This window comes from Vombatus ursinus, unplaced genomic scaffold (genome assembly GCF_900497805.2).
Source record: "Vombatus ursinus unplaced genomic scaffold, bare-nosed wombat genome assembly UNPS02005659.1, whole genome shotgun sequence".
In the NCBI taxonomy this organism is placed as follows: Eukaryota; Metazoa; Chordata; class Mammalia; order Diprotodontia; family Vombatidae; genus Vombatus; species Vombatus ursinus.
The window spans coordinates 24201610-24272927 of record NW_020945437.1 but is presented as its reverse complement, the minus strand read 5'-3'; the positions used below and the strand labels follow the sequence as shown (position 1 = coordinate 24272927).

Below are 71318 nucleotides of genomic sequence, written 5' to 3'. Positions count from 1 at the left end.
ATTTAAAAATTATTGGACTACCTGAAAGCCATGTTCAAAAAAAGAACCTAGACATCATCTTTCAAGAAATTATCAAAGAAAACTGCCCTGAGATTCTTGAGCCAGAGGGTAAAATAGAAATTGAAAGAATCCACCAATCACCTCCTGAAAGAGATCCCAAAAGGAAAACTCTCAGGAATATTATAGCTAAGTAACAGAACTCCCAGGTCAAGGAGAAAGAAAGAAACAATTCAAGTATTGTGGGAACACGATCAGGACAACACAAGATTTAGTAGTTTCTACATTAAGGGACTAGTAAAACCAAAAATCACCTACCCAGCAAAACTGAGTGTAATGCATTGCTTGTGGGCGGGGGGGGGGGGGGGGGGGTTTGGGGGGGGGGGGGAATTGATACTCAATGATGTAGAGGAATTTAATGCATTCTTGAGAAGCCAGAGCTAAATAGAACAAATTGACTTTCAAATACAAGACTAGAGAAGCATGAAAAGGCAAACAGGAAAGAGAATCATAAGGGACTTAAGTTGAACTGTTAACGTTCCTATGTGGAAAGATGCTATTTGTGACTCATGAGACCTTTCTCATTATTAGGGTAGTTGGAGGGAATATATATATAGACAGAGAGCACAGGGTGAGTTGAATATGAAGGGATAATGCTAAAAAAAATAAAATTAAGGGGTGAGAGAGAGGAATGTACTGGGAGAAGGAGAAAGGGAGAGGTAGAATGGGGTAAATTATCTCACATAAAAGAGGCAAGAAAATGTTTTTACAGTAGAGGGGAAGAGGGGGGAGGTGAGAGGGAATGAGTGAACCTTACTCTCATCAGATTTGGCTTAAGGAGGGAATAACATACACACTTAATTGGGTATGGAAATCTATCTTACCCTACAGGAAAATAGGAGGGAAGGGGATGGGGGAGGAGATGATAGAAGAGAGGGCAGATTGGGGGAAAGGGTAATCAGAAGCAAACACTTTAGAGGAGGGACAGGGTCAAAACGGGAGATGGGATAGGATGGAGGGAAATAAAGTTAGTCTTATACAACGTGACTATTATGCAAGTGTTTTGCATGACTGCACATGTATAACCTATATCAAATTGATTGCCTTCTCAGTGAGGGTGGGTGGGGAGGGAGGGTGGGAGAGAATCTGGAACTCAAAAGTTTTAAAAACAAATGGTAAAAATTGTTTTTACATGCAAATGGGAAATAAGATACACAGATAATGGGGTATAAAAATCTATCTTACCCTATAGGAAAATAGAAGGGGAAGGGGATAAGAGAAAGGGGGCGGGTGGTGATAGAAGGGATGGCAGCTGTCATGGGGTGGGGGTAGGGGAGAGATAGGGAGAAAATTTGGAGCTCAAAATCCTGTGGAAGTTAATGTCAAAAACTAAAAATAAATTAAAATTTAAAAAAAATTAAAAGGGTTTGAGAAACAAAATGGCTCAGTGGAAGAAGCACTAGACTTGAAATCATAAGATACGGGTTCAGGTCCTGAGTCTTCCATTTACTAGCTGTGTTACTGTCAGTTGCCCTCTGCAAACACTGTTTGCTCTTCAGGAAAATGAGGACAGTGGTATTTTTATTGTTCTCCTCATAGGGCCATTGTGAGGAATGCCCTCTGTAAACAAAAAACACAATAGAAATAGGAACAACTGTTGGGCTAGTGGAGTGATGTGTTTGGGAAAAAACAGTAGAATGCCAGCTTCCTCATGAGTTATAAATGCTTGTTTTTTAGGTATCCACATGGGAGAAGCAGATTTACACCTGCTGTCGAGATGGTGTTGTGCGCCGGTATCAGCTCTCTGACCTTTGATAACTCAGAGAGCTGAGTGATTGGCTAGAAACCAGAATCCTTCATCACCGGGGAGCTGAGACCCCACTGGCCTTGTGGGACCATAGACCCTCTACACTGGGCACACACAGCATGCTAGGGCTCTGTTCACAGGGCCAGAAAGACCCAAATACTGTCCTCCGTGTGACCTTTGGCTTGTTTCAGTCCACACAGAGAGCCACTTGGATCTGAGCAAACATGTAATTTCTATCTGCGTTAGCATCCACTCCTCCTTTCCCCTGCACCACAGTCAGCACATCCCCATTCCCTCTGTTCAACGATTAATGTGGCCCCGGGGATGCAGAAAGGGAGCCCCTCTCTCTGCAGGACTTTGTTCACTATGTATATGCTGTTCAGTTTTCTGAGACATCAAGTCCATTGAATGTACCTATGGAACCAGAGAATCAAAGCTAGCCCCTCATGAAGGAAATAAAGGAGAAGCATTTGGAGACATCAGGAGAAATCTTGTTTCATGTTTTCCCACAAGATCTGTTATAGCTCTAAAGCTGAAAAGCACAGTAGCTTTAGATTTGGAGACAGAAGTACCTGGGTTCCAACCCCAGATATTCTTATTAGTTGTGTGGCTTTGGGCAAGTCCTTTCCTCTGTCTAGGCTGCACTTGCTTTATCTGTAAAATAAGGGCTGAGATTCCATGATTAGTCAAACAAACACCAAGTATTTAAATTCCTTCTGTATGCAGGCATGGCTAGGGACTAGGGAAACCTTAAAAAAAATAATAAACCGTTTTTAGCCTCAAGGAGTTTCCATTCTATTGAGAGAGATAGCTTGTATGTAAATAAATATATACAAAATGAGACCATTTTTGGTGGGGGGAGAAGCACTAGTAGGTAGGGTCAGGGCAGGCTTCCTGTAGAAAGTGGTATTTGAGTTGAGCTTTTGGGGTTTTAACAGGTGGAAATGAAGAGGAAATGTATTCTAGGTATGGGGGACAGCCTGTACAGAGATAGGAGATGGAGTGTCATGTAAGGAATAGGAAGATCTGTTTGTACCAAAGAGAGCATTAAGGAAAGTAATGTCTGCTAAACCTGGGAAGGCAGGCTGGAATTAGGTGTGAAGAGCTTTAAATGCTTAACCCAAGGAGTTTGTATTTGATCTTAGAAGTAAAGGGAACCATTGTAGTTTGTTTATTCAGCATGGAAATGACACGATCAGATTTTAATTTCAGCAATGTCACCTTGGAAGTTTTGTAGAGGATGAATTAGAAGAGTGGTGGAGGCAAGAACAGTTAGGAGGCTGTTGTAATGGCTTAAGGAGGTGATAAGAGCCTGAGCTAACATGGTATTATAGAGGTAGAATCAAAAAGACTTGGCAATCAATTGCTAAATAGTAAAACCCTGACCTTAATGTCTACTCTCAAATGCTTATCTAGGTCTAACAAATGAGGAATTAAGGATCTAATGCAGAAGTGCATGTTTGACTTAATGTGTGTTAAAGGGCCAGAGGCTTGGGGTGAGGAGGGTAGAGTAATCAACAAATCAGTCAATAAGCATTTATTAAGCACCTACTATGTGCCAGAAATTGTGCTAAGCAAGCCCTGGGGATACAAAGAAAGGTAAAAGACCATGCCTCTTTTCAAGGAGCTCACAGACAACGTGCAAACCACTGTGTACAGATGAGGTATAGAAAGGCTACATCAGAAATTAAGGGAAGGCACACCATTAAGGGACATACGGAAAGGTCTCTGGCAGAAGGTGGGATTTTAGCTGAGACTTGAAGCCAGAGAAGTTGAGGTGGAGATGAGGAGGGAGAGTGTTACAGGGTTGGAGGACAGCAAGTAAAAATGGAGTCGGGAGATGCCATGTGTAGTAAGAGAAACAGCAAGGCAGTGAGGGTCACTGGATCACAGAGTATGTGGAGGGGACTAAAAAGCAGGAAGGGACAAGGTTACGGAGGGCTTTCTTTAAAAACCCAACAGAGGCTTTTATATCTGATACTTGAGGCAACACGGAAGCCACTGGAGTCTATTGAATAGGTGGTGACATGGTCAAACTTGTATTTTAGGAGGATCAGTTTGAGTGGAGAATGATGTACATTGGGAAGAGTTGAAGCAGGGAGATTCACTAGCAGGTTATTATAATAGTCTAAATGTGAGGACATGAAGGCCTTCACTAGGATGATGGCAGTGTCAGAGGAGAGAAGGAAGCATTTACTAGCAATGTTGTGAAGGTAGGGAGGAGGTGTTAGCAATAAATTAGCTATGGGCAGTGAGGGAGAGTGGCTTATCTGAGCCAGAATATTCACAAAAATAAACATATGTTTGATGAAAATGATGGGGAAATTGGGAAGCTGCTAAACAAGAAATGTGAACTCCACAGGGTTTACCCACAGGACAGCTCATCTGTCTCTAAGAAGGTAGCATTTAACTCCAAAAGTAAAGAGCAAGGAAAGCTTAGAGAGATGCAGGATTCTTGACTCAGTCTTACTGCCTTCTTAAGGCAAACAAGATGCAATTTTACAGTGACAACAACAGTCCATAGAGCTTCTGTGAAGATTATGGGACAAAGATGTCTGGTGCATCTCAACTACTCAGTGCTGAATGAACCACGCTATTCTGTAATAAAGACATGATCCTGGAGATATGGGCCAAACACTTCCATAGCGTTCTCAACAAATTGTCATCAATTAGGGCTGAAGCCATTGACTGTATGCCTCGGGTTGTAGACGATCCCTCTCTAGCCAAACTTCCAACTAAAGAAGAGGCATCAAATGCCTTCAGGCTCCTCTTGAGTGGCAAAGCACCTGGCACTGATTCTATCCCAGTAGAGAACTACGAGGCAAAGGGTTTCTTTAGCATACAGAAATGGACTGAAATCTTCCGGATTATATGGCAAGAGGAAGTTATCCCCTGGGAGGTCAAGGATGCCTCTATTGTCCATTTTTTTTTTTTTTTTTTTTGCAGTTGGGGTTAAGTGACTTGCCCAGGGTCACACAGCTAGTGCCTGTTATGTATCTGAGGTCAAATTTGAACTTGGGTCCTCCTGACTCCAGGGCCGGTGCTCTATGCACTGTGCCACCTAGCTGCCACATTGTCCATCTTTAAAAAGGAAAAGATAACGAGATAACCTGTGACAATCACAGGGGGATCTGTCATTGCTGGCAAGATTCTTGCCAGAGTCCTCTTTAATTGACTGATTCTTCACCTGGAAGATGGTCATCTGTCTGAGAGCCAGTATGGCTTCAGAAAGGACCAAGGAATGAGGACATGGTGTTTGCTATCTGATAACTCCAGGAGACATGCCAGGAGTACAACAAATATCTGTACACAATGTTTGTTGACCTGACCAAGGCCTTTGATACTGTCAGTCATGAAGACCTATAGATGATCATGGTGAAATTTAGCTGCCTGGAGAAGTTCATTAGTATTATACACCATTTTCATGGTGGCATGCTCACATGGGTTCTGGCTGAAGAACGGTGCTCTCACACTTTCCCAGTCACCAGTGGAGTGAAACAGGGCTGTATGCTTGCTCCCATGCTTTTTAGCATAATGTTTTGTGTGATGTCAATGCCTTCAACAAGGACAAAAACAGCATCAAGGTCAGCTACTGAAATGATAGTAAATTACTTAACTTGAAAAGGCTACCAGCCAAGACCAAAGTGAAGGTAGAGTTGGTATGCAACTTTTTGTTTGTAAATGATTGTGCACCCAGTGCAGCCTCTGAGGTTGAGATGCGACAAAGTATAGATTGATTCTCAGCCTCTTGTGCTAATTTTGGCCTGACAATACAAAGAAAACAGAAGTCCTTTATCAGCTAACACTGCACCAACCATACATGGAACCATGGGTAACAGTAAATGGGGAAATTTTGAATTCTGTGGATAAGTTCACTTACCTTGGCAGTATACTTTCCAGGGATGTCCATATAGATGATGAGGTTGATGCACACATTACCAGAGCTAGCTCAGCATTTAGAAGACTCCAAAACAAAGTGTGGGAGAGAAGTTTTAGTCTGCCCACCAAACTGAAGGTCTACAGAGGCATTGTGCTGACTTCACTGTTATATGCCTGTGAAACATGGACAGTCTGTCAGTGCTATGCCAGGAAACTGACCTGCTTCCACTTGAATTGTCTTAGGAAGATTCTGAAGATTACCAGGCAAGATAAAGTATCAGACAGAGGTCTTTTCTCAAGCTGAACTGCAAAGCATTTAAATGTTTCTACAGAGAGCTCAACTCTGATGGTTTGACCGTGTAGCCTGAATGCCAAACATATGCTCCTTTAAAAGACTTTTAGGGAGAACTTGCATAAGGCAAGCAATCACATGGTGGTCAGAAGTGGTGGTGCAATGATACTCCCAAGGTATCTGAAGAACTTTAGTATCAATTGTGAGAAAAAGGAGACAGTGGCACAGGCCCACTCAGTGTGGCATACCCACATTAAAGAAGGCGCTGTACTCCATGAGCAAAGCAGAATTGCAGTAGTACAAAGGTAATGTGAGCTGTGCAAACCCGGAGACATTTCTATTTCAAATGTGCTAATGGACTACTTGTGCCTGACCTATACGGTTGAGCCTTCTGAACTCCATTAGTCATAGCAGAAGACACCGTACCTCAACCCCAACATCATGATGTCATTGGTTCTCTTTGAAAACAAAGGATGAACAACAAGCTATGGGGAGTGAGAGAGAAGTTCAGGTTGACACCTAGGTTGCAAGCTTTGATGACTGGGAAGATGGTGGTATTCTCTAAAGGAATAGGGAAGGTAGAAAAGGGAAATGTTTTGGAGAAAAGACAATAAATTCAGTTTGGGATATGTTCAGTTGAGCCTCCTGTACTGTTCCCTTCAAGTCACAGAAAGAAGACAAAGAGGGTAGATAATGGTTCTTTAACAGGCTTCCTCTGGAATTGGCATATCCAGTTTTGCCAAGCTGTCATCACTCCTTGTCAGTGGGTAGGGAGGCTTGTGTCTGTCATTTCTACACCAGGGCAGCAGTGCTAACGAAGACCATGAGTTTTATGGGGAGAGGCAAATTGTCATAGGCATGCCTAACAGCCGTCTCTGGTGTCCCAGGCAAGGAGATGGCAGGGATTGGTTAATACATGAGGTCTGTGTGGGGCATGGAAGTTTCCATGTATAGAAGAATCCAGAATTCCAGGTAGTTGCCATCAGATGTCATTGTAGAGGGCAATTTGGATATAGAACACTTTTCCCTCCCCTTTGGAGTGGATGGAATTGATTTCCCTACTCTTATAATCTCTGCTTCAAATCCTCTTGTGAGCTTGCCTCAGAGGCTGGAGAAAACCTACAGGCTCTTGAGGTAGATCAACCTCTGGGTTTGGAGATTATAAAATTAGCTCAGGAAAGTTTTAATCTAGGGCAATGATCTCTGCACCATGTACCTTTTCTTCTCTGGAAAGTTAGAAAGCTTAAAAATACATTACTAACCAAATACAATTACCAAATTGTATTAAAAATAAAATTAACAAAATTTATAGCATTCTGAGCCTGAGAACAGACTGGAAAGCAGATAAGCCAGTTAAAACTATCAACAAAAATTCCAACTCAGGACACAATTAAAATTATCTTTCGTCTCAGAAACTATTATTAAAAATTGCAAATAACCAAAATGCAAAATTTAAAAGAGAAATGTAACGATTAGCCATGCTACCTATTGCATATATCAATAAAACAGAAGGGAGAAACAAAGATGGGGGTAAATTCATCATTGTTTCAGTGGTTTTTCCAAATAGTTATAACTTAGTCATACACTGTTGAATTCTTTGAATAAGCAGCAAACCAGGGAAAGTTAAAGGTTCTAACCACTACAGGGCCTAGATCCAAGTCTCCTAAAAAGCATCCTCCATGTGTTCCTGCCGCTGCTGCTGTAGGACTCTCCAACTCTCCACATACCTGTCTTTCCAGAGATATTTAAAAACTGCTACCCTAATGGAAAATGCTGCCCTCCAGTTTCAGTCTTGTGATAGCTTTGTCACTTCTCAAGCTAGGAAGAAACACATCTTCAAGGGTCTTTAACAATTTAGTTACCCTTGAAAAGTAGTCAGTCCAAGCCTTGCTATAATGACCATTACACAGAAAGAGCAGATGTATCTAGAGTAGTGATTTCCAAACTTTTCTGTGATTACATAGCCTTCTAAGTTAAAAAAAAAAAATTGAGCATGCACTCCCCAATATGCAGATTTACTTATTTTTAAAGTTAAACATGTGCTAAAGTACCATTATGCACATTATAAAACTTGTACAGAAAAAGTTATTTTAAAAGAGTGAGATAAAGATGAAAAAATAATTGATCCTAGAATTAATAGGGGAGGTGTGACTTACTTAGGGGTGGAGGCTGGCCCAGAGCCCTTGTAGATGAAACATCAGTGGGTGGGAATAGGTGGTGGTGACAGAAGCAGCAATAGCTTTGGGAGCTCTCAAACCAAAGATGGTAAGGGGACCTAGCAACTGGTCAGAAAGAGATTACAGGGTACCCCTGTGCTAGCACTGGACACAGGATCAGACACTGGCAACTCCATTGCCTACACCCACTTCTGGGTCATAGTTCAAGGGCAGAGAAGAACACTTTTGGTCAAGAGAGAGTGGAAACCCTGAAGTATCACTTCCAGTCCCAAGGGAGGAGGGCCCTGAGGAGCAATACTGATTGCAATCCCAAAGGATCAGGGCCCCTTCCTGGGTAAGGACCAGAATGTAGACCAAAAGAGCAGTAATCACACCTCTGGTCAGATCACACTGCCTTGGAAGCACAGAAAACTTCCTATCCTTAAGAACTAGCTCTGAAAACAGTAATGCAAAAAAGCCTCAAGTTTGATACAGTGCCCCTCCTTTGCCCTCCCCCAGGTCAGAAACAGAGCCTAACATTAACATAAAGTTCCAAATCAAGAAAAATGAGCAAACAACAAAAAAAGAACCTGACCATAAAAAGCTATTATGGTGACAAGGGAGATCAAGACACAAACTCAGAAAACTATAAAATCAAAAGAGCTACAAATAAAGCCTCAAAGAAAAATGGGAATTGGACACAAGCCCAACAAGAATTCTTGGAAGAGCTAAAAAATTATTTTCAAAATCAAATAAGAATGGTAGAGGAAAAATTATGTAAAGAAGTGAAATCAAAGAAAATTATGAAAAGACAATGAACAACCTAGCAAAAGAGGCACAAAAAAAAAATACTGAAAAAAATAACACCTTAAAAAAAAAAAAGGAAAAAAAAAAACAGACTTGGCCAAATGGAAAAAGAGGTATAAAAGCTCACAGAAGAAAATAATTCCTTAAAAATTAGGATTGTGCAAGTGGAAACTAATGACTCCATGAGACATCAAGAAACAGTAAGACAAAGTCAAAAGAATGAAAACATAGGGAAAAAATATGACACATATGAAAAATAACTGACCTGGAAAATAGATTGAGGAGATACTTAAGAATTATTGAATTCCATGAAAGCTATGATTAAGAAAGAGCTTAGACTCCTATTTCAAGAAATTGTCAAGGAAAATTGCCCCAGTATCCTACAAGCACAGGGTAAAGTAGAACTTAAACAAATCCACTGATCACTTCCTGAAAGACATCCCAAAATGATAATGATTTAGAGCATTTTTTCATATGAATATAGCTAGCTTTGATTTCTTCTTTTGAAAAGTGCCTGTTCCTATCCTTTGACCTGTTATCAACTGGGAAATGGCTATTTTTATCAAATTGGCTTATTTCCATATATATTTGAGAAATGAGGTCTTTATCAGAGAAATCTGCTGAAAGCATTTTCCTAGTTTCCTGTTTTCCTTCTTATTTTAGCTGTATTAATTTTGTTTATGCAAAAGCTTTCTAATTGCATGCAATCAAAATGATCTACTTTACTTCCTGTAATCCTTTCTATCTTTTGTTTGGCCATAAACCTTTCCCTTATCCATAGATCTGACAGGTGCATTCTTCCAAGCTCCCCTAATTTACTAATGATATCACCCTCAATGTCTAAATCATTTATCCATTTTGACCTTATTTTGGTATACAGTGTGAAATATTGGTCTGTGCCTAGTTTAGTTTAGTCATTTTTCAGTCATGTCCAACTCTTTGTGACCCCATTTGGGGTTTTCTTGGCAAAGATACCAGAGTGATTTGCCATTTCCTTTTTCAACTCATTTTACAGACAAGGAAATTGAGGTAAACAGGGTTAAGACTTGCCCAGGCCACACAGCTAATAAGTGTCTGAGGTCAGATTTGAACTTAGGAATATGAGTCTTCTGGACTCCAGGCCCAGCACTCTATCCATTGCCTAGTTTCTGCCAAATTGCCTTCCAGTCTTCCCAACAATTTTTGTCACATGTTGAGTTCTTACTCAAAAGCTTGGACCTTTGGGTTTATCAAACACTAGATTACTGTGGTCATTTACTACAGTGTATTGTGTACCTAATCTATTCCACTTATCCACCATTCTTTCTTAGCTAGTACCAGATTGTTTTGATGATTATTATATATGCCTTGCAAATTCTGTGCCTAAGACTTAAGACAACTTACAACCCAGCCCAATGCACTAGACTTTTCCCAGGGCAATAAGCAAGATAAATGAGAATACAAAGCTATATAGGGGAATAGAGATGCACAGAGAAAGCCACCTGGGAACCCCAGAGACTATCCCACCCCCTTCTCCCACAGAAGCCTTTCCTAACTCTCCTGCTTGGATCTGGGTTTGAAGCCCAGCACTGCCACTTTTTACCTATATGACCTTAGGCACTGAACCTTCCTGGAATTCAGTTTCCTCATATGTAAAATTTGGGGCTGAACCAGATTATCTTGCACCTCTCTTCCAGGACTAGATCTATCATCTCTCCTGCCAGCAGAGGTAATTCTGTAGCCACAGCTCAAGGACCTTGGGACCTAATAAGGGCCTGGTGTTAGGTCTGTTAAGGCTATTGACAGCACCTCACTTCCTGATGTCACAACTCAACTGTCCTTCCTCTGTGATTGTGAAAAGATCCTGAAATGTTCAAAACCTGAGGAAAAATCTTATACTTAGATGGATCTAAGGACTCGAAGGAGAGAAAGACCCTGGGACGTGGTCCCATGGAGGAGGAGACAGAGACCCCAAGATGGCTCTGTGAGCAGAGACCCTAGGCCACAGTGGCTGTGGAGGCTGCCAGGGAAGGAGCAGGTCAGGGAAAGGTCACCTGGGGCGTTAGAAGACCTTGGGATCCCACCTCAACCAGAAGTTTCCAACATTGCCGAGGATCCTGGGTACCCCTGTGAATTGTGCCTGTGTGAGGTGTGATGCGAAGGACGGTCTACCCTAGTTGGATGTAGTTATCCCAGGAGCTGAGATGGTTCGTCCTCAAGAGAGTCCAGCCTTTAATTCCACAGTTCAGCCTAGACCCCTACTATAGGCTCTGTGTGTGTGTGTGTGTGTGTGTGTGTGTGTGTGTGTGCTGTAGATGGCAGGTGGGCACAAGGGTAAGCAGCAAACATATCTTAAGTGCCTACTACAACTAGCAGACACTGTGCTAAATAATGAGGATATAAATGCAAACAACCAAGGACTTTATCCTAAGGGAACTTGCATTCCAATTTTTTTTTTTAAACTACACAATGAGGTTAAATGACTTGCCCAGGGTCACACAACTAATAAGTATCAAATGTCTGAGGCTGGATTTGAACTCAGGTCCTCCTGACTCCAGGACCAGTGCTCTATCCACTTCACCACCTAGCGACCCCACCCTGGGAACTTGCATTCTAATCGGGCAAGGCAACACACAAAATGTAGCTGGAAAGGAGATGGTATCGAAGTCCAGAAAGCCAAAAGCACAGCTGGTAGGAAAATGAAATTTGGCCCATCTGAGCCCCTACCCAAAATGGAGGCCCCAGGAGGAACTCAGAAGTAGAAGAAGGGAATGACATGGTGAAGAGATCTTTTGGGGTGAGAAGGCTACAGAGACATATGGATGTCCTAGGCTGAGGAGGCCCCAGGCACTAAGGGAGTTTCCCAGGCAAGATGACAGCCGGGGCATGGTGGCAAAGTCCAATAAGTCAGAAGCAGAACTGGAAGGGGAATGAAGGTTGGCTGCCATTCACAAGCACTGAGAGGCAGCATTTAGTAAGTGCCTACTGTATACCGCTGTATGCTGTTATGTAATGTGCTAAGTGATGGAGAGGAGCTCGAGGCAAATGGAGCCCTGGGGGCTACAGCTTGGAGCCAGGCCACAAGAAAGAAGAGCACATCAGCACCTTAGGCCATTGCTCCGGGTGTCACACCTCGGTCTGGAGCATCCCACCTTCCCTTCGAGCCAGTCAGAATTCTGCCTCACAAAAGCTAACTGGATCTTGGTTTAACCAAAATTATAGTGAAGTGAATAATTCAGGAAACATGTATTAAGCACCTACTAGGTGCTTGCTGACAACGTGTGGTACGGCAACTGTAACACAATTCAATTCAGAGACTTCTCAAGGTGGAAGCAAACAGTTACTCTTTATTACAATCTCGAGAGAAGGGGTGTCTACTCCTCCAGTACACTACCAGCAGGAGAGAGGCGAGGCACAAAGGACAAAGCAAGGCTATATATCTTAAGGCAAGCAAGAAACTGCCACCCCGCCACTATCCCTTACTCCCATTGGCGGGGAGGCGGGCTTACGTTCTAGGTGCGAAAATCTTTCCCATTCCCAAAGAACAAGGAAACAGGGTATAGCCAATCCAAACATACATGTCCTTATTTAGTGTACCTAATGCTGACCTGGCAGTGGCAATCAGGAGAGGGTTTAGGGCCAAATTAAACTTATGGCCTGTTCATTCTCTCAGAGCCTATCTCTAGTTTCGAGAGAGTCTTTTCATCACCACCCTGAGAAGTCTTCACAGAAGTTATATCTCACTCAACAATAACCAAATACAACTGGTGCTGGGCACACTGCTCAAGACAGTGGATCAAAGTAGGCTCAGAATTGGGGCAGATAAAAAGATTAGGAGGTTTCTCTGAGAAGTTACCACAATTAAGTCCAAAGACATGAATAAGCAGTTCTAGACAGAAGAAGCACTTTATCAGTACCCACATGAAATTTTTTTTTTAAATAAATCTTTAGTAACCATAAAAATGTAAATTAAAGCAGCTCTTGAGTTTCCTCTTTATGCCTGTCATACTGACAAAGTAAATACAAGATGATCAAATTCAAAGCTGACTCAGCCGTGGTAAAAACAGGCACACCTTTACATTGCTAATGGAACTGTGAATTGGTTCAACCTTTTTGGAAAGCAACATGGAATTATAAGATTAGAGTCTCAAATATATTCACACCCTTTTATCCAGTGGTTCCACTTGTGGGAGTATACTTAATGGAGCTTACTGACAGGAGAGAAAGACCTATTTCTAGCAGTAGCATTTTTAATAGCACTTTAGTTCTACAGATATGGAGTATTTACTGTATGCCAGGTATGTAGTTTGCATTGGCAATTCAAAGATAAACATGAGAGGACTGCCCTTAAGGAGCTTAGTAGCTACTTAAAGCCAAGTCCTGAAGTCAGGAGGACCTGAGTTCAAATGCGACCTCAGACCAAACACTTGACACTAGCTGTGTGACCCTGGGCAAGTCACTTAACCCTAATTGCCTAAAAAAACAAAAACAAAACCTTAGCTTAAAAAGGCCAAGGTCTCCCACTATATCTAGGGCCGTCTCCAATTGTCCTGATAGCTCTGGAGGAGAAAGTGAGGCTGGTAACTTTGCACAGCCCTCCCTCACTTAAATCCAATTCACTTGCATGTCGTGGCATCACCTCCCTGATGTCATGGTTCTCTTCAAGAACAAAGGACAAACAACAGCAACAATAGTAACTCTAGTAGCAAAAAAACTGAAAACAAGCCAAGTGCCCAATGACCAGTGAATGGCTGAAAGAATTATGGAACATAAATGTCATAGTATATTATTGTACAATAAAGAATGAGTGTAAAGAATCAATGCAGGAAGACTGATAGGAAGTGATTTAGAGTGAAAAATCAATATCAGAACAATACTTACATTTTCTACAATTCAGTAAAAACATTAACTGCAACAAAGCTATGTTACATATACAGAAATGATGGTGACCCTGTCCCCAAAATGTCTTCCCTCAATGTGATAATAGGATCATAAGATTTAGAACTGTAAGAGACCTTAAAGATCAAATCCATTTTACAGATGAGGAAAGTGAGGTCGGGAAAAAAAGGGAGGTAACTTGATCCAAGCCAGAACTTGATCCCATGTCTCCTGACTCCAAGCCTAGGGCTCTTTCCACTATAGCATGTTGCCTAAAGCTTCTATAATGGGAACAATGTCTTCATTAAATCGAATGATAAGAACTATCTCAAAGTGGAATAGGCTGCCTTCAGTGGGAGGTAGCAGTTTCCCCATAACCAGAAGATTTCAAATAGAGGATGAACACTACTATATCAGGGTAATGGCAGAGGACATCCTTGCTTAAGAACCACTTGGACTAGATGTACCCTTAGATTACTTTGGCTCTGAGAATCTGAGACCACAATAAAATATAAGACTGAACATGTACATTTCTCTGGGAGAGGACTTCATGGAGCAAATTCTCACCAAAGTATAAATGATTAATAATGGAGGCCTTCCCTGACAGCAGGATTTAACGTGGCAGAAAGAACAAGGGATACTGGACTGCAGGAGGCAGGGAACAGAGTAGAGGAGTGCTAGCCTCACACATTCTGTCAGCTGCTTAGGATCTTGGAATCCAGATATTTGGGTTGAAGTCTTTTTATTTATTTCCCTGCCTGTGATCATTAGAATATTAGAATGTTAGAGCTGGGACTTCAGAACTCTTGTCATCTAACTCCCTTATTTTATAGCTAGTATCTCTAGCCTCATCTCCCAGAACAAAGCTGGCTACATCACCCCCTCAGGATTGCAGGGGAGCCCCTAAGGGATTGGGGATGACCATTTTCCAGTGCTGTATTCTGTGTGTTCACCTCACTGTTAGCCACCAGTAACTAGCACACCAATTCCATCTAACCAATTGACATCAATTAGTTTTTACAAAGATTGATCATAGTTCTTGTCTTTCAAAATTGTTTGTTTTTACAATATTGATAGTTAAAATTATCTCTTTTTAAATCTTTTTGCTGTTGCTCCCTCAATGATTGTATCATCCCATTTGCATTAGAAAACAAATGCTTTATTCTTATAAAAATCTTTTCCTATTGCTCACTTATATACTCTTATTTTGATGGGTTGTAAGCCTATAATGTTTTGCCTCTTTGAATACTATAATCTGTGTTCTCCACTTCTTTAAAGTGGTATCTGCTAAATCTTGTGTGATCCTGACTGTGATTCCTCAGTACTTGAATTATTTTTTTCCAGCTGTTTGAGTTATTTTTTCTTTAACCTGGAAACTCTCAATTTTGGCTATGATGTTCCTGGGAGTTTCATTCTGGAGTTTCTTTCAGAAGGTGATTGGTGTATTCTGTTTTCACTTTGCTCTGTTGTTCTAACATATCTGGGCAGTTTTCTTTCTTGATTTCCTGAATTATGATATACAGATTGGTTTTTGGCCATGGCTTTCAGGTAGTCCAGATTCTTATATTATTCTTCTTGATCTGTTTTTCAGGTCAAGAACACTAGGCTTGGAGCCAAGAAGACCTGAATTCAAATCTGGCCTCAGACATGCACTAGTTATAAGATGCTGGACAAGTCATTTTAACCTCTTTCTTCTTTCATTTCCTCAATTGTAAAATGAGGATAATAATAGTACCTACTCCCAGGGTTATTGCTATTACTTCTCTTTCCAAATCTTTCCTCCAAAGCTCTCATTTCTTTCCAAATCTTTCCTGTGTTATCTTTATTTAATAATATAATTTGAACTCTTTGAGAAAATGCCTTTTGCTTTATTTCTTCTAGGAATTTTAATTGATATTATGACCAAGCCCTGTTTTTCTTTGAGGCTTTGCTTGTGGATATTTTGGAGTTATTCTCCTCTTCTGGGTTTGTATCCTGAGTGTCCCTGGCATCATAACATTTCTTTATCTTTTTCTCTTTTCTCATTCTTCCAGCCTTGCCTCCTGGGACTTTGTGTTAGGATTTTTGCACTTCTGTGCACTTCTGCTGCGCTTGGTGTGATCTTGTATGGTCCTGGCCTGTGTGATCTGAGGCTCTGCTGCTACATACATTAGGTATTGATTGATGTGCTTCTTAAGGATCACAAGGACAACCTGAACCAGGTAGCTACAGACTTAGTTGGCCTGTGCAGTCACATCAAGGGCATGGTTTGATTCCTGCCCTTCTGGGATTTTCAAGCTCTACATCTTAGTTTGGATTAAGGTACCATAGCTGCAGACTTGTCCCAGTTTCTAAAAACTGAAAACAAAGGTCCATAGGTTTTGCCAGTTATTATAGTTAGAGTTTTGTCCCTCTGATAGCTCCAGTAGACAGTAGTTGGGGGGCAGCGAGGTGGCGCAGTGGATGGAGTACCGGCCCTGAAGTCAGGAGGACCTGAGTTCAAATCCGACCTCAGACACATAACACTCACTAGCTATGTGACTCTGGGCAAGTCACTTAACCCTAATTGCCTCACCAAAAAAAAAAAAAAGACAATAGTTGGTCCCAGCCTTTGTCATCTAGCAGGAAGGCTTAATGGGTTCAGAGCAACCATATTGCTGGCCCAGCTTTGTTCTGCTCTTGGGCTGGGTCTATGGTCTGCTCTGTGAAAGGACTGGGCTGCTGGCCTAGACCTGTTCTGAGGCTGGGGTGGAGCCCACAGTTTACTCTGGGCAACCTGGTATTGATGGTTTAACTAGGAGCTCTGGGGGCTGAGTTCACGCTCCTAACTGCTCTGGGAGACCCTGTGCTGCTGGCCTGGGCTGGGGACTGAGTTTGAGATCAGCTCTGGGCACGTCCTTGCTGCTGGCCTAACGACACTTTGGGCCCACCCCCGTTCCACAGTTCCTGCCATGGTCACTTGCCTGTAGGTCAAATTTGTGATCTTGGGCTGGAAATATGATCCACTTTGGTTTCAGATCACTGCCTGGTTTGGCATTCTTCTTGGATTGGTATTAGAGTAGCTGTACAGAAGTTGGGCTTTTCTGCTTCCTCCTACTCTGCCATTTTGTCTGGTTTGTCCCACCCCCTTTCCCATCAGTGACTTCTTATTGTTAGAATCAGATAATAGGATGATAGAATTTAGTACTGGAAGAGATCTTAGAGATTACCCAATCCAACCTACCCATTCTGAAGAAACCAAGTCTCAAAGAACTATACATTCACAGAGCTAGAACCTGAACCCAGGACTTTTGACTCCATAACCAGTATTCATATCAGTGCCCCACAAAAGGCCTTATTCTACCACTAATTGAATGACACTGGGCAAGTTACTCCCCTCTTCTCTAAACGTCAGTATCCTTATCTGTGAGTTGCAAGCACAAAAAATTCACATAATTCACAGACCTAGATGTTTTGAAGAGAAGCACTTGGAGTCTGTGGATGGAGATAACAGGGATTGGTTAGTGGATCACTTTGGGAAGAAGGTGAAAGAAGCAAGAGGCACACAGGAGAGGTAATACATTTTTCTTGAGGGAGAAAGACATGGGGTGGTATCAAATACCTCAACTTATTTCCTTCCCAGTGCTTGCCTCTAAAAAGAACTGCAGATTGCATGCCTGATGAATCCAGTTTGGATGAGATGGCCCCTTCAGAGTTATTTCCCTTTCCAGCAACTGGAGACAGAGAAGGAAGTGGCTGATGACTTACCCTGTTTCCATTATCTAAGCAGGAAGCCTCTTCCTGTCCTTTGTTGGGGGGGGAGATAGAGTAAGGAATCCAGGATGTCTCCTAGGTTGTGAGACTGAGGGACGGGGAAGATGCTGTACCCACTACAGTAATAGGGAAGGCAGGAGGGGTGAGGATTTAGGGGAAAAGATGAGCTTAGTTTTGGACATGTTAAGATGTCTACTAGACACTTATTTGGGGATGTTGGAAAGGCAGTTGGAGACATGAGACTGAAGGTCGGCAGAGAGGTTAAGGCAAGATGGGTAGATCTGAGAATCATGAGCATAGAGATGTTAATTAAATCTATGGGAGCTGATGAGATGACCAAGTGAAGTGGAATTGAGGGAAAAGAGAAGAGGACCCAGGACAGAACCCTGTGGGACACCCATAGTTAGAGGGTATACTCTGGTTGAGAACCCAGCAAAAGAGACAGAGAAGGCGTAGTCAGATAGGTGGAAGGAGAACCAAGAGCTAGTGGTGTCCTCAAAACCTAGAAAGAAGAGGGTATGAAGGAGGAGAGAACGATCATCAGTATCAAAGGCTACAGACAGGCCAAGAAGAATAAGAATTGAGACAGGGCCACCGGATTTGGTAATTAAGAGATCATTGGTAACTGTGGAAGAGAAGAGTTTTGGTGGAATGGTGAGTGGAAGCTCTAAGTGGAATAAATAAGTAAAGATGGGGGGGGGGTGATTTATAATAAAACCTGAATTCTCCATCCCCCAACATGTGTGTATTTGTATACATATATACACACACATACTCATATATGCGTACACACACACACACACACACACATATATGGTTTCTCAAAAGTCTTAGTGCAGTGTTCAGCTTAATACTTACTGTCCATGGAATTAATAAGCTGTAAATTGCACTAAGACTTTTGGGACCCCCTCTATTATATATTGATGATATCAGTAGCAAAAGACAAAAGTGAGGAGAGGGGCTGTACTTCTCCGAGTTCCTCTGTCCCTGGACCAGTGGCACACATAGGGACTTCACCATCTCCTAGACAATTTGTGCAAAATTTGACTGGGTAGTGCTATGCGTAAAGTGGAAGTAATCCTTTTGGTGCTACTTAACTCAAAGGATTCTTGTGTGGAAAATATTTTGTATCCCTTAAAGGGCCTTAGAAATGAGAGTTGTTATATAAACACTACTGTCACCATCTATCTGGCTGGGCTTGAGGGGACGGGTTGGCAGGGCGACCCCGCCTAAGGGCTTTCTAAGCAGGGCCCTCCGGCCTTGAATGGTGCCCCAGGACTAGAATCACCTACTCTTAGTTCCTCCTCGTAGTCAGTCTTCCTTCTCCTTACATCCCTCGCCTTGGAGTGGGGCGGGGAAGAAGGAGCAGGGCAGATGGGTTTCCCAGGTGAATGCCAAGTCTTAGCCCTAGAGAAATCAGGAAACAATACAACTCCCACAGTGCTCTGGGGTGGTTGTCATTGGCAACGAGAGAACACAGTGTAACAGCCAAGCTTGTGTATTCCCTGAAGCTCTGGCCCAGCAAAGTCCAGCCTAACCATGGGTTTCGATTACTATCTTGTATTGGACATCAACAGGAATGCCCAGGATGCAGAGATAAAGAAGGCGTAAGCTTGGGACAAGGGGAATCTTTTTTCACTTCCTCAGCCTCCCTCCTCCTCTCTCCCCCTTCCTCTCACCTATTCTTTTCCTTTTCCTTTGACCCTTCAATTTCCTATCTTCTTCCTTCACTTTTCCTTTCATTTTCCTTATTGATTCCACCCCCTCCTTCCTCCTTGTTTCTCCTCTGCCCTTCCTTCTCCCTCCCCCACCTTCTTTTCCCCTTCCTTCTTCCTCCCCTTCTTTATCCCTCCTATTTCTTTGTCCTCTCTCTTCTTTCTGCTTCCTCTTTCCTCCCTCTCCAGACTTCTCTTCCTCTGCTTTCTTTCCCTTCCTTGTCCTCCCCTTTTTGTTCTATTCCCTTTACTTCTTATCTTTCCTCCTTTTCCCCTCTTCCCTTTTTTCCTTCTCCTTTTGCCTTCCTTCCTATTATATCTCTTTTCTCTTCCTTTTGACTTTCTCCACCCTCCCCTTCCTTACCTCCTCTCTGTCCTCTTCCTTCCCTTCCCTCCTCCATCCTATTTTTACCCTCTCCTCCTTTACATTTGGCCCTCCAGGAGATAATGTGCCTGATTTTGTGCCCTGGTTCCACAGGATCTTCCCACCTCACGTTTCCCTGCTCCCTCCCCTTTTGCTGCATCTCTGAACTCTGTCTTCCTTCCCATGATCTATGTTTGAAATGGGCTTGAGGATGGGTCACTAGTTCCACCCACCTATCCTGAAGATTTAGGAGTGGCCAATGGTGCAGCTGCCGAGACTTTTGGAGAAATTTCTCTTTGCAGTAGAATGGGGGTGGGGTGGGCAGGGGGCTTCTTTCTCTTCCCCCATTGACCCAAGCAGGGGCAGGGGTGGGGTGTAGGTTGTTGGGGTTATGAGTTGGGGAGGAAGATAGATTATTTCAGGGAGAAACAACCTGGCACTGTGAGGTGAAGAGATGACCGATGACTGCCGGGAATTTAAATGGAGGCCTAGTTGGGAAGGACTTCTAGGGAGTTTGGGATAATGACCTGGAGAAGAAACCTGAGGCTAACAATCTGGAGGCCTGAATTCCTGTCTCGGCTTCGCTGCTAACCGATAACTCACTTCTCTCTGGGTATCAGTCTTCTCATCTGTAAAATGAGGGGTTGGACAAGGTCTCTAAGACCCCTTCCAATTCTGACATTCTCTGTTCTAATGTCCTTTCCAGCTCTGATATTCTTTTTTATGAAATGTTTAATTGAATAAGAATTTATCGAGCACCTCTGTATACTACTTTGTATAGTGATCTTATCTCCCACAGATTCAGTTATCATCTCTATGCTGATGACTCTCAGATCTACTTATATAGCCCTAACCTCTTTCCTAACCTCCAGACTTGTACTTATTGAACATCTCAAACTGGGCATCTTAAACTCAATATGTCCAAAACTGGACTCCTTATCTTTCCTCCCAAGTCCTTCCCTCTTTTGAACTTCCCTATTACTATGGGAGGGCATCACTATCCTCCTGGTTCTCTAGGCTCTCAGCCAAGGTGTCATCTTTAACTCTGCATGCTCACCCAATCTGTTACTAAGTCCAGTCTATTCGTATTATCTTTCGTATATACCTCCTTCTCTGCCCTGATACTGCCACTACCCTGGTGCTGGCCCTTATCACTTTGTGCCTGGACTATTGCAATGGCCTACTGGTTGGTCTCCCTGCTTCCTGTCTCTCCCCGCTCCTTCCTACCTTTCTGGTCTTCTTACATTTTACTCCCCTCTATGTACTCTGTGATCCAGTGACATCGACCTCCTAGCTGTTCCTTGCACAAGACACACTATCTCCCATCGCTGTACCCCTCATCTGGAATTCTCTTGCTCCTCATCTCCACCTCCTGGCTCCCCTGGCTTTCTTCAAGATCCAGCTAAAATTCCACCTTCCGCCAGAAGTCTCTTCTGATTCCCCTGGATGCTGGTGCTTTCCCCCTCTGATTATCTTGCTTGTTGTTTAGTGATATTTGCTAAAATACTTTTAGTGAAGTATTTGTGACAGCTAAGGTCCAATGGCATGGCCTTTCTCATCTCAGATACTCTCCAGTTTATCAGTATTCTTCTTAAAATGTGCCCAGAGCAGACACAGTATCCTAGCTGTGGTCTGCTCAGGGCACAGCACAGCAGGACCATCATCTTTCTAGCACTCTCTCAGCTTGATGTGAACTTGATGAGGTGCTTGTGCTTAGACCCCAGCCCTAGGACCATATCTCTCCCCAGCCCAAAGACCCTATCTCTAGCAATATCTCATGAGTGGGCCCCAGTGAGGCAAACTATCTCTCCCTGTTACAAGAACAAGTTGATCTCTGTAGAATTTCCTTTGTGTGAACAGAACTATCTTGTGCCAACAGAACTATCATGTACTGATTCCCTCAGTTACTGTGTACAATCCAGATATCAAGCTAGAGATATCTCTCCTGAGGCTGTCTTGTACAAACCGGACAGCCATGCCAGTAGTGAATGACACCTGTGCCCACCATACAGAAACTATATGTTCACCACTTAATTTACATACTTGGTGCACCACTCACTGAACTTTTCCCATATAAGCTTTAGTATCACTCTTGTTAGGTTACAGATTCCCTGAAGAGCTCTGCCTGCCTTTATTAGCATTATAATAAACTTTTTACCACTTGACTGGAAGACTGCTTGAGTCTGTGAATTCTCTCCAGATGACTCAGCCCTGAACCTCAATAGTTTTGGGGTCTCTGCACCCCTAAAGCCACATCAAACTAAAATCTCAATAGCTTGAATAGCACATTCTAGAACTGTTCAAGGAAAAGAAGACAAGTTCACTGGCTCATAGTTTATAGACTTTTTTCCCTTTATGAAAATTAGTACAATACTTGCCTTTCTCCACTTCTGTAAGCCTCTTCTAATTTCACTGATATTTCAGATATCACTGACAGTAGTAGTTCATCTGGGCCTTCCAACCTGAATTAATTACAGGCTGCCAGGGAGATCTCTCTCTATAGCCCTCCTTATCTGGGGAGTCAGCTCCTAAATTAGCCATTAGTCACTTTCCCTCTCTGGACCTCAGTTCCCTCAACTGTAAAATAATGGATGGATTAGCTAATTCCCCCTTCCGGTTCTAAATCCTATCATTCTATGACGTAGTTTGGATACACCCACCCTCCGTTTCCTGAGGTCTCCCATTGGTGGGTACCTTCTGGAACCTCTGTTTTGAATGAGGGCCCAGCCTTCATTCTCTGGACCTCACCAGAGTGCCCCATTGAAAATTCCCCCATTCCCCACTCTCCCACTTTTCACCTCCCTTTTATGTGTTTGTCTTCTCCCATATCCATAGTCCTAACTCTACAATGGAAGGAAGAAGCACATTTTCTCAGCTCTTCTCCCAAACCAGACTGGGTCGTTAAAATTACATGCCAGTTCAGTTTGGCTCTATTCTTTCTATTTACATTACTGTAGTCATTGTCTAGGTCATTTTCTTAGTTCCATTTTCTTTACTCTTACCAGTTCAGGTAAGTCTTCCCATGTTTCTCTGAATTCTTAACATACAAATGATTTTATACCTTATACAAAATCAATGAGGGGCAACTTTTATATCTAACAGAAGATCATCCCTGGGGACTGGGGTAGCTTGGGAAGGCTTCCTGATGGAGGTGAATCTGGAAGGATGGGGCGAATGTGGAGGGAAGTAATCCCTTGAAGGAGGGCAAGGAAATACTTTTTGATGGACCAATGTGAGCTCAGAGGCAGGAATAAGTCTGGTCTCAGTATGAGGCTTTCGAGTCAGGGAATCTGAGTTCAAATCCCACCTTTGACCCTTACTGCCTGTGTGACCTTGGGTAAGTCTCTTAAAGTCCGTGGGCTTCAGTTTCCTCATCAGTAAAATGAAGAGGTTGGAGTAGGTGGTCTGTGAAGTCCTTTTCAGCTCTAAATCTCTCATTCTATGATTGTTGCATGCTCTTCTCCCTTCCAGGTACCGGAAATTAGCTCTGAAGAACCACTGGTTAAATGCCCGAGATTCAAAATCAGCAGAGCGTTTTAAGCAGATAGCAGAAGCCTATGATGTGCTGAGTGACCGTAAGTGAGGAAGTTTTGGAAGCCAGGGCATGGGTTCAGGAGCTAAGAGGCTCCTTGGGTTTATCTGGGCCTAGTACCTTGAAAACAGCAACTCAAATTTGAACTCTTAACAACTGTAAGCTGTATGACTTTGAACAAGTATTTCCTTTCTCTAGGCCTCAGTTTCCTCCTTTCTAAAATGGAGATGATATTTGCTTTTCTTGCCTCACAGAATTATGAGGAAAGCATATAGGACAAACCTTAAAGTGCTAAGGAATTGTGAGTTTCTATGTAAAAGGCTTACATCAGTGATATCTCCTGCTCCTTCCCCTGAACCTTTTTAGCCACCTAGCCCCTCCACAGCCTTCCCTAGGAACTGACCCTGCTGACCTCTGTCCTCACAGCTGTAAAGAGAGCCATCTATGACAAATTTGGAGAGGAAGGCCTGAAGGGTGGAATTCCACCTGAATTTAGTTCCCAGGTGACATGGACAAAAGGTTATGTCTTCCACGGGGATGCCAACAGAGTCTTCCACGAATTCTTCGGGGGAGACAACCCCTACAGTGGTAAGAATCCCCCCTCCCCCATGCCCTTCTTCATTCTCTACCTTCAGATCAGTCCCTTGCTCTGACATAATAATACTGATGCCTCCAGGCTTTAAAGCTTTGGCTGTGGGCAAGTCATTTCACTTTTTTTGAGCCTTAGTCTTTTCTTCTGTCAAATAGATATAATAATCCCATGTCCCAGGGTGAAGGGAGCAAAACACCTTGTAAAGCACTAAAGTGCTATAGAAATGGGAAATGCTGTAAAAATGTCAAGGATCATCTAGGGCAGGGGCTCCTTTGGAGTCGTGGCAGTCAGTCTGGTGGTCTATGGGCCCCTTTTCAGAATAATGTTTCTAAATGCATTAAAATAAAATACATAGGATTACAAAGGAAATGAATTATTTTAAAACACACTTATCAAAATATTCTAAAAACAAGTTCATGGACCCCAGGTTAAGAACCCTTGATCTAGGCCAAATCCATTATTTGATAAATGAGGATCCTGTGGCCCAGAGAGGCTTAGTGACTTGCTTAAAATCACAGAACTAATAAATATCAGAGCTGGGATTGAAGTCCCGGTTTGGTCACTCCAAATTCAGTTGTCTACATAAGGCTCTGTCTCTATCCCGGACTCCAAAAGTTGTGTTATCCTGGCTGGCTATTCAGGAGGAATTCCTCCTTGGTCTCTACTGCTCTCCCTCTGACTCTGCCAATGTTAAAACTCCCTTCCTAGTTCCTCTCTTCCCATTCTATCAAGATCCTGGTACCGTCTGACTTTTCAGGACCCATGTTGCAACCCTACTAGGGTCTGGCCTCCAAAGAAGTGTCATAAATCTTAGAATTGTCTCTTCCTCCTGGGAGGAGAAATGCTTTTGCATTATCATTGGTTGTCATAGCTGGAAAGAGACTATCAAGATTTTCAACCTTGTGTGGCCTTGGCCAGGCTCTTTGGGATTCAGTTTCCTCATTTGTAAAATAATTAGATAGAGGGCCTAGGGTGTGATTCTGTTATGTTTGGATGGTCTCAAAAGAAGAAAGGAAAGGTAAAGAAGAAAAAAGCACTGGGAGAGGGATGAAAGGAGAGAAAGAATGAGGAAAGATCTCACACAAATAGGGTGAGCAAAAAGGAGAGGACAGTGGAGGAAGCAAATGACACTTGAACCTCACTCTCATCTGACCCGGTTAAGGGAGGGAAAATACACCTACATATACAGTTGGGTACAGAAATACATCTTACTCTACAGGCAAATAGGAAGGAAAAGAGTTAAGGGAAAAGTGGGGAATAAGAGGGAGGGTAGATTCATTAGTTAGAAGCAAAACAGTCTCTTAAAGAGGCGTCAAGGAGAAAAAGAGAAGGAAAAGTAAAAGAGATTTGGATGGAGAGAAAAACAGAGTTGGTAATCATAACTGTGAATGTGAATGGGTTGAACTCAGTCAAAAAATGGAAGAGGATGGCAGAATGGATTAGAAACCAGAATCCAAAAATATGTTGTTTACAAGAAACACATTTGAAACAGAAAGAAACACAGAGTTAAAATAAAGAGCCTCTTTTCCAGGTTAAACATTCCCATTTCTTTCCACTGATCCTCATATGACATGATCTTGAGGCCCTTCAATCTCCTATGTGCCCTTTTGCAATGCCCTTGCTAAAACATGGTGCCCAGAACTAGACATATATTCCTGATGTGGATAAAATCTTCCCTCAGGGGGCAGCTAGGTGGGCCAGTGGATAGAGCACTGACCCTGAAGTCAGGAGGACCTGAGTTCAAATCCGGCCTCAGACCAAACACTTGACACTTACTAGCTGTGTGACCCTGGGCAAGTCACTTAACCCTAATTGCCTAAAAAAACCCAACAAAAACCAAAAACAAAAAACTTCCCTCAGACATTTACTAGCTCTCTATGCTTTAGTGTAGTATAGTATTCATCTGTTAAATGAGGGTATTGGACCTGATGGCCTTGAAGGTCCCTTCCAGCTCTCAATCTATGCCCCTGAAATGAGAGCAGAATGCAGTGGGACTGGCGCTTCCTTAGTTCTGGCCACTGTGCGTCTCTTAATGAAACCTTAGATCACATTAGCTTTTTTTAACCATGTCCCTTACTGACTCATATGGATTTTTCAGTCCCCTACCGCTCCCAGATCTTTGTCATAGAAACTTTTATCTAGCCATGTTTTCCCCATCCTGTACTTTAGAAGTTTGTTTTTTTTTTAAACCAAATTAAGGACTTTCTTCCTTTTAGGTTTCATTTTCCTAGATTTGGCCCTTCATTCCGGCTCACTGACATCCTTTGGAATCCTGTCTCTGTATTCCAATATCTTAGCTGTCCCTCCCAGCTTTATGATGCAAACAGATTTGATGGGCATGCCTTCGTGCAAATTACTGATTAAAATGCTACAACACAGTGTCAAGGACAAATCCTTGGGGTATTACACTAGAGACCTCTCCCCAAGCTAACATAACCTCCTTAATAACTGTTCCTTGGGTTCATTCATTCACCAAGTTCCAAATCTTTCTAACTATTATTATCCAGCCCATATCTCTTCATCTTCGTCCGTAAGGATAGCATGAAAGAGACTTTGCCAAATGCTTCACTGAAGTCTAGGTATGTTATTCCTACAGTATTCTCATCTTCTTACCAGTATAGTTACTGTGTCAAAAACAGAAATGAGATTACTCTGGAAGGACCAGGAAACCAGGAAATCATGTCCCTTTCTCACTAATCTCCTTTCTAATATATTCTAGAATTTCTCCAGAGTTCAGAATTAAGACCACTGTCATAGAGCTTTCAGAGACTACCTTCTTCTCTTTCCTTCAACCCAGGCAGAGCCTTGGCTGTGAACTGGGCTATAAGTGTAGTGCAGATGTGGGGAACCTGTGGCCTCGAGGCCACATGTGGCACTCCAGGTCCTCAAGTGTAGCCCTTTGACTGAATCCAAATTTCACAGAACAAATCCTCTTAATAAAAGAATTTGTTTTGTAAAACTTGGACTCAGTTAAAAGGCCATACCCAAGGACTAGAGGGCCACATGTGGCCTTGAGGCCACAGGTTCCCCACCCTTGGTGTAGGGTATGGGTTAATGGATGTGAGTAGGATTCAGGACTAGGAGCTAGGGGTTGAATCCTTGAGTTTGCAGGCCTGTGGGCTTGGCTGGCGTGTGTAAGAAGGCCTGGGACCAGGGAATGTGGGGTCATTGTTGTCAACATTGTAGCACTTTGGCGTCGAGGCCCACAGGTTTGAATTGGGGGTAGGGGATGAGTTGCTGGCGCTAAGTGGGACCAGGGGCTATGACCATAAGCTTCTCCTGGCCCCTTGGGCAGAGTTCTTTGATCCTGATGGCATGGATGTGAACTTGAACTTTGGGGGCCTTCGGGGCCGTGGGATCAAGAAGCAGGACCCTCCCATCGAGCGAGATCTCTACCTGTCCTTGGAGGACTTGTTCTTTGGCTGCACCAAGAAGATCAAGATCTCCCGAAGGGTAAGAACCCCCTAGGCCTCCCAGGGCTCCAGAACAGCCATCCTGCCTGCCCCTGCCCACCCCGGGGAAGGACTTAGGTTTCTCAAAGAAATTTGTGGGCTAGAACCTAAAAACCTAGTGAGACCTTCTACCCCAAGGGCTCCCATCTGATGTAGGGGTCACCTAGCCTCTTCTTAAATACCTTCCATGATCTCTCTGGGGACTCATCCACTTCCTAGGGCAGCCTTCTCCAATGTAGGACAGCTCTGATGATGAGAAAGTGCTTCCACATAATGAGCCAAGATCTTCCTCCTTGCGAGCCCTCCCTCTTATCACCCCCCCCCCCCAATTGCTCTTAAAGCAACACAGTATAGCAGAAAGAGCACTGGATTTGAGGTCAGAAGACCTCTCAATTCTGCTTCTCAGTACTTGTGTTACCTTGGGCAGCTCACTTCCACCTCCTTGAGCCTCAGTCTCCCTCCCTCTCCCCACCTGTAAACATGAGGGATCAGAGGCTTTCTGCATTGTACAGTCCACTGGTTGCCATTAACATCTGCTTTGCTCTGTCCTTCTCTGCATGGCCAGTGAAAGATAAGGGCCATCCCTAGAGGACAGGAAAAATCCTGCTGCTGCCCAGTGGCATGGGCCACCCAGTAGGAGGAACTTCTTTCACTGAATACCTCTGCTGACCTCAGTTACTGTCAGCCTCTCCACCACATGCCCTTTCCAGCCACCATTTCCATGAACTCTCTCAATGCGTCGCCCCCTTCCCCCCCACCACAGTCAACTGAATATTCTATTCAGCTGGTCATTTCTGCCTTATGGAGAAGCAGATTCCTATCTCCTATTCCTGTTCCTCCTTGGGGTTCAGTATTATCGGCCCAAGATTATCTACCCCTTCCCCTGCTACTCCTACCCTAGTTGTGCCCTCATTTCCACAGTACCTGGAATCCTTTCCTTTATCCTCTAGTGCTGCCTCCATCCTCCTATGCTCTCCCCTGGTCCCCTCCAGAAGACCCCGCATCCTTAACCACCCTTTCATTTCCTGGCTGCTCCTTCTCTCAACACACTGGCCCAAAAGATGGAATTGGCATAATCCTTGCTCCCACTGCCACCTATGGACTCTTCCTTTGCCCCTCCACCCCATGGCAGCTTGGCATAGTTGGGAGAGTTGGACTTGGAATCAGAAAAACCTGGGTTTAAATCCTGCCTCTGACACTAGCTGTCTAAACCTAGGCAAGTCACTTTCCTTTCCTGGGCCTCAGTTTCTTCATCTGCAAAATGAGGGGATCATAGGTCATAGATTATGTTCACTAAGCAAGCGCTCCTCTTTTGAAGCTGGTCCATCTCTCTATATCACCCCTAGTCATATTCTTGTTGCTGTTCTCTACCATCCTCCCGGTCATTTTTGCTTTTGTCAAAGAGTTCACTATCCATCCTGTCATCTTCTCCAGTATTCACTTTGTTTAAAAACAAAACAAAACAAAACAAAACAAATCATGTTACTTTATTCAGTCAAAAAACAAACAGGTTGCCATGAAAGATGGCTAACGATTTAAAAGTCCTTACAAAGTACACAAAGTCTCTTCATAGTGGTGAGGGGCCTTCATTTCAAGACGAGTTCCACCTTTGGTGTATCTACATGGGCTTCTTTTGGGCCTCTCTCCTTTCATTTTCAAATCAGCATTACTCCAATTTGGCAGAGGCAATTTAGAATGACTAGAAATAGGTAATAATAATAACTAATGTGTGTAGCACTTTAAGGTTTGCAATATACTTTATATATCATTTCATTTGATTAGATTAAAAACATCACTGAAACACTTCCCTCGCCTCCCCCCACCCCACCCTCCACTGCCTGGCAGATCACTAAACATTGAATTCATGAATTTCTGAAAGACCATGGGAATATCATGTAACCTAAACAGAATAATCTGGCATTTATGCAAGCTATGTCAGGTCTGAAATTATCCAATCATTGCTTGTTTAAATGGGGTGAGGTTATATGCCCCCTAGACATATGATTTGTAATGATCACTGCCTCTTCCCAATTCAGCATTCACTTTGATGTCCCTTCCTGCCTTCTGTCCTCCCAGTTCATTAGATAGCCTTACCTAAGACCATGCTGCCGCCATGATCCTGAACTCTCATCTATCTCTCTCTGACCATAATCTACACTTCTCTTTTCCTAAACCTAAATGTCTTCATCATAATCTCCTTTCCTCATATCAATTTCTTCCACTCATAGTCTTAACCACTTCATTTATATACTGTCATCGTCCCACAATACCTTGTCTCCTTTCATAATCCCTTGCCACCACTCATGTCCTGCCAGCCCTGTCCCCTGTGTCACGTCTACCATCTGCTTCTGCTATCCTCTCTATGGATGGACAGCTCCTCCCAGATCTTCTGGCTGCACCTCCAAATCAACATGTGCCACATTGAGCTCATCCTTTTCCTTCCCCTCCTTCAAACTTATTTCTGTCCTGTTGCTGTGGATGACACCCAAGTTCATAACCTCATGATCATCTTTGAGGGCTTCCTTTGTGTCACACCCTAGCCAATCAGTTGCCAAGCCTTATGAGTTAGGTAACTAGGTAAAGACTCACCTTCCTGAGTTCAAATCCAGTTTCAGGCACTTACCATCTGTGTGACCCTGGGCAAGTCACTTAACCCTGTTTTCCTAAGCTTCCTTATCTGTAAAATGAGCTGGAGAAGGAAATGGCAAACCACTCCAGTATCTCTGCCAAGAAGACCCCAGATGGGGTCAGGAAGAGTCAGACATGACTGAAAAACAACTAAACAACAAATCAGCTGTACCTTCATAACATCTCTTGCAGAAATGCTTGTAGCTAGGTGACATAGGGGAGTCAAGAAGACCTAAATTCAGACACTTACTAGTTGTGTGACCTTGGGCAAGTCACTTAACCTCTGTCTACTTCAGTTTTCTCATCTGTAAGTTGGGGATGAGCACCTACCTCCCAGGGTTGTTGTGAAGATCAAATGAGATAATACTTGTAACGCACTTTTGCTTGTTATTATTTCTTTCTGCTCAAACAGACACTACCCTAGTTCAAGCTCTTATCATTTCTCGCCTAGGCTATGAAAATGGTCTCCTAATTGTCCCAGTGTCTCCCTTTTCCAATCTATTCTCTATACAAGTCGTCAAAATAATCTTCCTAAGGCATGGGTCTTATCATGTCCCTCCTCTGCTCAGAAATCTTCAGTGGCTCCCTATTGCCTCTGGAATAAAATACAAACTCTTCAGATTGGCATTCACAGCCTTCCACAATCTGACTACAGCCACCTACCTTCTCAGCCTTATCTCGTGCATTCTGTGTGTCAGCCACGCACGGATGCTAACTATTCCTCACTTCCAGCGTGCTCCATCTCACGTCTGCCTTTATTCAAGCTGCCCTTCATGCGTGGAGGGCACTTTCTTCTCACCTCTGCCCATTAGAATCCTCATTTTCCTTCAAGAGACGACTCAGGCACCGCTTCCTCCAGGAAGCCTGTTCAGATTCCTCTGGTTGCTGGTGTCTCTCCCTTCTCCATTACCTTATTCACTTAGCTCTGTACATACTGTATTCCCCAGTAGAATGTAAGCTCTTTAAGGGCAGAGCCTGTTTTATTTTTGTCATCACATCTCCAGCACTTCACATGGTGACTGGCATATAAATGTTCGTTGAATTTGTTGAATTGGTCACAGGTGAGAGTGTGGATGGTTCATAATGGCTCATCCCCCCTGCCAAGGACACAGCTCAGAACCCACACCCTGCTGGAACCAAGGGAAGAAAAGACTGGCCTCTGAGTGGTTCTGTTTTGGCTCAGCCATCCCATCTTTGTCAGGTTCTCCCAGATGGTCTCTTCTAACTCTGGGCCCCCAGGAGGTTTATTCGCCCCCTTGAGAAACTGAGACCCAGAGCAGGAAATGACTTTCCAAAGGTCACAATGCCAGTTAGTGGCAAAGCCAGGACTAGGGCCTGGGACATTCTTCTCCAGTCCTCACTTCCTGGTTTAGGCTCTGCTCTCTTGCCACCTGGGAAGATCTCAGGATGTGAGGAGGGCAGAGCAGCCCTGAGCAACCCCTTCCCCATTTTCTTCCTCCAGGTAATGAATGAAGACAGATTCACATCCACCATCAAAGACAAGATCCTGACGATTGACGTCCAGCCAGGCTGGAGGCAGGGAACCCGGATCACTTTTGAGAAGGAAGGAGACCAGGTGAGCCAGACACGGGACAGAGACAGATCCTTTGTGGCCCTTGCCCTACAGGAGCCTCCAGTCAGAGAGGAGATGCAGGGGCTGGGGAAGATGACCTCCCAGGGCCCTTGTAGTGTCATTCTGAAGAGAGCCTTATGAAGGAAGTCAGGGTAGGGATTGTTATTCCCATTTAACAGATGAAGAAACTGAGGCTCAGGAATCTATAGGATCTACCAGAGCCAGAAATCACACTGGAATCCAGGCTCCGTGATTCCCAGCCCCAGACTCTGTCCACTACCTACGCTGCTTCTCTGTACATGGAGATGATAAATCATGAGGATGCATAGTAAGGGGTGGAGTTAATCACAGAATGGCAGCAGAGATCTTGGACGGGACCTTGAGAACTGTCTAGTCCAATCCAGGCCCAGAAAGAATTCCCAGTCTAATACTTCGCTGGGGTCCAACAACATGAGTCTGATTCCTCTAACCCATGACAGCCTTTCAGGAATTTGAACACACCCTTTGAACCTTTTTTTTTTTGGCTAGGCAATGAGGTTAAGTGACTTGCCCAGGGTCACACAGCTAGTAAGTGTTATGTGTCTGAGGCTGAATTTGAACTCAGGTCCTCCTGACTCCAGGGCTGGTGCTCTATCCATTGAACCATCTAGCTGCCCTGGACCTTTTTTTTTTTTGAGCTAAATGGCCCCCTTCTTCCTTTAACTGATCCTCTTATGACATGACCTGGTTATCCTCTTCTGGATGATGTCTACAGCATATCAATGTACTTTCTAAAATGTGGTACCCAGAACAGAACACAATACTTCTGATGTGATCTGGCCAGGGCAGGATGCGGTGTAATTAAGACCTCATTGCTGGAAACTGTGTCTGGAAACTTGGGCCAAAGATAGCACTAGCTTTTTGGTGGTCATATTAGAACACTGACTCATTGAGTTTTCAGTCCACTAAGATCTTGAGATCTTTTTCAGATGAAATGCTATTTAAGGTTTCCCAACCATGAACCTGTGGAGTTGATTTTTTTGAACCCAAAAAAGATGTAATATTTGTCACTATTAAATTTCATCTTCTTGGATTCAGTCCAGTTTCCTAACTTTTTTGCATCCTGACTGTTATCCAGTGTGTTATATATTAACATGAGATATGCAAATTTAGACATCTCCTCTCCAAATGCTCATATGGACTATTTGTGCCCTACTTCTGGTAAAGCCTTCTGAGCTTGTACTGGTCTGATCAACTGTGCCTTGACCCCAACATAGTGATGTTATTTTGGTCTTCTTTAAGAATGAAGGACAACCACTATATATTATTCCTAGTTGTGTGTCATTTGCAGAACAGAATCCTATTTTTCATCTTATTCAAATCATTGATAAAAATATTAAGCAGCACAGGAACCAGAATAGATCCCGAGGGCATTCCACGGGAGACCTTCTTCCAAGGTGACACTGAATTGTTATGTTCTGAATACATCCAGTCATACTACTGTCTAGCCCACATCTCTCCAACCTCTCCACAAGAATAATACTTGAAGATACCTTTTAAACATTTTCCTAAAATCTAAGTAAATTATTAAAAAAAAAAAGGAAATAAAGTAAGTTTGATATGACCCATTTCTAATGAAGCCATGCTGGCTCTTTGGGATCACCTTCCCCTTTTCTAGATGTTGATTAGTCCATCCTTTTAAATTTAGCATTCTGGAATTTCCCCAGGAAGCAAAGTCAAGCTCATCAGCCTAGAGACTTGGCAGTTTCCATTCCCTTCCCTTTTTTGAAAATCGTGACACCATTTTCTCTTCTCCAAGCCCTTAGTGATTCCCATGCTCTCTTTCTGCTATCTTTCCTAGGGCCCTGACAGTGGTTCCTCAATCGCATCTGCCAGTTCTTTCAATACCCAAGGGTGCAGGTCATTTGGGCCACGTGACCTAAATCCATCCAGGGGAACTCAAGGTCTTCTTACTATTGCCTTACTTCTCTTGGGTTTCAGTTCCCTATTGGCCATTTTTGTTCTGTCCTTTTGAGCCCGAAGGTCATTGCCCTTGTCAGAGAAGGCAGAAGCAGAATCCAGCAGGCACACCGTTTCTCTGTTAATGGTTATTATTGACCTTTTTCCAGCTCCCCCGCCCCCCAGTTCTATTCCATTTCTGATCCTCTTTACTGTAGTAAAGCTAAAGCACCACTGCCAAAAACCCCTTTTGGTTATTTTTTCGCTCCTCTTCCCCCACGTCCCCCCATCCCAAGGACCCAGGCCAGGACATATTTTTGTGTTCGTCCTGCTTCCCTGGCTCTGGTTCCCACCTTCTGTAAATGTCTTTTTAAAATCTAAGAGGATTGAGTATTTCTCTGTACATTCTTTTCTTTCCTTCAGACAACTCTGATTTCTTTTGCTCATCAGAATTGTTTCCCTTTGTATCTTTTGGATATCATTTTTTCACTTCCCTGTTTCAGTCTGTGGGACCCTACCTAGGCTTGCTTCTGAAATCTGCTCTAGGCCTGGATTTCCTCTCCTCTAGAACAGACTCGTGGGGAGTGGTCACTTCCCCTCTAGGTGTCCATCATTCCCACCCCAGCAATCACTTCCTCTCTGTTAGCGGAAAATCAGATCCAGCATAGAATTTCCCTTTGCTGGCTTTTCTAGCTTTTGAAGGCTCCCTGGGGGGTGGAAGTGGGGGAAGGGGTACAACTTTTAGAACAGGGATTGGGAGAAATTCACCTGGCACTGACTTGCAGGGGAGGAGCCCTGGTCAGTGGAATGGCTTGTGTTCTTCATGCTCAAGACCTCAACCCTCTTCCCACTCCTTCCTTGCCCAGGGCCCCAACATCATTCCAGCGGACATCATCTTCATCGTAAAGGAGAAACTGCACCCCCGATTCCGGAGGGAGGATGACAACCTCTTCTTTGTAAGCTCCATCCCCTTGGGCAAGGTGAGCCAAAGACCCACCAGCAGCCCAGGGCTGCCCTCCCTCATGCTCCACCATGAGACAGTGCCTGTAGACATAGGGTCCTTCAGCCTGAACCCTCCCTGCCCCATGACCCAGGTCTATATACTCTGTGGGGATTTTCCGTGTGAGTCCAACTCTGATCTTCTATCCTCAGTGCTCAGCACAGTGCCCGGTACATAGGAGGTGCCTAATAAATGTTTACTGGCTAACAGATCCTATTAAGAAAGGGTCCAGTGTGCTCACTGAGAATAATAATAACAATAATTTTTTTAAAAGATTTGGGGAGGCAGTGTAGTGTGGAAAGGAGGATGGATTTGGAATCAGAGGCCTGGGTGAGAATCCTAGTTCTGCCCTTTATTGCCTCTGTCTCTTTGGGCAAACCACCTAGCCAACCTCTCGTGGCCTCAGCTTCCTCATCTGCAAGATCAGATGGTTGGATGATGGACCTCTGGGATCTCTTCCAGTTCCAGATCTCAGATCTTATGGCTGGCTCCTGTTTTCTCAGCACATTCCAGTTTACAAAAGCACTTTCATCTCTGCCAGCCTTGAGGCAGATGGTGCAAGTATTGTCGCTGTCCCTAATTTAGGGGCTCAGGCTGGGGTAGTGATTTGCCAAAGGCCACACAGCGAATTTGTCACAAAACCAAGATGAGAATTTAGGCCTCATCACTTTAATCACTATACCATATTACCTCTCAAAATGGTTTCCTTCTGTATTAGAGAGCCCTGAATTTGAGACATACTTGCTTTGTGACTGACCTTGGGCAAATCATTACTGCAATCTAAGCCTCAGTTTTCTTCTTTATAATATGAGGATCAGTTAACAAGTATTTATTAGGCACTTACTTAAAGGCAGTTCTGGTGGCAGAGTGAATAGAGCTTTGGGGCTGGAGTCAGGAAGACCCAAGTTCAAATTCAGCCTCAGATACTCCTAGCTGTGTGATCCTGGGCAAGTCATTTAACCTCTGCCTCAGGTTCCTCAACTGTCAAATAGGGGATAATAATAACACCCACCTCTCAGGGTTGTTGTGAGGATCAAATGAGATATTTGTAAAAAAAAAAAAAAAAAAGGCACCTAGCACATAGTAGGCACTTAATAAATGCTTATTCCCCTTTCCCACTTACTATGTGCCAGGTTCTAGGCTACGCTAAGGATGACAGGATGACAGTAAGCCTTGAACTATTCCCAGGGCTCATGTGAAAAAAGTGCTTTGTTAATTTTTTTTTCTTTCAGCCAAAGACAAAGTTTATTAGAGCACCCATCGTATTTGGCAGACTCTTAAGGAGTCTGAACATTAGTGAGCTATTGGTTAGATTGTAAAAATCTGAGCAGTGACTAGATTCTAAGAATCTGAGCTGAGCTTTGTTAATTTTAAAGGACCATAGAAATATGAGATATTATTACTGAAAACTTTGTCCCCTCTCCCCCATCCTTACCCACAGCCCTTCCTAACTCTGCCCACCATCTGTGAGGGCTTGCATCATTCTCTCCGTTGGCTCTGCCCTCAGTCCTAGTTGTTACTATGTGCCCTCTGTGCAGAGCAGGAAGCTTGAGGCCTAGGGAAGGGTGGGAACTCAATGGAAGTCACACAGAAAGTCCATTGTGAATCCAGAAACATAACCCAGGTGTCCATGCTGGAATAACAGACCTCTTTCTACCCTCTCTTCAATGGAAGGCTCTGACCTGCTGCGCAGTAGAGGTGAAGACCCTTGATGATCGTCTACTCAACATCCCCATCAATGACATAATACAGTGAGTGGACCTTCTGGGACAGAGCTTTAGCTTGGGAATTGGGTGAAGGAAGGAGCTGCCCTGTCACTGAATCAGCTCATTCTACCCTATCAGCCTCAGATCTCCCCCAGGCCTGTACACACCTGGACAGAGGTTCCAGGCTCATAAAATTTTGGAGCCCCCATTGCCCTGGCTCTTCCACCCATTCCCTTCTAAAAATGCCCTTCAGGTGGCCCCTGGGAAGTACCCACCTGGGAGGGTGAGGGTGCTTGTCCCATCATCCTTTCAGAGCCTGCACTGATCAGAGAGAGCCAGGAAGGGAAAGTGAGCTTCCCCCCAACCCCCTACCCCATGGTACAGAGCTGGCCCTAGAGTCAGGAAGACCCGAGTTTAAGTCCAGCCTCAGATACTTCCTAGCTGTGTGACCCTGGGCAAGTCACTTGACCTCTGTTTGCCTCAGTTTCCTTGATTATAAAATGGGGATAATATCACCCAGAGTTGTTGTAAATGAGCTATCTGTAAAAAGCACTTAGCATAGCACCTGGCACAAAGTAGGCACACCACCATTCTTCTTCCAGTGACATATCAATCCCTCCAAAATCTCTAGACCATTCCATCAGAAAGAACCATAGAGATTCCTAGAATTTCAGAGTGAGAAACCCCAGAGCTCATAGACTCTACCCTTCTTTTTGAGAATGGAATGGTTTGCCATATTCTTTCAAATCATTCTTTTACCCTACTACTCATTCTATCACCATTCTATCCTATTCACCATTTTTCACTTATTGTATAATCCATTCAACAAACATTTACTGTGCACCTACTATGTGCAAGGCAGTGGTAGCTATATGGTGGCACCCTAGCAGGGCAGTCTTTTTTTTTTTTGGAAAGCAGAAGTATGATTTCATCAGTATGATAAATAGGGAGTTCTTGGTGAGAAGCTTCCTCTACAAATGCAGGTCGGTATAGTCTGTACAACTGAGAGGTGAGGTTATGTGCCCAGGGTCACACAGACTATATATATCAGAGGAATGACTTAAGCCTAAAGTCTTCTGACTCTAATAGGGTTAGCTCTCTACTCAACCTATTTATTATCCTATTGCTCCTGGGTCTGCCTCAGTTTCCTAGTTTTTAAAATCAGAGAATTGATGTTCTGTCTCGAGTCAAGGACCCAGAGTATTCTGAGCTGGGAGTGAGAGGAGCATTTTCTTCCTGTCTCTCTTGCACTGTTCCATCTCTGCCTCCCTTCCCTCCCCCCCAAGAAAGAAAAAAGTTTGATCCCATCCCTAGGATTGAGACCACGGAGGGAGGTGTTGCCAGACCTCAGGTCCTGTCACCGTTCTTACTATGACTCCTTTCTCACCTCCCTCTAGTCCCAAGTACTTCAAGAAGGTGCCTGGTGAGGGGATGCCATTGGCCTCGGACCCCACCAAGAAGGGGGATCTCTTCATCCTCTTTGACATCCAGTTCCCCACTCATCTCACACCAACCAAGAAGCAGCTGTTGAAGCAGGCACTGCTGACATGATATGCATGCCCTACCCCCTTCCCTGAAGGCCGGACTGACTATATACAGGGAGAAAAGGGGCCTGGGGATCTCCATGTTAGAATATGGGGGATGGACTGACACCTTTACATTGAGGTAGAAATGGGAGTGTGGGCCCTGAGCAGTCACCTCTGCAGGGTTATGAAGAATGGTGGTGGGGGGTCTTGGGTAGGAGGGAGGTGTGTTTTCAGGTAATAGATTTCTACTTGGAAATGAAGCATTCTTCTTTGTTACAGAACCATTTGTATCCAGGCGTGGCCACAAGACCACAGGGCCCACAGATCCAGTAAGATCTAGGATATCAGCATAAGAGCCTTTTCGATAACTACTATTTGAGTAAGAGAAGGGCAATTAATTACATGGTAACAATGATGCCGACTATCTATACAGCATTTTCTACTCTTTAAAGCTCTTTTCCATCCACTTTTTAAATTGACTGTCACAACAGCCCTGGGAGGGATTGTTTTTGTTGTTCAGTCATGCCTGACTGTTCCTCCATTTGAGGTTTTCTTGGCACTGGAGTGGTCTACCATTCCAGTTCATTTTAGAGACGAAGAAACTGAGGCAAACAGGATTAAGTGACCTGCCCAGGGTTCATGCAGCTACTAAGTGTCTTACGGCTGGATTTGAACCTGGTCTTCCTGACTCCAGGCCCAGTGCCACCAAGCTGCTTTAAAGTTTACAAAGCCCTTTCCTCACAAGGGCCTGTGCATAATAGCGGCCTTCTCTAGGGTGGGGTGGGAGAAGACAGTTGGGAACTTTAAAATGTAACAAAGGCACAGGTTCTACTTCAGTTCTGCCACAACTCTTGGCAATCATCTGAGCCCTCCGAGTCTGTTCTCTCCTCTGTTAAATAGGGATACTTGCACTACCTTCACAGGGATATTGTAAGGAAATCCATTTAAGTTTCACTTAGAGCTGACTTCCTCATTTTCTGGTGGGGCATTTAACAATGCCTTGGTGTTCATCAGGCAAGGGTGTGGGAATATGCTAGAGGTTCAGAATGTCAGTGTGAAGGAAGACAATGCCCTGTGTGGGGAGGGATTAAAGGCTTTGACCCAGGAGAGGATAGGATAGAACCAGGGCCATCAGTTCCGCATGCAGATTCATCTTTCATGGTCAAGGATAGGGCAAGGACACTATCTTCAAATGGCTGTCCTCTTTCAGGTCAATTTGGGCTTCTGAAGGTGCTCTTGCTAATCTTTATGGCACTGGCCATTTTTTCCTCCTGGAAGCCAAGCCCTCTTCACAGCACAGCACATGCTCCACCAGAATGCGGCTGAACCTGAGCCTCCTGGGCTATTCTTTGAGCCTGCTTAGTCTGCCAAGAGCACTAGCCCTGGACCAAGTCCCAACACTGGTTAGCTGTTACCCTGGGAAGGTCCCTTCACCCCTGATCTACAGAATTTAGTGCCTTGGTGGTCATCTACTTCTATGCCTTCAATTCTTCAAGAAAATTAAGGCCCAGAGATTAAGGTGACCCTGTAAGCACCCCACAAACATTAAGTAGCCGAACCATGATTTGAACCCACCTCCTTTCCTTCAAAGTCCAGTCTTTTTCCCACCATATTTATCCATCTATTTATAAAACGGGGATAAATGCCCAAGTCTTAAAGCACCACAGAAAGGTCAGCCATTCAAACGTTCACTAAGCACCTAGTGCCAGGCTATGTTAACTGCCATGAGAATCAAAACCATTATGTGAAGGTGCTTGAGAAGCTGAGATGGCTGTACAAACACGAGGGGACGTGAAGGGGGCCTGGCCATGGCTAAGACTCCAAAAAGGAAGCAGGGGCGACAGCTCAGTTGTTGGGTAAGCCCTCAATCTCCAGGTGGCTAGCCTATAACCCAAGTAGGCTTGAGATCTAACCCAAGACAGCCTGCTTCCTCAGAGCAGAGGGAGGGTGGGGCAGACACCCAAAGGAGCTGCCCTGGCATGAAGCAGAAAAGGGCAAGTCTCATTCACGGTGGCCCAGTCTAGTCCAAGCCTTGCAGCAGTCAATTCTCCCCCAGTAAAAAAAATTTCTACCCTTAATGATTTGTGTGCTTCTCCCTGAGGACAAGGTTTAATTTTATCTTTAGAGCCCAGCACTTAAGTTAGCACATAGTAGGTGCTTAATGAATGCTTGTTAATCCCAAATGAGTATATACCAACCTCTTTTTAGACCATATACAGCATGGTTAGCTAAACCTGCCCTTTTTTTTGGTGAGGCATCAGGATTAAGTGACATGCCCAGGGTCACACAGCTAGTGTCAAATGTCTGAGGCTGGATTTGACCTCAGGTCCTCGTGACTCCCCAAGGCCAGAGCTCCATGCACTGCACCACTTAACTGCCTCTAGACACCTGCCTTTTTTGAAGTTAAGACAGCTTGCACAGTCTGGGTTCTGGTTTGGCTTTATTAGAAGTGAGGAGCTTAAGAACGAAGTGAGGATGCAATGGCAGGAGAAGCAGGCTGGAGAAGGTTTAAATGGGGCTAACTCTAAGCAGGAGTGTAGGGGAATCCTTCAATGCTAAGGCAGGGGAGGAGAGGCAGGATAGGGTCAGACTCAAAGCGGACAGGCATCAGGCAGAAAGTGAGCAGGAGAGGGCTCAGAAAGGAGCTTCCCGGGAACTGCGAGCGGCCATCAGAGCCCGTTTCAGTTGCTCGTAGGTGACAAACATCACTACATTCCAGGAGCCCAAGCGGAGGAAGGAAGGCATGAACCTGAAGAGAAAACACACACAACAGCCCACTGAGATTGAGCCCAGGACCTGGGGACTAAAGGGGAAATGAGGAAGAGTCCAAGTGACCTGTTCCCATTCCCTCAAGACAGTTCTCCCGGCCCAGAGTGAGCTAAGATTCTAGAAGCCCCTAAAAGCTTTGGAAGATTTAGGATTAGTCAGTCTGAAGAGCTGAGAGAATTCTCTTCCCCTCCATCCAAATCCCACAGTGATCAGAGGAATGGTCCTGGGTTATGAAGGCTATCGAGGTCTAGGTCAAGAGCCATTGAGGCTGGAGAAGTTACTAACCCTTTGTAGAAGGCTTGGGGTCCCTCCTTCCGAAGCATAGTGAGGGCGCAGTGGCCAGCACTAGCATACTGGCCTGCGGCAGAGTTCATGTATCTCGTCTTGACCACGTCCACAGGGGAAGCAATGATGGTGGTGCAGAAGCCAGCCCCAAAGGCTGACGTGAAGTGGCATGGAAGGTCATCTTGGGGAGGAGAAAGGAGGAAACTGCTGTTAAGAGCAGCTCCATTCCAATACCACTTCCTCAAGATCATTCAACAAGCTCCAAAGACATCTGGGGACAAAGTCACTTACCTGCCTCACAGTTTAATGGATGGACAGCAGCCTGGGAGACAAGAACCTGACAGCTTAGTTCAGACTATGCTACATGACCTTGGGGAGGTATTTTCTTCCCCATTTGGGGGTCTCAATTTACACCTGTCAGGTGGGGCCATTTCTTGCCGGACCTCCACAGGTCTAACAACAGATGGGAACTTACTCTGAAGATAAGTGTCTGGTCTTAGCTGGGAGTTATTCCTAAATTTCATCATCTATAAAATGAGATTAACACACCTGTACTGCCTATGCCACAAGGTCTGTCACTATTCAAGGTGCTTCTGTCCAAAGTGCCATATAATGTTTAAAAAGATAAAAACATTTACCAATATTTCCCAACTTCATGGAGCTGTGAAGGCAGAAGTTATTTAAACCTGGTATCCCTCCCCCCCAAGGCCCTGAACACATTGGGCACTTACAGCCATCTGTATCCAGGTGTATCTAAAATGCATAGGTAGATATCCAGGTATTCACACCTGCAAGGCCACATTATCTCCCTTTTACTAGGAGATTCAGAAGGGAGGTGCCTCATAAGGTTAGTTAGCTCCAGAACCAAGGCTAGAGCTCCAATCTCCTTAAAAGCCCAGAAAGATGATGCTATGAAATCAGGCACCCATTTTAGAGCTGCAAAGAGGATATTCCTCTCCCCCCTACTCCCAATATTGTCACCTACCAGTCATGAGGTGGGCCTTCAGGAGGGCATCTTTGATGAGATCATAGGTCACCAGCTCAGCACAGTTGACAATAGCATTGCGGGCAACATTGGGTGAAGTTCCTGGACAAGAGGAGGAATTGCATTGACGGGGGGGAGAGGAGGGGGGGCGGGGGGGGGGGGCGGGGCGGGGAAGGAAGTGGGAGGGTAGGTAGGAAGGGGAAGAGTAGGACTGCTATGCTTACCTTTCCATAGGCCCCGAAGCCCCTCCTCTCGGGCAATAGTCTTATAGGCATCCACTGTACCCTGGTATCTCCGGCTGCCACCTGCACGAGCCTGGGCCTGGAAACGTACCTTCACCACATCTGTGGGTTGGGCTATGCCCACTGCCAGGGCCCCTGTAGTGCAGCCTGCCAGGAGGCGGCTCCCAATGCCTGCATCTATTGGGAAAACCAGGTAAAAGTTGAGATTGCCCGAGGTCATTTAGATTCAGAGATGACAGCCCCTTCTCCCTTCCCTGCACTATGGACCTGAAACACTAGACTCCTAAATATCCTGGCTAGGACATCTACTGGATAACTACAGGGAACTCATTTAACCTTTCCTACTCAAGGATGCCTCACAGGTGTACTCAAACAGCTTAGAAGGCTTAAAGTGCTTTAGAAATAGAATTGTTACTTAGGCTAAAAACAAAACCCAAAACAAAAAAAAGTAGGATTATTCTGAGACAAGGATTGAAGTGAGAATAATGGTTCCTTCTGGTCTTTGCATACCTAACTCAGCCTTCAAAGTTTACCTCAACCATCCTCTAACCCAGGCTTCGGCTCCTGCCCACTCAGTACCATGATTTAGGGATACTCACGCTCTGATCCCTTGGTGTAGAATTGCTTGACAGAGTCATAGAGGCCAATTCGGACAGAGGCAAAACTCATCTGGCGCTGCAGCCCAGCCACCAGCCCATTGTAGAGGCTGCCAGGGCCCTCAGTCTTCACCATGGTCAGAATGGTGCCCATGACACCCCGATACTGGGCAGTGGCAGAGGAAGCCCTGATGGCTCCCTGGCTCTCTCCCTGAATCTGGGTGAGAGGGAAGAAGAGAGTTGTAGGAAGCTGGAGGTCAAATGGCAACGGAAAGGACCTAATGGGCTTAGTTCAAAAGCATCAACTTACAGATAGGGTAGCTAGAAAGCCTATGGGGGAAGTAGCCTGCCAAGTGCTATGAGATCTATTATTATGCCACATACCTTCTGCCACTAACCTTTTTTGGTAATAGAGCAGGGTAAGACTAATCAGACATCTAGTCTCAAAGCACTAATACTCCCAATGCCCAATTCTCTTCCATTCTCCCACCAAAACCAGGCTGGAAGGCAGGACCAAAAACTACTGCCCCTATTTTATACATGGGCACACAAACAAAAGAGGAGCGGCAGCATTCCAAATTATAAAAAAAATCTGCAGCCTGAAATAGAGATTCCCAGAGTCCTGACTGAGGCAAGGTAGGGAACAGAGTAAGGCTAAGGAAAGCATGGAAGACTGTCCCGGAAGAGGTTGCTACTCATCATCTGTTCTTCCCCTAGGACATAAAATGTCAGACCGTCTCTCTTTTGAGGGTAACAGTCTACTAGAAAGAATGTGGGGCTAGGAAAAGATTTAAGGTTTAATTCTAGACCTATAACTAACTCCCTATAGGACCTTGAGCAAGTCATTGGTTGTCTTGGGCTCCGGTTTCTCCATCTCTAAAGTAGGAACAGAAGGACCTACACCTCTAGCCCATGTGGATGTGGGGATCAAAAAACTCCCTCACATAAATATAACAACCTAATGAGGTAGGGAGTGTTATTATTTCTATTTTAAAGGAAACTGAGGCTCAGAAAGCCTCCTCAGTTTACTACTAGCCATTTGATCTTGGGCAGATAGAGAAGCTAGAAGGTAAACCCCAGTCACTGACTTTCCCCTTAAATGAGTATCAAATCACACTCAGTGAAGACAACAAATCTCAGACATGCTGAGGCTATTCAGCACTGGGGGGAGCAAAATACAAAGCACAGGACATAGAATATTAAGGAAAACTACAGACATGACCTCCCTGGAGCCTCACAGCCTCGATGTTCTAAGAAATGGGGAAAAAAAAATACAAAATCCAGTCCCAGAGTTCAAGCAAAGCAGCTGTACAGAGAGCTGAATTCCCAAGGGCATCTGACCTGTAGCCGGACTTTGGCTGTGTCCAGGGGGAAGGTGATGAGGTCAGCAATGCAGGCAGCAGTGCCAGCCCCAAGGAACTTTACGGTGGCTGTTGGGGGCACGTCTGTAGGCTTAAATCCAACCATGATGATGCCGGCTTTCTGCTACTTCCCAGGAGGCAAAGGAGAACTGGAAAGATGGCCTCCACTGATTGAGCAAGACGAGATAGAGGAACTCTGCCGGAGTCTGGGTAAGGAGTCAAAAAAAAGGTATCATTGTCATCAACTTATGCAAGGTCCTGAGGTTTTCCTTGCTCACTTTACCAGTTCCTCAATCCACTAATCTCCCATCTTCACAGATCTCACACGTCCCTTTCAATGGGAACTGGTGTCCAAGACACCAATTAACATAGGCCAGGCTGTATTTGCTAATATAGCCTAGAATATACTGCTGCTCCCTATACTGCTCTAGGCTATAATAATTAGCAAACCCTCACAAGTAGTCACTTTCAAGATATACTACTGGACAAAAAGTGAATTTGATTTCTTCCTAGAGGGCTTGGGAAGAGGTGGCTGAGGACCTTGGGAGGTTCGAGTCCAAGGTATCCGATATCCAAGAAAATGTTTAGTTGTGCTAAACAGATATGATCACATTCACTCTTTACAGTCGGAATTGACAGCTCATGCCAAGCTCCCTATTCACTCACATATAGTTCTACCTGGAGAAACAAGAGCCCCAAAATGAACTTAACCTCTGGCACTAGCATGGAACATCCAAAGCCAAGCAATACATTGGAAATTTGGGAATCACAAGCTCTAGGTTAGGTCTTAGTAACAAGTACAGCGTATGACCTGAGCCAAGGTATGACCAGTGAGCTTCCTTCTCTCTAAATTAATCTCATATTTCACTTTACAGTTTATGGAACTTTCCTAAACAATCTTGTGAGGCAGACAAGGTGGCAAGTGATTTGCCTAAGGTCACACGGCTTAAATGGCAGAACTGAGATTCAGACTAGGGTTGCTTTGATTCCAAACTGAGTATCTTTCATACTCTCTCCAGTGGAGGGTCTAATACAGTCAGGAAATAAGAGATGGTGAAACTGTAAGTCAAAAGCTTCACCGTTTTCTCCCAATGTAATGTGGTACAAAGTAAAAAATCACTACACGTAGAATTTTGAGGTTTAGCTGGGGACAACCTTGAGTAATTATTTTGTCTGAACCTAAGTTTTCCCTCCTGTAAAATGGAGCTAACGCTATTAAACAAACAAGCTGCAAAGGAAAGCACTTGTATAAAACACTACAGAAATTAATTACTATTGTTGTAACCCTCATTTATACTTCAAGTAGAAAAAAAAGGTACATTCTGGTGAGGAAGCCTAAAACATGAATATATCACTTTCAGATGTGACTAGTTATAACATTCCAATGGCTCCAAAACCTTGAGGGGCTCACTTGCCTATGAAGTCCCAACTGTCATTGCTGGGATTTTAAATACTTCCACAACCTAGCGTGCCACCCACTTGATCATTCCCATCTTCTCATATTACTCCTTTCCATGATCCAACCAAACTGGGCTACCCTTTGTAGCCTCAAATATGCCTTACTCATGATATTCCTGAATATAACTGCTATTGTCCCCTTCTTCCTACACACCCATGCTTACTCCTGGGAATCCTTCCATGACCTGTGCTCTCCTCCATCTCATATGGTAATGGCGTTTGCTGTTCTTCTCTAATGTGAATCTATTGTGCATCATTCCATATTGGTGTTTTGTCCTACTACACTATGTTCTGTATGAGGGCAGAGAGTGTATCTTTATACTTTTTATCTTAGCATCTAGCAAAAGAGGTGCCTATTCTATTGTAAGAAAAAAAAAAGAGAGAGAGAGGCCTATTCTACTGTATTCAAACCTTCTAGAACTTGGCTTCCAAAACTGGAGGATAGATTTCCCTCTTGCCCATTCTCTCCAGCCCACATAAACATACAATACAGAAGTACCGGGCCCCTCTCCAACTCCCAAAGTCTGCCTTTTTCTGCCTGATTAACAAAAGGTAGTCAGAAAACCACAGAAGAGAGGAGATTGTGGCTGCTGTTGCTGTGTGGGGAAGGAAGAAAAAGCGGGCACTGTTACTAGGATGTGGTCAGGCTCAGTCATTTACAAACAGTCCTAGCAAAACAACTTGCCCCAGTCTCCTCTGCTCTGCTGGGGGTGGGGTCAAGTTGAACTCATGCCAGTTCCTTTCTAGTACTTCTCTCAGCACTAGCCCGATATTAGATATTTTCCATATCTCCCCACCCCCAGAAAGTGGGAGGGGAATAAACTTTTTTTTTAAACTCCCATTTTGTACAAGGTCAAGAAGCCGAAGGAAAAAGAGGTCAACTAACAAATTAAGCCAACTCCTGTATATGCTACAAAATCAATTTTGTCTTTTCCACATCACCTTCTGAAGCTACATAGTTTGGTCTTTTGGGGCTAAGGGAAGGGGTTGTTCTCAATTGCTGTAAGGAACTAAGAATCAAAAAACTTTAGAGCTAGAAAGGCGTTTATAAAAGAAAATGCCATTAGGGCTAGTTTAAAGATCATCTTGTCCAGGTACCTTTATCTGGTCTAATAAAAAGACATTTGCCTAAGGTTCTTTGCATGCTTTGCTCTGTCTGTTTTAGGCCCTCTTCTCCTGACTTCCCCTGTACCATTTCACCAGGTGATTGCATCAGCTGATATGGTTTCAATTCTCATCTCTATACATATGACTGTCAAATCTTGTCCAGCCTCATCCTTTCTCCTGACCTCTAGTCTTATACCTCCAACAATCTACTAGATATCTCAAACTAGATGGCCTGTAAATATCTTAAACTCAACTAAATTCATTATTTTTCCCCACAAAAAACTCCCCCCTTCCTTTTCTAACTTTCCTATTACTGTAACGTTATGGTACCACTATCTTTTTAGTATCCAAGCTCCCAACCTGGGTGTTTTCTTCCACTCACTGCCCACCCCCCCATCCAATCAGCTGGCAAGTCTGTCTTTTCTGTCTTCTCACCCTCTCATACTTCTCTCCTCTGATACTGCTACCACCCTGGTCCAGTCCCCTCATCACCTCCCAGCTACTGAGGATTGCAATAGTGGGCTGGTGGGTCTCCCTGCCTCAAGTTTCTCCTATTTCAATCCATCTACCACTCAGCTATTAAACTGATCTTCCTAAGAACACAGGTTTACATCAACCCCGCCTCCCCCATAATAAACTCCAGTGGTTCCCTATTACCTCCAAAATTAAATATAAAATCATGTTTGGCTTTTTTTTTTGCAATTGAGGTTAAGTGACTTGCCCACGGTCACACAGCCGGGTATGGTCTGAGCCCAGATTTGAACTCAGATCCTCTCAGGGCTGGTGCTCTATCCACTGAGCCACCTAGCTGCCCCCATGTTTGGCTTTGTAACCTTCCTATCTTTTCAGTTCTCACCTTATTTCCCACTCCCCTCCACATACTCTGCCATCCAGTGACACTGACCTATTTGCAGGTCAGATCATATCTCCCCTCCTACTCAAACCCCAATAGTTTCCCACTGCCTCAAGGAGCAAATATAAAATGTTTTTCTTGGCAGTCTCAGAGAAAAAAATACTAAGATTAAAAGAACACTGGGAAAGCCTTCTTTTAGTCCTAGTACACAGTTGTTCGAATTTTGTGAGCTCCATGAGGCAGAGGCTGGTTTTTGTCGTTTCCCCAGTGCTTAATGAAAGCTAAATGACTGCAGTTACACAGCTGATTTGTGGAAGAGCTAGAACTAAAACCTAGGTCACTTGACACCCTTCCACCTAATGATGTTGCCTCCTTCCTAACTCTTCAACTTTAATTTATTAGGCACTAAATATTTACTGAATTAATGAATATGGAGAATGCAAATAAGGCCTCAAAGAACTAAGTGACCTTTCCCTAGTCACAAAGTCTGGCAGCACACTCATATTCTACTCTTTTTTATTAAGAAGTCTTGTCAGAAAGGATGAAGGGGAAAAGCAAGAAAGCTTGGTCAGTTTTATCTTGATATTCTCAAAGTCTAGCTAGTGATCTACTACACTAAAATTCAACACACATTTTATTCAATATCTACTATATGCAAATCATGTTAAATTAGGTAGCAGGCGACATACAAAAGTTTCCCTCAACTCACAATCCAAATAAGACAAATACATCTACTCATTACATAAAACCTTTAAGGTCGCTCCAGACCAATCAGTCTCCATCCTAGTCCCCAATAATCTCTCCCTTCTGTGAACTGCCTGTACAATTCAACTGCCCTTGGGAGTACTTTGGCTTGCCTTCCCAGTTGTACTCTACTCAGATAAGGGAACAAGTAGAAAGAATGGTTTTACAAGAAGCACTTTACTCCTTATACTCTTTCATTGCCCCTTCCTGTTTTCTTTGTGAGAGGGGAAAGAGGTATTGATCTTTACACTGGAGAGTGTAGTCAAAACTAATCTCTGTGCTGAAAAACCCACTAGCTGTGAGATTTGAAAAGAAGTCACAACCTTTCAACTTCAATTTCCCCATCTACAAAACCTTCCTTAGGAAACTGCCAACAAAACATTATACTTCTATACCCACAAGGCTCAACAAATGATAGCAGCACCATAAATGTCTTAAATCCAAGTAGGTGAATTAGAAACCGCCTCCATCCTCTTCCTAGAATGTTTTCTGACTGGTGGCCTGGCAGCAACTATAAATGAATTGGCTCTTGGGCAGGAACCAAACCCTTACACTGTCCTGGCAGGACAAATAGAGTGAAGTGAAAAACTGGTATAAAGTTGCTCTTAAAGAGAGAGCAGGGCCCCTGCTTCGGGACAGACTAACTCAGGATATTACAAGCCCTAACCCTATTCTGTCGGTGAGCAATTTATTTTTTTTTAAACCTCTTAGAGGCAGAATTTTGCGTTGATTCCAATGAATTCCCATAACATTTTCACACTCATCCAGCTTCACAAAGGTCTCTTCCACTTAAGACTGCCAATAATTTGAAGCACCAATGCTAAACCTACCCTAGAGGACCCTTACCCTGATTTGGAGGGTCTCACGATGACGGCACCTTGATCAGGCTTCTCTAAAGGTGTCCCGCTCTTCAAAGTTGCTCACGGCAACCATGGCCCACTTCTCTTGATTTTCCATAGAAAGTTGTTGGGAAACTGAACACCTAATGATCATACTATGTGCCCTGCAGAAGGAAGAAAAAACTAGGTATGAGTTTTTAGGAAGCCAGAAATTCCGTGTACATTTTACAAACCACCTTGTACCTTATTGGCATGAATTAATGAAAGTAAATTACAAGTTAACTGTAGCCCAAGTCGAATCCTATCAAACGTTGGTTAGGCGGGTAAAAATTTTATTTTGAGAACTTCCTGGTATACTTTTTCTGGGTGGGGGGGAGTGGAGAAGGCGAGTTGCGGAAAGAGGTAAACGCTCACAATCCTGGGCCTTATGCAGGAGTCAATTAGGCACCACCCTGAACCCTGAAGGTCTTAGACAAGACAAACCCGACACCACCTACATTTCATTCACCTCTTGCCCCTCTTCCCCATAGGGCTTCAGAGCAGCCTGGGGCACCATTTTCCCTTCTTTTTTGCCCGGTGTCCCCGTAGGGGAAGGAGGACAGCTCACAATGCCTTGCCGGTGCCAAACCATGGCAGAGGCACAAGAAATGGCGTCAGTAGAAAAGAGGGAACCTGGGAGTCGACTCGGGGTCCCCCTTTCCTGGTAACATTCTGCACGGCTCAAGGCTTTGTAGTTGGGGCAGCTGGAGGCGGGGATGGGTCAGCAAACAACAGACGGCCACTGTGCCTTCCGGTCCTAACGACATTCAAAGTCGAGTGGAAACGGCTGTGCGGGGAAAAGTCGGCGGGTGCAAGCGAGAGGCCGAAGTCCCTCCCTCCCATCGCTCCCGCAGACCACTCGCCAGGGACGGTTCGGGCAAGGGGCGGCCGGCAGATGACCTGGTAACCCAGGTCAGGCATCTGGAAAGCTTTAAAGCCGCCGCTTCCTCGGGGGAGGGCAGGGTGAACTTCTGGGAGACAGCGCCAGGAAAGACAGTCGTTCTCAGGGGAGCTGGGGCCAAGGACTTCGGGGGGCCAGCCCAGGGAAGACCCAAAGGGGGAGAGAGGGGACGGGGAAGCACAGGCTTGCCCCCGGAAGCCGGGGGGTGGGGGAGTTCTCCGACATCGGTCCTGACACCCCGCTGAGTCAGAAACACAGGGAGATGGTCCTTTGGGTGGGGAGAAGGTATAACTACAGCCGTGGGGTGGAGGGGACCCAGGCACGGACGTGGAGCGGGGCGGAAGCTTCGGTCCGGACTCACTCACTGTCCCCAGCGGACCCTGCTCTGCCCCGGGGAGGGAGCGGGAAGCAAAGCACAGATATTAGACTGGCTCTATATTCGGTAATGGGGCTCTCACCGGGACCGTAGAGGAAAACACGAGGAGGCGGCGGGAGGCACGAGCCTGCAGCAGGGTCCGGCGTCCGATGGGCTAGAGGGGCTGCCTAGCGGTCTCTCAGCTGGGTGGCCAAAAGCTCTAAGTCTCTGAGGAGGTTGAGAGCGCACTGAAAAAGCGACAACCCCCCGGCAGCGAATTTATATCGGCGCGCGGGAAGTGGGCGGGGCCCAGACTCCCATGGGGCGGGGATGATGCCTCGAGGTGTGGGCTTGTGGGCTAGGGGGCAGAGGGGGCAAGGGGCGGGGGAGGGGCCTAGGTCGCGCAATCTCCCTCCTCCCGCATAACCGTGCGAAGAGTCCCGCGATTCCGCACAACCTTCCGTCTCCATCGGGAAGTTTCCTCGGCCCTCGCTCTAGAGGTCCCCCCTAAGACGCCCTCTCTTTCTTCTTTCTGTTTAGTGGATTCCCCCGCCCTTTATCCTTTTCATTTCCGCAGGGCGGGGCACTCTAGCTTCTTTTTGGGAACTGCGGGGTTAACTTCCCACCCCGCCACAGCCTAACCCCCTACTTAACACGTGATTCCCCTAAATCTCCAGGCCCGGGAAGTTGGACTCCAGCGCTGCACGTGGAGCCGGCTCGCCTCAGCCCACTAGTGATTGGTTGGAATCTTGGCACCTGCTGGCGGCGGGAGGAGGGAAGAGTGGGAGAAGAACCAATGAAAGAGCGCGGCGAAGATTTATTTCCCTGGCTCTCTGGCGCGCGCGGGAAGTAACGGCAGGTGTCTCTCTAACCGCCGGCGCCTAACGGACCGGCAAGCTCGGCTGTGGGCCACTGCGCGCACGTCCCAGCGGGCCTGAGGGAGGCCAGGCAGGCCGGGACTAAAGCGGGCGGCCCATGGCCGCTTCCTCCGTCTTCCCACGGGGGACTGCTGAGGCAGCCGTCCCGTTTACCAGGCATCTTAGGTTTTCCGGGGTGGTTGGGCTCTTGGAGATGGTCATGGCCACGGCCCCTCACAGCAGGAGGACTCGAGGCCCGGGGAGCATAAGGAATGGGCCTGTGGTGGGGCGAGGTGGAAAGAATGCCGTGGGCAGCGCTGCCCCATCTTAGTGCCTGGGTGACTGTGGGCAAGCCCTTTAACCTCTCAGGGACTCAGTTTCCCCCTCTGTAAGATGAGACAAGCAGAGGTATCTTCCATGGAGATCTCTAGATGACTTCTAAAGTCTTCCTTCTCTAAACCTAAATGATCCTATGGACCGGAGAAACCAGGTCTGTTTAAGCCCTTGAGCTTTGTTTTAATGTCGCTTTGTTTGTGGGCAGCTAGGTGACAGAGTGATGGATGGAGCCCCCAGACCTGGAGTCAGGAAGATTCATCATCCTGAGTTCAAATCTGACCTCAGACACATACTAGCTGAGTGACTCTGGGCAAGTCACTTAACCCTGTTTGCCTCAGTTTCCTTATCTGTAAAATGAGCTGGAGAAGGAAATGGCAGACCACTCAATATCTCTGCCAAGAAGTCAGACACAACTGAACAACAATACTTCCCCCCCCCACGTCTTTCTATATCTATTTCTCTGTCTGTTTTTTGTCTCCATTTCTCTCCTACTTCTCCCCATATCTGTGCTTATCTATACGATCTCATCTTAAGTTTTCCTTACTCCATGAACTTCTCTCCATGTTGTCTCTCTCTTCCTGTCCAATCCAATTTTCTTTATTTCTCTTTTCATGTACTTTGCCCCATTTCTTATGTCTCTGCTATGTACCATTCTTTGCTTTCACTTCTCTCTGCACATAATGTATCTTTGTTTTCCCATTTCTTTCACTCCTTTCATATCTTTCCTCACTAAGATGGATGCCTGTCTAGCCAAAAGAAAGAGAATTGTTGTTAAAAAATTTTCCCAACTTTTTTCGGGTAAAGCAGAGAGGGGAATAATTGAAGAAGCAAGCTCTAGAAAGACAGGAGAAGGAAGGGGACCAGGTGTAAGGGTTAGCCTTGGCAAAATGGTCCCTTCCTTAGAGACTGAAACAAAGAGGGGAGAAAGCAGGTGAATGTATAGAAGGAATGAGGGGGCTCAGAACAGATAACCTACATTTCATTCTTTTCAAACCAATAGCATTAAATTCAGTAGGTCACAGGATTATGAATTTAGAGCTGACAGGGGCCTTGGAGATCACATAGTCTAACTCATGTTACAAGTGAGGAATCTGAGGCCCAGGGAGTAATTTGCCCAATGATTAGCACAGAGTCTTACACATGGCAGTTATTTAAAGTAATAAGGAACCAGGATTCAAACTCAGTCTGATTTTACATCTAGCATTCTTAGCACTGTAACATACTGCTTCAGACAGACATTCATTTAGTTTTTCTATATATTAGGCCCATTCCTCTTGAGTAGTCGTTGCTCTCATTGAGGATGTAATTAGTACAATATTCTATCTAGAGAACTTTATCATCTCTAAAGTATCCTTACATTTGGACCTTGTTCAAGACATCTTCCATGAATATGAACATGAACCTTTGATGAGCATAGGGAATCATGATTTAAAGGTTTCTGTGATGGTTCCCCTTAAGGAATCATTTTGTATGGATCCAGCCTTATATTTACTCTTGTATAGTAGTACTGTTGAAATTAGGGGTGCTGGGACTCTGAAATAGCAAAGCAGGTCCTGCCTCTTACAGATTTGACCCAAGCCTTCTTTTAGCCAAAGACAAGGTTTATTAGAACACCAGTGGGGCTGGGCAAAATTTTAAGAATCTGAATATTTGTTATGCTTGTATTGACGAGTGAATGAAGAGCTTGGCTAGGTTAGAGGTAACTGAATTGGGAGATTGGACCTAGCCACAATCAAAGGTCAGTTGGGATGAGTCGATGCCTCAGGTGAAAACCAGAGACTTGATCAATGGGAAAATTCAAAGAAGTTGGGGGGAGGGGAAGGTTTCCAGGGCTCCATCAGTACCAAGAAAGATTTTATTTCACATTTTCCCTCTTCATTTTCCAATCAAACTGATCTACTTGCAGTACTCCTAAACTCTATGTTCTCTCATCACCTGTACTTGTACAGGTCCTCTCCTGTGCCTGGAATGCATGGCCTCATTCCTCATGCTCACTTCTCAGAATCTTCCTTCAAGGCTCAGCTTGGATGCCACATCTTACACAAAACCTTCCCTTATCCCTGAGTCAATGTTTTTTCCCTCCTCAAATTTCCTACTAGAGCACATTTCCATATACATCATATCCTCCGTGTGGAACATGTGTTCCTTGAGGGCAGGAAATATCCCCACCATCTAGAACTATATCTTAAACATGTTGCTGTGCCGTTGTTCCAGAAGAGGGTCACCAGGAGGGTGAAGGGCCTTGACTTTGTGTCATATAAAGATTTGAAGGAACTGGAAGGAGAGGACATGAAAGCTACCTTCAAATATTTGAAAATTGTTCACATGAAAAGGGATTATATTTGTTATATTTGACCCCAGAGGGCATAACTGGGAGCATTATTTGTAATGGAAACTGCAGAGAGGCAGTGTTAGGCTTGGTATAAGGAAAAAAGTTCCCCACAATAAGAATTCTTCAGAAAAGAAGTGAGCTACCCCAAGAAATAATGGGTTCCTGTTCACTGGAGGTCTACCAAAAAAGCCAGAATGACCACTTGACAGGCATATTGTAGAAAGGATTCTTTTTGATGTATGGGATTGATGGGGTTGGAATCTGAGCCCCAAAAAGGAAAAACTCTGGCCCTGATGGGGTTGGCATCTGGGCCCCAGAAAGGAAAAACCCTGGACTTTCCTACATGGTCAAATCTCTGGTGTTCCCCTGAGGCTATAACCCCATCAACTGGTCTTTCATTATGGCCCCAATCTCCCCTCTATTGTCTTGCCTCCCTATGTCCCCAGGCCATTTCCCACCCTTGGCCCCACCTAGGCTCCATTTCCCACGCTTGGAAATTCTATTACCTCATGGACTACTTGGCCACTCTCCCACAGTCTTCCTGTATATAAGGTCCATCTTGTCTCCATTAAGATGCTTAGATTCTTAAAATCTAGCCAAGGCTTAGATTCTTATAATCTAGCCACTGCCTACCCATGTTCAGACTCCTTAAGAGTCTGACCAATATGACGGATGTTCTAATAAACCTTGTCTTTGGCTGAAAGAAAGCTTGGGTCGAATTCTTTTGGGCAGGACCTGCGTGTTGTGATTTTGGGGTCCCAGCACCCCTGAACCCCTAAACCGCATCAGGATGGACTAGATGATCTTTGAAATTCTTTATTATGAAATGTTTGAGGGAGTTTAATAGAGATGGATGAAAGGATTGTTTTGTACTTGGAAGGGCCTTGTTGAGATTAGATAGCATGAATTCATAGTTTTCCCAGGCAGCATGGTTTCATTATTTCATCTAGCACAATAGGAATGAAGTAGGCAGAGACAGTGGGAGGGACCCAAGTTGGGAATTACAATGCCTTATTGGAAATGACTCAAAAATGAAGGGAAGAAATTAAAGCCAGAATAGGGATGATAGAATAGGTCACCACTAAGACAGTTGGTAAGCATTTATTGAGGGACTTCTATGTGCCAGGAACTGTGCTAAGCAACAAGGATAAGGGAAAGGCAAAAGACAGTCTGTCCTCATGGAGCTCACAGTCTAAAAGGGGAGATGACATGCAAAAATATATGTCTAAACAAGCTATATGCAAGCTAAACAGGAAGTAATCAACAAACAGAAGGTACTCGGATTAAGAGTGATTGAGAAAGGCTTCCAGTAGACTGTGAGGATTTTGTTTGAATTTGTCTGAGGCTAGGCTTTCAAAGACTGAGAATTGAGACAAAAGATGGCCTAGTTTGTCATCACAAAAGAATCAATCTGAGAGGGGAAATCCCTCTGAGTTTCTGGCCTGAACAGTAAACAACTGCGATTTACACTCAATCTAAGTCTTCAAAACCTAAACAATGAGCCACTGAGGCTAGGGTTGGGACTATTACTGGCCATTCAACGAGAGTCTGAGTGATTTGGGTTTTGAGGTGGAGTCAAGTAGCTCCATTTAAAACACCATGGGCTTCTTTTAAAGCCTTTTTTCCCCCCAGAGCTTATAGTTCAATTAATCAAAAATGAAAATCATGAAGGACAAAAAGTAAATTGTCCAAACTTCTTGGAAAAAAGAGGAGGAGGAGGGGATGGGGAAAAAGAAGAGGAGGAGGAAGAGGGAGGAGGGAAAAAGAAGGGGAAGAAGAGGAAGAAGATTCCCCAACACCATGTTCTCTTAACAACCTATTTCACTCCTTCCCACAAATAAAGTCTGCATAGGAGGAGTAAGCTTAAACTTAACACCCCCATGATTGTAGTGAGGCACACATTTTCGTGTGTGTCAAGGTTTAACTCACAACACATGCTGTGGAAGTCCTCTTTGTGTAGAGACCTCATTAAGAACTCTTTTGTTGTTCATCTTTTGTTCTTGAAAAGAGCCAATGAGGAGCAACTAGGTGGCACAGTGGATAGAGCTCTGGCCTTGGAGTCTGGAGGACCCGAGTTCAAATTTCATCTCAGACCAGACACTTGATACTAGCTGTGTGAGCCTGGGCAAGTTACTTAACCCTGATTTGATTGCCTCACCGAAAAAAAAAAAAAGAAAAGGGCCAGTGACATCAAGAGGTGATGTCTTGACTTACTCATGAATTGGATATAAGTGGGGCAGAATTGCTTAAAGTTGTTAGCTTCACTCTGTTCTCCAAAGTCTCCAGAGTCCAGTGACAAGACAGCTGGTGCTGGCCTAGGATGCAGTGAGTGACTTTGGTCTTTCTAAACTAAGGTTTTCCCCAGGTCTCTGTTAGTCTGAGGCAATGCCCATTCAATGATTAAGGGCTAGGTAAGAATTGAGACAAAAGATGGCCAAAAAAAAGATCACCAAAAAGAATCGATCTGGCAAGTCCCTCAGAGTTTCTCGATAGAACAGAAAACAATTAGTATTTACACTCACTCTAAGCCATCAAAATCTAAGTCACAGAGGCTTGGGTTGGAGGGCTATTATTGGCCATCAATGAGAACCAGAGTGATTTAGGTTTAAAGTTGTAGTCAGGTAGCTCCATTTAGAAACAAGATGGGCTTTTTTAAAGCCTAAAGACAAAAGAGTTAATTATCCCTGCTTTTTGAAAAAAAATGATAAAATAACTAGAAAATTTTTTTAAAATCTACCCTCCAAACACCAAGATATCTTACAAAAATATGCAACCAAAATTATATTCCTTTGGATAGCGAACACTTACATGTAGAGGTAGGACTCCCTCTGTGGACAGAGGGACCACATGTGATGAAGGAAGGAGGAGAAGGAGAAGGGGAAGAAGAAGGAGGAAGAACAGCATTGTCCAATTCCACCTGGCAGATTAGGCCCCCAGAAGACACTACTACTGTTCAAATTATTGTTTGTCCTTTGTTCTTGAAGACCAATGACATCACAGGAGTTATGTCTTGAGAATGAATTGGATTTAAATGAGGCAGAGTTGTGCAAAGTCATCAGCCTCACTCCACTAGAGCCATCAGAGTCCAGTGGCAAGACAAAAGTCAAGACAATTGTGGATGGTCCAGAAGGGATCAAGATAGGGAAACAAGGAGAGATAATAGGGACATTGGCCTTGGAGAAAACTGATGGGTCCAGGGATTGTAGGTCAATGTATGGACAAAGAGTAGGGTTTGATGTGGGAAAGCAGATGGGAGAGTTGGAAAGCCAATAGATTATAATCAGATAAAGGAATGTCAGAATTCATGTTCATGGAAGTGATGCATTTGTGGGTGATGACAAGATCAAGGATATGACCGTCTTTGTGTGTGACTGAGATGGGATGGGGGAGTAGGACATGAAAAATTAGTTGGATGAAGAATTGGGAGGTTGGGGCGTTTGAGGAAGTATCAATATGTATGTTGAATGGGGCAGGAGTTGGAGAGAGAGGAAGATTGTGAGCCCAGTAACCAATTCATTGAAGAAGGAAGGGGAATGTCCTGGAGATTTGTAGACAACAACTACCAGGATTTTGATTGAGTGGAAGATGTGGATTGCATGGACTTAAGAGGAAGAGAGGTTACTGAGTGATGGTGGTATGAGGAGAACCTGAAAGTAACAGTGGGGAGCAAGAAATATTCCAACTTACTCATCTCAAGCAGTGAGCCAAGGAGAATGAAAGTAACCAGTGTTGGAAAGGTTGGCCAAGGAGACCATCATCAGAAGGAAGCCAGTCTTAATGATAAGCAGAAGATGGAAGGAATAGGAAAGGAAAAGATTTAAGATGAAAGCAAGTTTGTTGTCTGTGGAAAAGGCTTTCCAGATAGCATAGTGGAAGGGGTAGGTAGAATTTGGTTTGGACTTTGGGGTGAGTGGGTTGAGGAGTATAGGAATAAAGAATTGGATAGTAGGAGATGGGGAAAAGGTTTTGGACTGTGACCTACAGAAGTTCAGAATTACTAGGATGTGTAAAGTATGGCCAGGTGTAAGTTTGTTAATTTTTAAGTGAAAGTCACCTCTTTTCTTCTCGGAGGAGGCTGTAGATTAAGCAGGAGACAGTGAATCAGCAGATGGAAGATGTACCACCTTTCCTCTTCTTCTAGCAGGAGACTCACACAGCAGGAGATAGAAGGTGCATGGTCAGATAGAGTCTCACCTTATCTTTCTTCCCTCCAGAGACTATCAATCAGGCAAGAAATGGTGCAGTAGGTTCAGGAGGAGTGAGTCAGTGAGAATAGACTGATAGGATACTGTGATCAGGGGAGCATTTCATAGTTCAGGATCTTGGAGGCAGGTCATTTTTGAGTGATGGTCAGGACTAAGGTATGATACCCCCTGTGGGTGACTGAGGACTTTGTCTTTTTACCTCTTTTATCCTTATTAACACATTGGGGTTGAGGAGAAGATGATGAGTTCATATTTGCAAATATTGAATTTGAGGGGCTGGTATGGATCTGTAAATGTTAATGTATAATTCAATTCTACTAAGAGGTATTTATTAAGCAGTGTGTTGAGAGGCAGATAGTTTAGATTAGAATCTGGCCCCTGCTTGCATGGTTACTCTAATTTAAAAAAATATGTTAAGTGTACCAGAGAGCCAAGTGTTATGTAAGATCCAAAGAGAAAATGTCAGTGCTAGCTTGGGGAGGGGGTCAAAAAAGGTTTCCTGGTAGAGGTGGTATATAAATTAGACTTTAAAGTATAGGTTGGGATTCAGCAGGCAGGATGTAGGGAAGATCATCCCAGGCCTAGGGAGCAGCATAAACATAGATAGAAGCAAAAGGGGTGACTGGTTGAGGAATATTCTTGTTTGGCTGGAGCTAAAAGCTGTAGAAATGAGCCAGATGAGATGACACTGAAAGGCAGAGCTGCACCAGACTTCTGAGGGCCTTGAAAACCAATCACTTGCAAGAGTTTAAACTTTATCCAGTATCAACGAGAGGCTATTGAAGGGTTTTGAGTAGAAGTGTGACCTGATCAAAGCTCTATGGATAGTGGAGCTTTGTCTGGAAATATGTACAGGATGGATTGGAGGGAGGAGAGGAGAAGCATGATCTATCAGGATACCATTTCAATAGTCCAGGCAATAATGAGGGCTTGTGCCAGGTTGGTCATAGTGGGAATAGAGCAGCAGGAACAGGTGCTGATTGATTGGTTGGTTGTCCTTCGTTTTAGAAGAGGACCAAAATAACATCACTATTTAGAGTCAAGTTACAGTGTGTCCGACTGCAACTGATCAGACCAATACCAGCTCAGAATGCTCTACCACAGGTCAGGTACAGATAGTCCATGTGAACATTTGGGATGGATTCTCTAAATTTGAGCATTTCCCTTTCTTTTGAGCTACTTCAATTTTGCTTTGCTCTTAGAGCACAGCACCTTCTCTGATGAGGGCATGGCATGTTGGGTGATCCTGGGCCATTGTCTCCCATGTCATGCAATCAATTCCAAAGTTCTTAAGAGAGACCGTAAGAGTATCCTTGTATTGCTTTTTCTGACCACCATGTGAGCACTTGCCCTGTATGAGTTCTCCACGAAATAATCTTTTATGCAAGGGAATGTTTGGCATTCAAACAGTGTAGCCAGCCCTTCAGAGTTGTACTCTCTGCAGTAGAGTTTGAATGCTTGGTGGTTTAGTTCGAGAAAGGACCTTGCTATCTGGTCTCTTATCGTGCCAGGTGATCTTCAGAATCTTCCCAAGACAATTCAAATGGAAGCTATTCAGTCTCCTGGCACGGTTCTGGTAGACTGTCCAGGTTTCACTGGCATATAACAATAAGGTCAGCAGAACGACTCTGTAGACCTTCAGTTTGGCAGTCTGTTACCTCTTCTCTTCCACACTTTGCTTCAGAGTCTCCCAAAGACTGAGCCAGCTCTGACAATACTGTGTTAGCCTCATTATCAATGTGTACATCCCTGGAAAGTATACTGCCAAGATAAGTGAACTTATCCACAGTATCGAAAACTCCATTTGCCGTAACCGATGGTTCCACATGTAGATGGTGTGGTACTAGCTGATGGAGCACCTGTGTCTTCTTGGTATTAATTACTAGGCCAAAATTAGTGCAAGCAGCAGAAAATTGATACATACTTTTTTGCATTTCCACTTCAGAGGCTGCATTGAGTGCACAATCACCTACAAACAAAAAATCATGCACCAACACTCCCTCCACTTTAGTCTTGGCTTGTAACCTTTTCAAGTTGAAGTTGGATTCCACAACATTGGCAGCTGATTAGATATGAAAGGGAAAAGTCAAAGGTAACCCAAGAGTTTTAAAAATGAGTAACTGGGTGAATGGTGGTCCACTGAAAGGAACTGTCAAGTCAGAAGAAGGAGCATTTTGGAGGAAGCAAAGAGAGGGTGAGTTTGACAGTCCTGTTGGTTGAGAGATCAGGGTCTGACAACTCAAAACTGGAGGCAGAGATTTGGGAATAATCTGCAAAGAGAAGATAATTCATTCAATATTTGTTAGGTATCTACTGTGCTAGGCACTTTGGAGGAGGGCACCAAGTTTAGGTAAGGAATCTTCTTGCCTTTATAAAGCTTATATTCTAGTAAGGAGATAAATTACAAGCACAGATAAGACATAATATGATATGATGAGTGCATTAAATAGTTGCTGAACATATCCCTATGTGAAATAGGAGGAGAAAGGTTGCTAAAATTCAGATGACCAGGGGAGGCCCCTGGGGTAGTTGGTTTTTGAGTTGGTGTTTATCAGCTAGGTAATAATTCTTCCAGTGAAGAAAGGGAGGAACTACATTCCAGGTATTGGGAATACTATAAGCAAAGGCCTAAAGACAAGAGAGCAGAGTTGTATGTTCAGGAGGTGGAGTAGTTCAATTTGGGTAGAGCATAGAGTTCATGGATGGGAGCAATTTGCAATAAAGCTGAAAAGGCAGACAAGGCCTTGAAGACTTTGAACATTGCTTAGAAAAGAGAGGGAGCCACTCCTGGTTGAGCAGAGGGGCAGCATGAAGAGATCATGTACATGCTTACAGTGTTTTGCATATATAGTGGATTCTTCACAAATGTTTCTTAGTTTAATTTAATTGAATCTATGAATTATCTTTTTTGTATGAAGGCTGGATTGGAAGCAGGTAGAGAATAGAGATGGGAATACTTACTTCAAGGCTACTTCAATAGAGTATCCAAAGGTATTTTGAAGGTAGGATTAATAGGATTTTGATTGAATAATTGATTTAATTCCAAAAGTGAAGGAGAATGAAGAAACAAAGATAGCCTTGAGAACACAAAAATGGGAGAAAGTATAAATAGTGGTGCTATAAATAGAAATAGTGAAGTCAGAAGGAGGTTAGAGTGAAAGACATTGACTTTGGACTAATTGAGTTCAAGGCAGAACATTCAGGTAGATTTGTTTTGTATGTAGTGAAAGATGCAGGTCTGGAATTCAAAAGAACTAGAGATAAGTAGTCTTAGAGAAGGTGATTCATACTTATGGGTAGTAGTTCATACTCATTGGTTGGGCAAGCTGGCCCATTGTTGTTGTTTGTCCTTTGTTCCAAAAGAGGACCAAGACATCAGGGAGGTGATGCCATGTCATGCAAGTGAATTGGATTTAAGCGAGGGAGGGGTGTGCAAAGTCACCAGTCTCACTTTCTCCTCTGGAACCATCTGGCAAGATATAGATCAGGATGACAGGAGGTGGCCCTCAATAAATACGGTGATTGTGAAATAAATGAATAGGGAGATATACTTTAAAAAAAGAAAGGACCTGAGTAGGAAGAAAAGCAAAAGGTAGTTGGTAAGACAAGGTAAGAAGTTAGCAGAAAAGAGAAACAAGAAAGTGGCTATCAAAGTTGTTTTTAAAAAAAAGGGATAATGAAATAAGGTGTTAAGGAACTGCTAATGAGCTGGTGATAACTCTCTGACAGGTAGTTTGAAAAACAAAGTCTTCTTGAAGTACTGAGAGCAATGTGATTTTTTTAAACTTTAAAAATGTTTTTAAAAAATATTTTTAGTTTTCAACATTCAACTCCATAAGCTTTTGAGTTCCCAATTTTCTCCCCCCCACCCCGTCCTCTCCCTCCCCCCTCCCCAAGACACCATGCAATCTGATATAGGCTCTACATATACATTCCTTTTAAACATATTTTCACATTAGTCATGCTGTAAAGAAGAATTAGAACCAATGGGAGAACCATGAGAAAGAAGAAACAACAAAAGAAGAAAAAAGAGAGAGTAAACAATATGCTTCGATCTGCATTCAGACTCCATAGTTGTTTTTCTGGGTATGGACGGCATTTTCCATCATGAGTCTTTTGGAGTTGTCTTAGATCGTTAACATTGCTAAGAAGAGCTAAGTGTATCAATGTTAATCATTGCACAATGTGGCTGTTACAGTGTACAATGTTCTGCTTCTGCTCACTTTACTCATTATCAGTCCACACAAGTCTTTCCAGGTTTTTCTGAAGTCCACCTGCTCATCATTTCTTTTTTTTTTTTTTTGGTAAGGCAGTTGGGGTTGAGTGACTTGCCCAAGGTCACACAGCTAGTATGTGTCAAGTGTTTTGTCTGAGGCCTGATTTGAACTCAGGTCGTCCTGACTTCAGGGCCAGTGCTCTATCCACTGCGCCACCTAGCTGCCCCTCATCATTTTCTTATAGTAAAGTAGTATTCCATTACATTCATATATCACAACTTGTTCAGCCATTCCCCATTGATGGACATCGCCTCAATTTCCAATTCTTTGCTACCACAGAAAGAACTGATATAAATATTTTTGTACATGTGGACCCTTTTCCTATTTTTATGATCTCTTTGGGATACAGCCCTAAAAGGAGCAAGGTGATTTTGCAATAATTTACACTGAATCTGTGATTGTTTTCCTGCCATGGCCAAATGATCAATCTCGTGGCTAAGTTAATTTACCTTTGGGGGCCCATATTTCCTTATCTATAAAATGAGAGGTTGGACTAGATGGCAGAAAAAGGCCCTTCCAGCTGAAAAACCATGATCCTAGGAGGACAATTAGATCCCAAAACACTGTGACAATTTCCCTACCTTTTCGTCTAGCTAACTGTTGGAAACTCACATTCACATCAGCTTTGAAGTCATACAAAACCACTTTCCTTACAACCCTAGAATATATGCATTACAAGTATTCTTGTGATCATTTTACATCTGAGGACTTTGAGGTCATAAAGGTTAAGTGATTGTTAAGTATCATATTACAAACAAAATGGTTTCAGAGAAGGAAGGAAACAAGCATTTATTAAGCTCCTACTATGTACTAGGAACTGTGCTGAGTGCTTTACAAGTATCATCAGATTTGATCCTCACAACAGCCCTAGGAAGTAGATGCTTTGATTATCCCCATTTTACAATTGGAGAAACTGAGGCACAGGAAGGCTAAATGACTTGCCCAAGGTCACACAGCTAGTAAATGTCTGACGCCAGATTTGTGATACGGTTTAGGGGTGGTTCAGGGGTGCTGGGACCCAAAAATCACAATATGCAGGCCTGCCCGAAAGAATTTGACCCAAGCCTTTTTTCAACCAAAGGCAAGGTTTATTAGAACATCAGTCATATTGGGCAGACTCTTAAGGAGTCTGAACATTAGTAAGCTATTGGCTAGATTATAAGAATCAGAGTAGGGGCTAGATTATGAGAATCTAAGCAGTGACTAGATTTTAGGAATCTGAGCATCTTAAATGGAGACAAGATGGACCTTATATATAGAAAGACTATGGGAGGGATCTAGGAGTGGCCAAGTAGTCTATGAGGTAATAGAATTCCAGGGACCTGGACCACAAGGCCAAGGTAAAATGGAGAAATGGCCTGGGGCCATAGGGAGGTCCACAATGAAAGGCCAGTTGATGGGATTATGGCCTCAGGGGAATGCCAGAGATTTGACCATGTGGGAAAGTCCAGGGTTTTTCCTTTCTGGGGCCTAGATCCCAACCCCATCATTTGTACTCAGTTCCTCTGACTCCAGGTCTAGTATTCTACTACGAGAAATCTACCCAGAGGAATTTGCAAAGACTGAAATGAGCACAGCTGGGAGAACGAATTTGTACAATAACAACATCATAAAGAAAAATGACTTTAAAAGACTTAAGAACTATAATCAACACATTGACTTAGACTCTTTACTCTTACCCCCACCCCCACCTGATGGGGTTGGAATCTAGACCCCAGAAAGGAAAAACCCTGGACTTTCACACATGGTCAAATCTCTGGCTTTCCTGAGGCTATAATCCCATCAACTGGCCTTTCATTGTGGCTACACCCAATCTCCCCTCCATTGTCTTACCTCCTTATGGCCCCCTGACATTTCCCACCCTTAATCCTAGCTGGGCTCCATTTCCCTTGGCCACAAGGTCCAGGTCCCTGGAATTCTGTTACCTCATAGATAGACTACTTGGCCACTCCTAGATCTCTCCCATAGTCTTTCTGTATATAAGGTCCATCTTGTCTCCATTAAGGTGCTTAGATTCTTATAATCTAGCCTATAGCTCACTAATGTTCAGACTCCTGAAGAGTCTTGGCAGACGCCCAATGTGGTGGATGTTCTAATAAACCTTGTCTTTGGCTGAAAGAAGGCTTGGGTCGAATTCTTTCAGGATCTTCGTGTTGTGATGTTGGGGTCCCAGCACTCCTAAGCCCCTAAACCTCAACGACCCCATCCAATCAGTTGCCAAGGCCCTGTTGATTCTACCTTTGCTACATCTTTTCCCCATACCTCTTTTTCTCTGACACGGCAACTATCCTAGTGCAGGTCCTCATCATCACTGGGATTGTTGCATTAGCTAGCCTGTTGGTTGATTTCCCTGTCTCAAATCCCTCCCTACTCTAATCCATCCTCCACTCAGCTGCCAAATTGATCTTCCTAGAGCACAGATCTGACCATGGCCTACCTTATTCAATAAATTGCAGTGACTCCCTCCTACGTCATGGATCAACTATAAAATCCTATGGTTTTTAAAGTTCTTCATTGCCTGGCCCATTCCTACCTTTCTAGTGCTATACCTTACTTTCCTCCATGGCCTCTGAGATCCAATGACACTGGCTTTCTTGCTGCTCCTCACATACAATAATCCATTTCCTGACTTTGGGCATTTTCAATGGGCATTTCTCACACCTGGAATTTTCTCCCTCCTCATCTCCACCTTCTGACTTCCCTGCTTCCTTCAAGTCTCTGCTGAAGTCCCTGTTAGTTGGCATGACTAAAACAGAAAGTCTGCCTGAGGGGAAGACAGGAGGCAGCATGTGCCAGGCCATCAAACTACCACCTCCTTGACCACCATCTCCCCTCAGGCCCTGTCAGGGTCAACCTAGGAGCCTAAGCCTGTGAGCATTGGGAATAGCAGTGTACCCAGGCCATGGGACCTGCTTCTAGCCCACCCCCTGCAGCCATCATTGAAGGAAGAAACCATTGTAAAGAAGGGACCCACCTTTCTCATTCCCATCAGCAATAGCTGTTGGCCAATTGCCACCAATGGGCAGACGAGTGTAGGAGCCCTGGGAGTGGCAGCACCCCCCTAGACTACTGGTCCTGCTTTCAACCCACATATCACAGTCATCATCTGAAGAGGCAACTTTTGTGGAGAAGAGCCTGGTCATCCCCACCAACTGCCACACACAGGGCAGGCATGTGCCAGGCAAGTCAAATCACCTTTGACCACCATCTCCCTGGGAAGTAGTCAGTGTGAGAGGCAGGCTGGCAACAGCTCCTGAAGGTGCTATAGCCACATCTATGGATGTTTTTGTTACCAAAGTCCTTGGCATTGTCAGATGGCCCAACACCAGAAATTGAGAAGATTTTATCAGTGGAAATGATATTAAAGAAGACACATCACCATTAGCTTTGCTGCTGCACCAAAAGACCAAGAGACCCTTCTATCTACCTTGCAGATGAAAACTTCCCCATGTACCATATTTCACCGCATAATCATCACACCTTGCTTTTTTTTTTTTCCCAGTCCAAAAGTTGGTTTATAATCTTTCATTGCATAGTTGTCTCATGGTAAAATTCTGTTCATCATGTCTCTTAAAAGGTTAACAGAACCACAGTGTATTCACCAGGGGCATATGGATATACATTTATTTCTCACGCATTGCAAGCCAGGAGCCTAGAATTCTCAGCACATACCCTTCGTCAGTATTCAATTTTAATGTATATTCACAAGTATTCCATGCATCCACATCCTAATCTTGCACCAAAGACAGCTTAGTAATAAATGATTTTTAAGCAATACCAGTGATGAGGATAGGATCTAGACTCCCAAAAGGAAAAACCCTAGACTTTCCTACATGGCCAAATCTCTGGCATTCCCCTGAGGCTATAATGCCATCAACTGGCCTTTCATTGTGGCTGCACCCAATCTCCCAATTCTGTTACCCATAACCTAGTCTAGCCCTCTATTGTCTTACCTCCCTATGCCCCTGAGCCACTTCCCACACTTAATCCTAGGTAGGCTCCATTCTCCCTTGGCCACGTGGTCCAGGTCCCAGGAGTTCTGTTCACCCCAGTTTACTAGTCATTCCCATCCAGATCTCCTTAGACCCCTCCTCCAGTCACCCCAAGTTACTTGGCCACTCCTAGATCCCTCCCACAGTCTTTCTGTGTATAAGGTCCATCTTGTCATCATTTAGATGCTCTGATTCTTATAATCTAGCCACTGCTTAGATTCTTCTAATCTAGCCAATAGTTTACTAATGTTCAGACTCCTTGAGAGTCTGCCCAGTGTGACAGGTGTTCTAATAAACCTTGTCTTTGACTGAAAGAAAGCTTGGGTCGAATTCTTTCAGGCAGGATCTTCGTGTTGTGATATTGGAGTCCCAGCACCCCTAAATCCCTAAACCTTAACACCGACACAAATTAAAAAAAAAGCTCCACATAATGATTGCACCCTACTTTTTTGCAAAAAATTTGGCATGAAATATGTGACAATTATGTGGTATTGTCTCTTCCCCTTAGAATGTAAGCTTCTTGAGAATAGGGACTGTTTTACTTTTTTATTTGTAATTTCAGAGTTTAGCACAATGCTTTTAATGCTTTATTCATTCATTCAAGAACAAGATCTTGGGAGATAGGCACATAAAGGGTTTGGAAAGTGGAAGTGGAAGGCAGTAAAGGAACAGTTAGGTGGGAGGACAACTAGAAGTTTTTGTTATTTTCTGAAGCCAGTGGAAGAGAAAGTGATTGCATTTGAGAATAGTCAGCAGCACCAAAAACTTCAGAGATCAAGGATTATGAGGACTAAGTAACACAAAAAATGATAACAGCATTTATATAGCTCTTCAAGGTTTGCAAAGTGTTTTACATATATTTATATTATTTGATCCTCACCACAACCTATGTGCTATTATCATTGCCATTTTACAGATGAGGAAACTGAGACTCAGAGAGATTAAGTAATTTTCATTGGGTCACAGAGTAAGTATGAAGAGGTGTAGGGGTTTTGGGGTGCTCCTAGATGCACAGAGGCACCCTAAGATCGTGGGAGGTTTTGGGGTGCTGGGAAAAGTCCCAAATTGCGGCGCGGAGCTGCCTGAAAGAATTCAACCCAAAATCTTCTTCCAGCCAGAGAAAAAGTTTATTAAAGATAAATCACATAGACCAGACTCCCAAGGAACCCAAACATCAGTGATCTAAAAGGGGGCTAGGGTGGATAGGCCAGGTGAGGCTCATAAGGACAAGTGGGAGTAAGGCAGTCTCAGCCTTTTGGGCCTGAGGAAAGCTCAGCATCTGAATGGGTGCAAAGGTGGATCTTAAGTACAGAAAGACTGTGGGAGGGATCCAGGAGAGCCAAGTAGTTTGGAGTGAAGGGAAGAATGGCCTAGGGAGATCTGGATGGGAGTGGCTAATAAGCTGGGGTGAACAGAAATCCTGGGTCCTGGACCTCATGGTGCCTAGCTAGGATTAAGGGTGAGAAATGGCCAGGGGCCACAGGAAGGTAAAAAAAATGGGAAAGGCCAGTTGAGGGGAGGTGGTTGAGAAAAAGGGTCCAGGTGGGAATTCCGTTTGGAAGGTCTGAGAGATTTGAACAGACAATGAGAATAGATAATGAAGATGATAAAGAGAGCTTTCAAAGGGAAGTAAGGCAGTTTTCTAAGGACAAAACGGAGCCAGGTTCTCTTCAGGGCCAGGGAGGAAAGATGCATCTGAATAAGATTAAAAGGCCAGGCCAAGGTGGAAGGGAGGCAACGGTAACCTCACATAAGGGCTTAACAATAAAACTATTAGAGGCAAAGGTCTCTGCTTCTGAAACTGAATGAAACCCTCTTCAAGTATAGTGGTTAGGAGGTCACTGGTGTCCTTCGGGGGAGCAGTTTCAGTGGACTGATGTGAATAGAAGCCTTGCTGCAAAGGATCGAGTAGTAAGTGAGAGTGAGAAATTGGAGGCATTAGATATTCAGCTTACAGTGGTGCCTATTTATAGGCAGATGGGCAGGAGCCAATGGTAAAAGAAAAATTGAAAATGCAGAGAGAGAAGGTTTGTCTGCTGGAGTAAGGCAGGAGGGAAGAGGGTTGAAGAAACAGGTAGAGGAATTTGCCTTATTTAGTAGGGATCGTTCTGTGATCAGAGAGAAGGAAAAGTGTGTGTGAGGTTGAGAAGTTCTGAGGAATAGAGGAGGATGACTGAAGGATGGTTCCAGTCTTGTATCTGCCCTCTGCTGTAAGTTGGGGGTGTTAGGTTTTTCTTAGGGGAGGGGAAAAAGCAGAAAATATTTGGAGCATATACTGTGGAAAATAAAATAAAGAGTCAATAAGAATGGAAGGATTTTCCAGCTAGAGCAAGTTCCTCATGAAGTTATGTAATAGTCCTCCCTTTATGTTGTTCTTTTACCCTCTTCCCAGTTGGTATTATATAAGTGACTTAAATTTAAGTTTTTCAGTCCACTCAAAGTAGAAATTTCAGAAGAAGCCCCTTGTTAATTAACTCTAACTTGCTCCTGCCTCTTTTACTTTCTCTATCCAGACTGTCTAAGGAGACTAAGCAATTACTAGCAAAAAGTTAACTCTAGGGCGTTTGAAAGGTTTACAGATGTGGGCATTACTCGAAAATTCAGTGTTTTATGAAGAGTTAGCCATCTTCTGATGTGGCTGCTTGGATAGTAGTTGTACCTATGACATTGAACTGTCATTTGTATAGAGCTTTATCATTACAAAGCACTTAACAAACATTATTTTATAGAATCATAGGTTTAGAAGTGGAAGGGACTTCAGACAACCCCCTTATTTTACAGATGAGGAAACTGAGGTTTCCAAAGGTTAAGTAAATTGCCCAAGGTCATGCAGCTGATATAAATGTCTCAGGTAGGATTTGAATTCAGGTCTTCCTGCCTCCAAATCCAGTACTCCATCTACTGTAGCACACTGCCATTTCATTTGATCCTCATACTATGTCTATTAAGATGGGTAAATATTATATACAAATATTTATATATGGGTGAGGAAACAAACTCGGAAGTGACTTGCTCAAGATCATGATACGATATGATATGATATAAGAAATAAATGACAGGGGCAGGCTTCAAACCAAGGCCTTCTGACTTCCAATTCCAGTGCTTTTTCCTCTACACAATAACTGGAACTATTAAAACCATATATTTTATTCATCAATCTAAACAAAAATTAACAACACATTGAATTTCTGTAGCAATTTGTCTGTAGCTCAGATCATTTTGGCCTATATAAACATATGTAGCTTCAGTTTTTTTAATTTAAAATTTTAAAAAATATAAATAATATCTTATATCTGGCATATAGCACATACATGGAGGTAGCATTGACTTTTAAATTTCCCACTCATTCCTTTCCAGTAAATATTCTTTTGAAAAAAATATATATTTTCTTTGAGTTTTCCTATAAAGCAAAGGCTCTGCTAAAGAATTGGTTAGTCATCTGGATATGGATAATTCAGGCTAAGCCAAAAGCAAATTTACTCCTGCCTGAATTAGTTGAATATTACAAGAAAAAATAAAGGTTTGCTCTTGGAAACTTGGCACTAGAAAGGTCTTTTGTTACTGCTTATGTATGGGCAGAATGGATCCCCACTAGGTCTGGGAAGTGTTTACTGATATAAGAAAGAGGGACCCAGTATCCTGAGAGTAGTGGAAGCAAATTAAAAACTTCCTTTTTAAGTTTTTATGAAAATATAAAAAAATTTCTCCAGGCAAATTCTTTTTGAACTTATCCCATTAAGAAAGTAAATAGAAGGTCAAGAACAAAAAACTAAGGTCTCAGGAAAATGGATTAATGGTAGTAATCAAACTTAGAACAAGATTGTCTAGTTGAGATCCCTATCTGGTGAAAAGGTTGGCACTATGAATCAACTAAGAGTAGTGCCCTCTTTTCCATTCAAAAAGATTAGGGCATTGATCATGAGAAGGAACTTCTTTCTTTAAAGGAGTGGTAAAAAGGAATAGTTCTAGTTGGAGATTAAATGACTATCCTTCTAGAATGTTGACCCAAATCTGCATTTTATCACATTGTAACTTTTTCCTTGTTCAAGATTCCCATAAATGTAACTTCATATTACCTTGGGGTAAAGGAATATCCAGGAACATGGAGGTATTATTCGAGTTTGGACTTTTTCTCTCCAAACTAGAGATGCTTAGATTTAAAATAATGTTAAATTAATAAATATTGTTTCCAGCAGATTTGTGTTTAAAATGCAGAGTATAACAACAATAGTTTTCTTCCACAGAGTCTTCCCACTAAAATGATAAATCATAGGATCATAGATTTAGAGCTGAACTAGATCTCAGAGATCAAGCAGTGCAACTCCCTCATTTTCCAGATGATACAATTAAGGCCAAAATTCGATCCATACTTTGTTGCACCTCAGCTTCAGTGGCTGTACTGCGTGCACAATCATCTGCAAACAGAAAATCATGCACCAACACTCCCTCCACTTTGATCTTGGCTTGTAGCCTTTTCAAATTGAAGAAGTTACCATCAGTGCAATAGCTGACTTTGATGTCTTTGATATATGCTTTGTATGTACAATAATTATACTATATGAAATAGGCTCAATTTTTTCTATTTTGTGCAAAATATTCCTCCATCCTTTTTTTTTCCCCTGGGAATAATTCTTGCCTTCCTCTCTATTGATGTCTTCCTCTACTTAATCATGGTACTTCAAAGGCTTCAAGTGAAAACTGTAGCTGGTCCCATCAAATTGGAAAGATTGCATATAAACCTAGTAATAGACTCTGTGTGTGTGTGTTATCTGGATCAATGTTGCTAAATTTGGAGATACTCATCACCAGAGTCATAACAAGGTCTTGGTGACTGGGGTGTTGCCTCAGGGCACTAACATTTAGAGGTCAAGCCAATTAAAAATGATGATTATTTTAAAAGTTGTGCAATTTAAATTTTATCACATTTACATTTTAAGAACACTTATCTCTTTTACAGCATAGAAATAACTAATCTTAACATTTATTTAGCAAGAAAAATTAGTTAAAATAGGAAGCTATTGGAAAGGTACCATTGTTAACAATATCCATTTGTGAGCTACTATAATTTTCCCTCTGAAGTTGTCTTAATTATAGCTATTATTTTTCTACAAAATACCTTTGAGGGTATATTTCCTGCTGGTTGCCCTGCATGCCAAAATTGCTATTTTTAGCTATCACTTCAGGCTTGGTGATGAGAAGATGAATTCTTTTGGTCTATAAAAACTTATGAAC

General features: G+C 43.7%; 3 protein-coding genes across 6 annotated transcripts in view; 2 read left to right on the top strand and 1 right to left on the bottom strand.

The window, feature by feature from the left end:
• Positions 1–2293, top strand: part of PAAF1 (proteasomal ATPase associated factor 1) — a 66013-nt gene extending 63720 nt beyond the window's left edge. For all 4 annotated transcript variants that reach the window (XM_027848094.1, XM_027848098.1, XM_027848097.1 and 1 more), the window contains one exon: positions 1735–2293. In XM_027848094.1, coding sequence (XP_027703895.1) covers positions 1735–1812 — 78 coding nt within the window. In that variant the 3' untranslated portion in view covers positions 1813–2293. The remainder of the gene's footprint in view (positions 1–1734) is intronic.
• Positions 2294–19002: 16709 nt separating this feature from the next.
• Positions 19003–37979, top strand: DNAJB13 (DnaJ heat shock protein family (Hsp40) member B13). The gene is made up of 8 exons (XM_027848351.1): positions 19003–19134; positions 23078–23181; positions 23565–23726; positions 27026–27183; positions 31273–31386; positions 34188–34301; positions 35996–36072; positions 37425–37979. Exons 1-8 carry the CDS (start codon positions 19067–19069, stop codon positions 37576–37578), a joined length of 951 nt encoding a protein of 316 aa, XP_027704152.1. The 5' UTR covers positions 19003–19066; the 3' UTR covers positions 37579–37979.
• A 1995-nt stretch (positions 37980–39974) lies between these two features.
• Positions 39975–50347, bottom strand: UCP2 (uncoupling protein 2). Its single transcript, XM_027848193.1, has 8 exons — positions 50191–50347; positions 48800–48956; positions 43772–43997; positions 42434–42647; positions 41817–42011; positions 41593–41694; positions 40608–40788; positions 39975–40302 (listed from the first exon to the last, which is right to left on the bottom strand). The coding sequence occupies exons 3-8, from the start codon at positions 43895–43897 to the stop codon at positions 40188–40190; spliced, it is 933 nt and encodes a 310-aa protein (XP_027703994.1). The 5' UTR covers positions 43898–43997; positions 48800–48956; positions 50191–50347; the 3' UTR covers positions 39975–40187.
• Positions 50348–71318: the final 20971 nt, after the last annotated feature.

Coding starts and splice junctions, on each gene's coding strand:
- UCP2 (XM_027848193.1), bottom strand. CDS start 43,897: ATGGTTGGATTTAAGCCTACAGACGTGCCCCCAACAGCCACCGTAAAG. Junction 42,012..42,433: donor CTACACCAAGGGATCAGAGC/GTGAGTATCCCT, acceptor TTTTCCCAATAG/ATGCAGGCATTGGGAGCCGC. Junction 40,789..41,592: donor GAAGGCCCACCTCATGACTG/GTAGGTGACAAT, acceptor CTCCTCCCCAAG/ATGACCTTCCATGCCACTTC.
- DNAJB13 (XM_027848351.1), top strand. CDS start 19,067: ATGGGTTTCGATTACTATCTTGTATTGGACATCAACAGGAATGCCCAG. Junction 23,727..27,025: donor GGGAGACAACCCCTACAGTG/GTAAGAATCCCC, acceptor CCCCTTGGGCAG/AGTTCTTTGATCCTGATGGC. Junction 34,302..35,995: donor GCTCCATCCCCTTGGGCAAG/GTGAGCCAAAGA, acceptor CTTCAATGGAAG/GCTCTGACCTGCTGCGCAGT.